This window comes from Argentina silus (assembly GCF_951799395.1).
Source record: "Argentina silus genome assembly, chromosome: 14".
Taxonomy (NCBI): domain Eukaryota; kingdom Metazoa; phylum Chordata; class Actinopteri; order Argentiniformes; family Argentinidae; genus Argentina; species Argentina silus.
The window spans coordinates 14,540,252-14,612,340 of NC_139668.1; the positions used below are offsets into that span (position 1 = coordinate 14,540,252).

Here is a 72,089-nt window from a genome sequence, read left to right on the forward strand (position 1 = left end):
CACTATAAGCTACCTCACATGGATGAAAGAACGTTGTATAGAGACTCACAGAACACTGACAACAAAGTTACTTGTAAAAAAAAAAATACAAGACAGGTCAAAGTAGTGTTTAAAAAATCAATGTCTTGTTATGTATGAAAATGAATCTGGCAAGAAATAGTGTTTTACCCAAAAGCCACAGCCGGTGAATACTGACCTGATTAAGCTACTATGTTATTAGGCAGTGTTTATTCTCCTGGCTCTCTGGCCAACACTCACACCGTGTGTCCATCAGTTGAAACTACATCTCTAAACTGAAAGGGTCCATAAAGTTCTGCAGATGATACAAAGTAACACAAACACACAAACATGCGCTTTTCACCTCTTTTATTATATCAAAATACAAAAATTTGAGAGGAAAATATTACATGGGACTAAGCGTTGGAAATGGACATATGAGGACATGAATACAACGCTGCTTTCCACCTCTCATGGACATGCCATAGATCATAGATCATAGATCGTAGATCATGCTGTATGTATGTCTATGTCACCGCTCAAGAGCCACTAAAAATAAGCTGATGCCTTTTCTCAGAAGCGTATGTCACTTGTCTATACCACAGGTTATAAGCTTTTATTTCACCATCTAGGCCACTGGTGGCATTAGGCCTGTGTGTTCATGTTTTTGTTCGGTATTTATTCTGAAGAACAAAGTTCCATGGCAGTTGAACATGAAGTGTGTAACACATGATCTCAGACAATAATTAAATTACCTGGACAGCAGTGGCAAAAGAGAGAAACCAATACAGACTAGTATTCTTTTTTTTTTTTTTTTTTTTTTTTTTACATAAGGCTTTGGTACAGCACCATACAGAATGAGTAAATTGCTCACAAACAAAGAGAAAATAATTCCTGATGTAAATCAAATAACTCAATGATGAAGCTCCAAATTATCATTAGGTTATTATTCTAGAACACAAAACAAGTAAAAGATGTTTATGTTTTTGCTTTGGAATATTTACATATGAACAGTCTGATATACATGTTTCATTTAAAAAGGCATATTGAAACAGATTATGCGCAGAAAACAACATAAAATACAGAATGTAAACATGAGATGAACATCACACACAGCTCAATGGATGAAAATATGTTGTAAAATGTAACACATATTCTTCCTTTTAGCACTACTGGTTTGCTTGAGGATGAGTGTTAGCTAAAACAGTCAAAGATGTAGTGCCTATTGTACAGTAATTATACATTCTAGTTTCTCAGTGCTGGTACACAGGGAAAAACAGAGAACATTTTATATTTGATCACAACCAGGTTTGATGTTTATGACTGATTGCTGAATAGGCGTTTTCTATTGTCTCTACATGCAAGATTAATATATCTAAATCAAATTGGCTCTAAGTATTACCCTACTACCTGCCCCTACTTATGCACTAGAAGCTTTAAGCAGAAAAACCGAAAACAAAACTTGATCTAACAATACCTCCAAAACAGCCCTCTTACAGTATTTTTGTCTGTTGAATAAGCAAAAGAGCCCGGAAGACTACATACATTAGTAAAATTCTACATTGAGAATGTATCAGGATACCTTTCCCAAGCGTGTACGAGAAGAATTAGCTTAAATACGCTGTTCCATGAATACTCATATTGGCTATACTGTACAGTACTAGTAGGAGACGCCGCGTCAACAGTGGAGCAGTAACACTAGGAGGTTATGCCCCTGCAGTTGTGTGCTTGAAAACAGTGCTGTCAATTAAGAGTTTTGACCTGTAGGAAGTGTGTAGAAAGATCTCCTCATGACCTGACCATGCGCTCAGATTCCCTCCCCACCGTCTCTTAGTTCATATTTAATACTGATCCAAAGTACTGATAAATAATTCAACATGAAGTATGTTTTCCCATCTACTCTGGGTAATATTCTCATTATCATCACAAATATACAACACTTTGGAGAGGGTACCCTGGAAGCACAGACAGAGGTTGTATGTAGCAGAGATAGAAATAAACAATTTGTTTATTTGATTGTGAAATTGCTAGAAGTCTCTTTGATTTGATTTTATATATTTGAATGACCCCACACTATTGCCACTGTCTGATTCCACATGCAATAACGCCACATTATCAATAGGACCTGTGATGGAGCTATATGGACCCAATTTTGCTTGAGCAAAACAGCGCTGAACTGTGCAAAAAAAAAAAAAAAACTACCTAAAAACTCTACAGCATGATTCTTAATCAATGTTTTTGAGAGAACAAGTGATTATTCGACAGAGTTTAAGTAATCAGAGTGATAATGTATTGCATGTCATGAAATGGCTAGCTGTGGTATTGGATTATGTCCCACCCTATCTATGTGAAATAGTATGGTTATTTTGCACACTGTTTTACACAAGCAAAATGTGACCCATAGACAAACACAGATGACTTAGATTAGACCTCTGTTCTACAGCACCACAGAGTTAAACATAGCACCAAGTCATAATGTTCGAAGCAACTACGTCCTAAACATGTTATTTTTTAACTATTGTAAACACGACTTCTTTTGCAGCACATAACATTGTCTGTGGTGCCAAGAGAAACTTTGTCTTCTTTTCCTTTTTATATCTTACTTCAGGCCATACAAACTTGATTAATAGTTTAAGGGATGCCCCGCTTCACTTACAATTTAAAATAAAAAAATAAAAATAAAAAAAATCTAAATAGGCTATGGTTAATGTATCATTTTCTGATCAGGCCGTCCCAAAGCATGGGGAAGTAGGTGACGCATATGGCCCCCAAATTAAATGATTTATTTTTAAATTATTATTATTTTCCAGTTATTATTTTTGAGTAGCTGTGTTTAGTGCTGTTCGAAGCAAGATAGACACACATTTATTGGTCAAGATAGACAAACATTAATTATTGGTCATGAAGTGCCTCCCACAATGAAGGCGGTTTCTGCTTCATGTAGTCTGTGAGAAGTAACTGCGGGGCTCCACAGCGCCTCACTCTAAAATCACTCGATTAAATCTCAAGCAGCCGAAATGTTTGGAGGACAGTAAGGACAGATTTTATCCCCATCATGCAACAGATTTTGAAAGTTGCCGATCAGCGCTGGTCTGCAACTGCTCAAAATTGATCCTCTCAAACACGGCCACTGGCTGAGAGCTGAGGTCATAAAGAGGCAGTGTTGTATTTTAGTAAAGACAAAAGTGCAGTTCGTTCATCATTAGGCTACATTTGAATATGTTTTGGGGGATTCAGGTCAAACATGGCCATTGTTTAAATAGCAGCATTTTCATTAAAGCCACAGTCTATCATTTACCCAGACATTTCAAATACAGGCCAACCCCTGGATTTTGATAAATATGACTTATAAGTAGCATAATATGGTAATTACAACTCTCACCTTTCCATAATCAAAACACCAATAACTTAATGTAAGATCTCGCCTAGGGACCCCAAATTCATTCATTTTAAGGTAATAATGTAACTTAGTATTTCTCATACCTTTCATATTTATCCATCTAAGCTGGATATTTGTACGATATCTGTACACGCCATATACTTAGATTTTCTTTTTATTAATCAAGTTTGCATGGTCTTAGACCTTAGATCTGAAGGCAAGTGATCATGAGTGAATCTACCTATAGGCTCACGAGGAGAAAAAAGTAGCTTTTGATCCAGAAAAGGTATAGGGGACGATACATTATTCTTCTAAAGCTTTTGAAACTGGCATTCACATACTACACATCAGAGGAACTACTACCCAAATTGTGCAGCCAACAGGCCAGATGGCAATCATATATTGTACTGTGCTAACATTAACATTTTTCTTTTTTTTTTGTAAAATAATGTCTGCTAAAATATGACAAACTAGGCACCTCAAGATGTTTTATAAACATTGTCCACTTAAAGCCATAAAGCAAACACTTTTATATAATCTATAATGTCTTTTCCTTTGAATCTCCTATGTCGTTTTGTATGTCCTTTACGCAAAGAACATCTTTCTGTAAAACATGGTATGTTTCCTCTTTACAAATACAATATACACCATGTATACATTATAAATATAGATTTTCCCCCATATCTTACATGTAACCATTTCTTACAGTAAAATATCCACTTTGATGTACCAATTTCAAACAACTTGGTTCCAGTCAAGCTTCACTATCTCACTTGTTCTAAAAACAAACAATAAACACATTGAGAATTGAATGGGCTGATAGAATTCATGTCTTGATGACTGAATTGTATTCTATGGTAAGCAGAGATAGCTTAAATTAATTTATATTCAGGGAATTAAGTGGATATGCAAGTACAACTTCTGAATTGCTATATCAATAGAGATGGAACCATGGGGAAAGAATAGTGTTCTATAATAATGGACAGAACTGACTCCAAGTTCTGATAGTTGGGTTTAGAATATCAATATTTCTACTAATGATTAATCTTGCAAGCTGAGAGGTCTTGTCTACAGTGAGAAGAATATACTGTAGTAACAGAAGCCATTAACCAGGCGTGAAACCGTTAGGGTTAGGGTTAGGGTTAGGGTTAGGGCTAAACAGCTAGACTTTAGTCAGGATTCCCTAGCAAGGACAGACTAAACTGGTTCAGACTTTAAACAAATTAAAAGTTTAAAGCCTTTAGGATGCCTTCAAAGACCCTTTAAGGTCTACAGAGATGCTTCATAAAAACATTTATAGGCAACATGTCATGCTACATAAAGTTAGGCAAAAGGGTTACACGGCAAAGAGCCAGATGCCAGGACCTGTTATAACACCCTTATAGTACCAATGTGCTCATGAATAATCTATGAGGCATCTATGTAGGATTTATGAAGGGTTTACGAATGCATCATTAAACCTTTCTAAGCTGTAATTTGTTTAAAGTGGGAACGGAAAGTGAAATAAAATGGACTTACAGTATTGTGCCAACTAGCCAGCGAACCAATTCAAACTACAGTTAGTACCACTGCATGGGTCAGGTAATTAATTGTACTGTGACATCAGGACATTCATTTCCTGTACAGCAAAACATACATTCATTATCGGTTAGTCTTAAAATGAATAAACATACAGAGAAATAGCTAGCATGTAATATACAGTTGTTATAGAGATAAACAGTCGAGATAGCCACCTTCTGAATGTCACCTTGTTATGCAACACATACTTTGTCATCTAACAAACATTAAACCAAATCAATAAAGAAACAGCAATTAGGTCATACTCTTAAATCTGTCAACCCATTAGTCAATATACAGTTGTTTTGAAATATGAACATCACATCAGTGGCAAGTTTGACTTTCTGCGCGAGAACTACTTCTGTACTTTTTCGATCGACACAATACATATTGATTTCTTTGTATTTTCGAATCTATGTTTTAACATTACATTTTGAAACCTGAAATGAACAACATTATCATCACTAATTGTTATAACATTGTATGTCTGTTCTATTAGTAGGATATACACAGTCAACACAGGTTTCCATTTAAGATATATATATAAAAAAAAACAAATTAAGAAGAGTAATGCACCTTCATTTTCTCTCAGGTGTCCTTGGCAGAGAAAACAAATTCAGTACACAGCTAAAATTAGGGCTTCTGACTCCCGAAAGAGAAAAAGCGAGAAGGCGAAGGAAAAGGCAGTTAATTCTGTTTTCAAAAATAAGAGAGAAAAGGCAAACAAGGCACCTAGAGATGTGCCATATTTCACAAATGACTCGAGGTTTCCTCCATACTAACAAAAAACACTGCAATACCCATCACAATTCCTCACCCTGTTCTCACCCAAAGTGTAGATTTGGTCTTATATGACCGCAAACATAATTCTGTCTTTACAAGAAGGCCGTGGTCTCATTGTTACTGAATGGGATCACAGGGTCCAACACTTGCAATCCAACATGCAAGAAAGTGAGGATATTTATTGGTTTGAATTATATTAATATCATACCATACTTTGCATTGGATGATATTACTGTATTTAGGGATTAAGCAAAATATGCAGATTAGGATCAATACTAAAAGCTTCAAAATCAGACCAAATTCAGGTCAAAGCATCCATTTCATGTGTGAAGTGTATGATTTAATATAGCATCTTCCCCCCATACATTTCATATTAAAAAATACGTACAGTATACCACAAGAATTACAGCATCTCTGCGCTTACTCTGAGGTATATTTTGTGATAAGAACCCTGTGTTAGATACTGACACTATTTGAATTGTAGGAAAGGTAGACTACTGTCCCTGTACAAGGACGCACCAGGCTTTAACAGTACACTGTGTCACTGAAACACCTAACATGTCAGACTCCTTAATAACCAGAGTTAAACTTTTTAAGGTGTTGTGAATTATTTAGATCAACACATTTTATTACAACGGGAGAGGATTTTTCTCCCCTCGTTTCATTATTTCATGTATGTACATTACATATTCTCAGAGTCGTGTTTTTTTGATGACCCCACAACGCCAGGAGACCCCGTGTGACTCTGTCAAATCTTTATTTTGTTTTCAAATGATTAGAAAAATGCTAGAGACAGGTTACCCACTGCTAGATACTGAATGTTACAGGGGAGAAGGGTCGATGTGGTGGAGTCCCATGGCTTGGGCTGTCGGTGACAGTGGTGGGTGGCCTGGCCATACTGGTTAGTGTAGAGTCCCGTAGTTGGGACCCTCTGAGTCTGTGCTGGCCAGAATGCCTGTCTGGTCCTCCTCAGCGCTTCTGCGTCGCAGGAGGGAGGTCAAATAGAGATACGGGCTCTTCCTGTTCTGCCTTTTCCTCTTTCTGTGGAGGTAGAGATCTTCTCCAGGTGGGGTTGTCGGGGATTGCTGCTGGGTCTGAGAGGGAGACACACCTACAGTACAGAGCAGGATGATGTGTTGTTAGACGGACCGACGGACCGACAGACAGACAGACAGACAGACAGACAGACAGACAGACAGACAGACAGACAGATAGATAGATTGATTATTGGATACCAGAGCAATGGTTCATCTTCACCCTGTCCTGTGCTCAACACAACAGACTGACCTGTTCTTCTCTTGGAGGTTGAGTTGTTATTGGTGTTGGCAGCCACTCTCTTGGCTTTTGTAATACAGTGGTGTAGCAGTGCTTGTAAGCTCTCAGACCCGGCAGGATCACTAGACGCACCTAGATGCTCCCTGAGAAGAAGAAGAGGAGAGAGGCACAACATACAGTGCTTTACTAAAAACCACCACTGGGGGAGCTCTACCTTCTCAAGGTGAAACATCAAGAAACAATGATTCTTTTTAGAAACTGCTGTCAATATTTTGTCATTTGCAGTACTCATGAAATGAAAATAATTTCTGTGCCTTTAAATATAGTTTCTATAGCGACTGTTACACTCTCCTGCTTTCCTTTACTGTACAGTACAGTGTGTGACAGAAATATCTGTTCTGATCTAAATATAATCTGAGCGGATTTGTTTCTTCATCAAGGCAACCGACAGGATTCCCATATTTGGAAATCCTATGAGAACTATTTTCATTTTATGGGTTAAGATTAAGAATGACCAGTAACTACAGTAAGTATTTTCATCAAATTGTTAATCCCTGTCAAATCGTGGCAACTTGATTGGCTTTACATACATAGAAATGTAAATCTGTTTTTTAAAGATTACATCACACTGAAAAGTCTTGTTTTGAAGTGCATCTCTCATAGCAAGATATAAACAATAATACTAAGGTCCAAATAACCTTACAAACGCTAAACATTTAGGTTCAGGTTCATGAGTCTCCATGTTATTTGCTATTCAAAGGACTGAATACACCAGCTTCACACCCTGGCTTGGCGATACGTTAAATCAAGTTCTCGTGCCAAAAACACAATTGTTTCAGCGGAACAGAAAGCTTAAGAGATGATGTCCTTCATTTGTCACTGTGGAGAGAGAGATTGAGAGCAATTAGCAGAAGAGGGAGACACATCTGAGAAACACAACAGTCCTCGTCAGATACAGTACTTTTCCATAATCACAAATACTGTGTGCAGAGTGCTTATAGTGTGTTAGATACAGGACATTTCCATAAACATGAACACTGTACAGCACACTTTCATAAACATGAACACTGCGTACAGAGGCTTCACCATGCTGACGGGAGGAGATGGCAGGAAGAGGAAATGGCCGTTAAAGAACAAGTCACATGACAGGAAGAGGAAATGGCCATTAAAAACAGTCACATGACAGAAAAACGAAAGCACTTAAGACGACGAATGTGACGAGGAATTTTAGTCTGAGTAATTATTGTTATTCATTTGAGTCAAAGAGACATATCTAGAGAAGGCATGCATGGTATTTTGCACATGGAACAAAACTTTAAAGGGGAATACTTAATTTTATCAGTAATCTGGGTCCTCTATTGATTCAAGGCTTTTTTTTGTGCAAGGAAAACATGCCTGTATTTCAAACACTGCTCCAACAGTCCAAAACAGCTCACCAGCCTAATTGCTACAGTATACATGATAGCAGGCATGTTATGGCAAGGAACTGTATAGAAAATGTAACCTGTAAGTTAGCATTAGTGCTAAAAATTAAATACTTGAATCCAGTAAAAGAGGCACAACCCAAAGTCAGCAATTCCCCTTTAAAGGAGAGAGTGAATAGAGCCCTCCCCCTGCTGACCCCTCCCCTCTCAGACATGGGTCCGACCCTTACCTATTGCGGCGGAGGGGACCGGGTCACAACAACGCTGCCCAGATAGCTGAGATCAATCAAAAACAGATGAGGTAAGACCCCTGAGCCCCTCACACTGTACAGACCAGAAGCCCTACGCTACAGCAGCCCAAAATGACCATGAGTGAATCTGGCGAACATCGCTTGCCTGCTACCCTGGCCGTCAGGCCCGGGGTCAATCCCATTTATATTCAGTCAATCCAGGAAGTGATTTGAAATGATCAATCAATTGACCCTAACCCTGCTTGCCGTTCCTGGGATTTAGAGATTTGGAGGAGGTGGGTGTGAGGGGAAGGGGGACGTTTTTAGGTACAGTGGACAACAGGTAAACAAAGGGCACACTAGGGGAGGTTACTATACATGCGTCAGATACTGTACAGTATGTACGATCTCCTGATACTCAAGGGCTATGGAACATGTCCCGGGGAGTGCATGTGGATGAGGGCCTCAAATTATCCGACTATTTGGATGTAACAGAAAGTATCAAATGCGAATGTCCATTAGACCTGATATGGCTAGTCTCCATTACTATGGAGACAACTGTGCAACATAGTGATGTTTGACAGCAAATCTCAGAATTTTAGCCTAATCTGCTTTGGCCTTAAACTGTGAGTAAATAAATAATCCCTGGCACAGAGATCTCATCTGAGGTAGAATGTTGTTGAACGTCCTGTCAATAATAAGGCTACATTGTACATTCTATATTAATTTGAGCAATGGGTTAATTAAGACACTCAACCTTTTGACTTAAAGTGTAGGTCTCACACAAGCTAAATATTCAAGTGTAGCTCTAATTTTATCACCATTTGAAAATCATAAGCATAAATTGCCCAGAAAATACACACTTGTACATTTTTCACTTGAGATTATTTGCTGTTGACAGCCAATGAAGCTACAGTAGTTATTGCAACATGTAATCATTGTAATGCTAACATTGTGAGCTAATGCTTTCCGGTTGATTGAATGTAAACCCAAAAATTGTACTATAACCGTCATGTACTTGGTTAGGTTTTCTGCATCCATTATAAGTCAATGTCATGGGATTTCTTAGAGTTCACACAATTTTCAATAAACGAGCCTCACTAAAACATATATGTATGGAATAATTACAGAATTTAAAGATCAGTATCATAATTACTGGGTTTTTTTTACATAATTTGGCAAATTATTATGTGAAACCTACACTTTAAAAATACGAATTTTCTAATTGACATCATCCCCTGATGTCAATGGCTACTGACAAAAAGTGAATTTTATAATTTGTATCTACTGTGTGTACTGTAAATGAACTGATCAAATGTTCCAAATGCAAATACATGCTTTCTGCATATCTGTATTAGTGTCAAATATGAATAATCCCTATGCGGTAAAGGAAACATTACATAAACGTGGGGAATAAATTTGGAATTTGCTCATGTGGTAAAGTCTCCTCTGTAAATTAGTGTTGTCGTTGCTTTCCCTACCGGTGTAGGTCACCTACCCTGAGGCGGATATCTGGAGCTGGGAGGGCTCTGAGGGCAGCATCTCCTCCTCTGTCCTTCTCTGGGACGGCCTCTGCCCGAAAACATCCCTGCCCTCCAGTGGGGGTGAGGGGGACTGGGAGGGGTAACTGGCTGCAGTGGAGGCATAGGACATGTGGGGGCGGTAGCTGGGGCTGGGCCGCCTGCTACCCTGGCCCTGGGTGGGGGAGGTGGTGGTGGCAAGGGAGGACCTTCGGGAAAAACTGACGGTGGCCTGGGGGTGCAGGGTGATCTCAGGCATCTCCAGAGAGCGGGAGGTGCGGAGGATGCTGGGGCGGGGTGGGGGGCGCACTAAGATGTCAGGGGAGCCGGGCTGGGTGCTAAGGGGGCTTTGGGAGAGGGGGGAGAGGCGTGAGGGCTGAAGGACTAGTGGGGGGAAGGTGGGGTCTGTCCGACGGCTTGCCCTCGGGCTGAGCCAGGACTGAGGACTGCTGCTGCTGGGGGCTGTGCTTGGGCTCCCTGCACGGGCTGCCGGGTCAGGGTAAGGCAACACTGGTACGCCCATACCATGGGACGTGTGTCTGAGCTGGCCCAGACTCTGGGCCTGTTGCATAGCTAAGTGCCTAGCTGGAGGCCCCGGAGGCCTGTCTCTGCCCGGCCCAGCCATTGGGACCTCCAGCTGCAGGAGCCCAGGGCTGGATGGATCTTTCAGGGGGGGGAGGTGCAGGCGGCTGGGGGGGAGAGGGTGAGGTGGGTAAGGGGGAGGGTCAGGGAGGTCCTGATGATGATGCAAGGGGTGGTGAGGTGGGTAAATGAAGCGGGGCCCCTCCAGACCCAGGAAGGGGATCTCGTGGGGGCGCCAGCTCTCAGGCGAGCGCAAGGGAGGGCTGTGTGGGTGCAGGAGAGAATGGCCAGAGGCAGTGTACTGATGATGGAGCTCCATCTCTCCGCTCTCCTCCGGGATGGAGGGATAACCGAAGGGCCCCCCCTCGGCGGTGCCGGGAGGGGAGGACAGAGAGGAGCTACGTGGGCTGATGTCAGGCATGTAGAAAGGTGGCGGGATCCCCGATTCACCACGGCTGCCTAGATACCCATAGAAGGGGCCCTGGGGGAAGCCCCTGTAGCGGGAGGCTGGGGCCTGCCCGGAGGCGTGAAGCCCACTGCCCTCCACAAAGCTCATACCTTCCGTGGGCCTGTGGAGGCGGGGGCTGTAGGTGGGGGGCTGCGTGGAGGACTCCAGGCTGGAGGACGTCGGGGAGAGCTGGGGCCGGAGCGTGGCCATGATGGGGGGCAGGGGCCCAGGGTCAAAGTCATTCTCATCATCCGACTGGCGAAACTCGGGGTACATGTCGGACTCCTCGGCAAACGGGAAGCCCTGGATGCGACGGTGGTGGGGCGGGGAGGGGCTGGTGTCCATGATGAAGCGTCCATCGGGCCCACGGCTGATCAGCTCGATGGGGGTGGTGACCTCGGCCTCGTGCTTGGACACGCTGTACTTCTTGCTGGCTATGGCACGCTTGGTTTTCTTGTAGAAGGAGAGCTCTTTGTCCCTGTCCCTGTCCCTGTCCCTCTCCCTCTGAGGGCTGGGCAGTCTCCTGACATACAGGCCCGGCCCGTGGGCCCCCTCCGAGGACAGAGACTGGGGCCGTGATGGAGGAGAGCTCTCTGGACTGATCTTCCCGGATGACAGCCTAATGGTGCCAACACAGACAACAGGAGTGGTTAATAACAAAACGCCTCACAAATCCCCACTAATAATCCATGAACAACATCACAATCGTATCCAGTGAATGAATCGAATAACATCCACAGTGTGTTTTTCATTCCTATGCCAGTCAGATGACAAAATCCAAAGCCAAGGCACCACGTCAAAGCAGTCTTGACTCACTGCATTATGATAATACACAGTGCTGCAAGGCTACTGCATCCTGCTAGCCTAGCGCTGCAGCTAATGAATATGGCCAGAGTGAACTGAGCAGCCATGACAACCATCTCAAAGATCTTTTTTCTTCTTTTTTTTGTTTTACTCGCTCAGAACGGGCAAAAATGGCAAAAAACGGAGGCCTATCTGCTTTTTTAGGGACATATGCTGCGCCAAATGCTTTTATGGCATAAGGGAAGAGCAGATGACACGCAGCTATGAATCATTCGCCAACACCAGGAGCAGCCTAGTGAACACACAGTCAGCTATAGAGAGCATACACACACATTGAGTGCATATACACTGTACTGTATACATGCAGCTGAACCAATGCAAACACAAATCCATGTACGGCGCATAAATACTGTGCATGCGGTTAGGCCAGCAGAGCACCAAAGCAAACAGCAGTCAAAATCTATGCAATACAATGCATATCCATGCAGCCAAGCCAAGCCGAGCCAACACAGGGCAGTGCAGTGCAGCACACACTGACAGTAGCATGGTGCAGGCCGGGCACTCACAGGGGGCTGGCGGGCGGAGGCATGTAGCTGCTCCTGGGTGGATCGTCCCAGCAGGGCCCTAACCCGGGGAGGGGGGTGAGAGGAGGCCTGCGATGGGAAGACAAACCACACGGGCCTGGGTCATCTGGCAACGACTGTACTATCTGTGTCCACACGGGCCTGGGTCACCTGGCAACTACTGTACTTTCTGTCTCCACACGGGAGGGACCAGCATAGAATCAAGCGGAACGGCTTCGCTTCGCTTAGCTCAAAACTATTCTTAAAGACGGCTGAGCGAATTAACATGCACTAGAGTGTCGTTGTTATTGATTCGCCCATCTCGACTCCATTTTGTACACATTGCAACTACACTGACGCACTGACTTACCGACACATCATGTTTAGAATGCAAATAGTTTAATCAACACATCAGAACCCCTTTTAAGAATGAAGGTTGAGTGTGTGTTGAGGCACTCCCTCATACATACATACACACACAACTACTCCCAATCGCAATCAAACTCATGTTCTGACAAAACCACCTTGTCCTTGACAAACAGGACTCATAAGTAAGTATCAAACCCTCAAAGGTAAGTACCCTGAAACAAACAAACAAACCCTTAAAACACTGTTATTATCTCCGGCAACAACAAATCCTGCAAATCTTATTCTTCAACGTAGAAGAGTATTGTTGTTATCTGATGACAATACAGCAACAGCTGCATTGTGAATCTGGATGTGCCTACAGTCAAGTACTGGCTAATGTTTTCTGCACTCCCTTGTGTCTGGCTTTGTTTTTAGTACTTACGGTGATTCAATGCTTTTCCTGAAGTGTGTTACAGACAGGGGAGGGTCTGAGGGAGAAAACAACAGATTTAGAAAGCATATGGTACAGAATAGAACAGATAATACTTTATAACACATTTGTCTTTGTTTGTTGTAGAATATGTTCAATGTTCTTGCCCAAAATAAAAAAATAAGAAAATATACAGAATCCTAACACGTGTCAGAGGCCTACCTGGTTTGCGTTTGAGTTTGCGCCGGTGCTGCTTGTTGACAAAGCAGGCTGCTAGAGTACTGAATAGTACCGCCGCTGCCAGGAAGCAAATGGTTGCCACGACGCCTGCTACCACGGGCCGCGCCAAGCCCTCATCAGTTACCTCCGCAGGGGGGAAGGGATCTGGGGGTGGAGAGGTACCGTACCCAGGGTTTCAGTCGGGTGGGTGGGAATGGCCAGGTAGGAACATGAAAACCACTGAGATCACCAATCTTGAAAGGGATAGTTCACTGTAAAATCTAATTTCTGTCATTTTTACAAATAAGCATGGCATTGACATAAATACTGGGCAAACTACAGAAAATGTGAGAAAAATTACTCTTTAAGTTTACTTCTATTATATTTGTAATGATTGAGCTATTTCAGTCTAGCAAAAAAAAAAAAAAAAAAATATCCATTACATTCTACAAATCAGTGTGTAAAGGAGGACGTTGCAGAGACACTTACCTGTGCTGGACACTCCTACAACATTACTACTCTCACTGATGAGGTCATCCATGACAGCCATCACCCTGAACTCATACCACGACTCCTGCAAGGGAAAAACCCCAACACACACCTCTACAGTCCATTTCCCACACACCATCATCAACCAACAACCACTGATACAATCAGTGAGATAAGCCGTCCAGTTGAATCAGTTGCCACTGTACAGTATATAGCAAACCTGGGTTCAAATTGTATATTAATACATTTCAAATACTGAGTTGTGCTTGATTGAGTTTGCCTGGGACAATGGTCCCAAAAGTGCAAACCCCACTCCTGGCTTTCAAATTATTTTAAAGTATTTTAGACACATTTTCAACCCAGGTCTGGATAATAGCTATTCAGTGTAACAGTGTTGCCGATATAGAACACTGTTTGTATGCATGGAGTGATGACCACTTACCTGGACCAGGTCTCTGGCTATCAGCTCGGTTTCAGCGGCTGGGATCAGATCATCCAGGATGTCCCATCTCTCCCCGAGACGGAACTCCATGATGTAACGGTCAACAGGGGAAGAGTGATTGGCTGGAGGGAGCCATGTGAGCAGGACGCCGTGCTGCGTGCGATTGGCTGTCAGGCACCGTGGTGGAGTAAGAAGCACCAGTGGTTCTGGGGTACTCATGGGAGACACTGGAGGGTGGGTGGTGGGGGAGTGAAGATGGTAAGACAATTAAAGTGCACTATGGAAGATGTCACTAAAGGTCCAGAACTGACATGACCACACAAAAGCAAGATTACTTATCTGCAATAGTAGTAGTATACTCCCCCCCCACCCCACACACATTTTTATTTATCCAGGTTAATCTCATTGAGAGAAAATCTCTTTTACAAGAGAAACCTGGAAACTAAAGAAAATTCTCTACAAACATTTCGAGTCAAATCAGTGGTTTTAAGCAGAGGAACAGCACAAGATAAGATTCAATAGATTCATCTCTGCAGCTATAGAATACATGCATATGAAACAGTCAATTCTGGGCCTATCTGTTTGCTGTAGGCAGAAGTGCCACCCACCTGCTGTGTTGACCGTCACAACCTCACTGAAGGGGCCTGTGCCCAGCTTGTTCTGTGCCAGCACGCTGAACTGGTACTCCGTCCTGGGCTCCAGCCCCGGCACAAGCAACCACGTCTGAGCACCGGACACCGGCATGGAGTGCCAATCATGAGGCCCAAAGTCCACCCTCTTTAACCTGGGGGGGGGGGGGGGGGGACGCAGCGAGAGGTCTCTACACCATACCTAACCACACCCCTACTCTAAGGTCATAGGCCAGATCTGGTGCCATTCAGGAGGTCAGATAACAAATAATACAGTATGTTGTGTGTCACTGTTCAATTTACAGCACTGCAGTACAGTATATCACGGTTTTCTCCGCAACGTAAAATGATTGCACTCCTCCTTTCAGTCATAGACTTTGTAATATTTACCAAAGTGATAACATATGTTTGACTCATACACTCATTGACTCATCCGTTGTTACAGCTCTCTTCACAGTCATTCATAATTCAAGCACGCAAGAGAAGCCCTTATGCATATGCGATGTTCACACCACATGGTAATATGACAAGTCAACAAATTTCCATTTGGTATTATCAGGCCATGAGAAACAAAGTGATGGGAGTGACCATTAATCATATTCCACCGTCAATGGCCTTACTTTTATGAAATGATTAATTCACACACACACACACACACACACACACACACACACACACACACACACACACACACACCCGTCCATCTAACATGGTATGGCTCTTATGACTGCTGACATGCACATAAATTGATAATAGTGATTTCATGGCGCCTCACGGATGGTGCATAATAGAACGCGAGTGTAATGCCTTCCCATCGCGTCCCGTTACATTTTCAATAAAACACAACATCAATTATGCACCGTCTGTGATATATAGTATGTACAGTATGCAGTATTTTTTCAAACAAGCACATACAAATACTGAGCATGATAACTGAGAGACCATATACTTGATAAATCATGTGCAATGTGCCGTGCCTAAAGATTTCTGCTGTAAGCTGATAATAGTACTCTCTTAGAAAAAAATGATGGTTCTACCTAGAGCCAAAAACAAGCCTTTTTTCTAAGGGTAGAACCTACTGGACTGACCACAGTTGCAGTAGTATGACTTCATTTGTTCAGATTCTCAACTTTCTGCCCCCCCCCCCACCCCCCAAGAGTGAAGTGAGTGAAGCATGCTGGGAGTACTCACACTGGGCCGTACCACACTGAAAATGTCTGTTCAAAGCCTCCGTCATAACCGGGTTCCCAGGAAACGTTAGCGGAGGTATGCAAGGGCAGCACATGGATATTGCCTGGAGCATGAGGACTGGTGCCTGTGCATGAGAGAAGAGACTTCCGTCTTTGTCCACACTAGAGAACGATCCATTGAGAAGACCACAATTTCACAGCCATTCAGCAAAACCACAGCTGGCTGTCCGGAGTATTTTATTCCCATAATAGCTGTTTTGTCAAGGTACAAAAAGGCACACTGACTTGTTGCCATCATGTCCTATGAAGTCAAATAATGCGTGTTATGCATTCATTACCATTCACCATCTGCACATAACTGCCTGCACAGACTGAGAATGGGTCCAGCTGATTGGCTGATGATGCGGAGACTGAGGTGATGACCGAGGGAGGGAGGGAGGGGTCAAGGTGAGGGGCAGTGTTATAGTCTGTGGCCACGGCCATGATCCCCTCCCTCCACCCCCACCCCCACCCTCAGCAGCTGTGCACTGTAGCCCAGTGCCAGCATCTCCTCACTGGGATCAAAGACAGACCTGACCCTGGTCCCTGGTCAGAGACATCCCAGCTGTCAGCTCCACAGCAGCACAGCACCCTGATTGACAGGTCACCTGTCACTGGGGGGGGCTGTCTGTCCGTCACTGGTGGAGACACGTGGGGATGCGCCAGCTGGGGTCTAGGGCTCCAGGGTCCTGAGGCATGCAAGCTTAGTGGTACTACTGACTCATCATAGATACACACACACACGCAGCCTCGTACTGTAGACACACGCAGACACACACACACACACACACGCACACACGCACACACGCACACACACACACACACACACACACACACGCTACACATACGCTTGAGTGCATATAAAACTAGGGTCATCAGACATGCAAAGAGGTTGGGGTCAGTTCCAATTCAGTTCAGTCAATTCAGGGGAGTCATTGAAATCCCAATTCAATCATTGAAAAATGTTTTTCCAATTTCCAATGAGATTGGAAATTGATGGATGAGGGATTTTTCAACTGTAGAATTGATATTTTGGTTCACTTCACAAACTGACTGAATTGGAATGGAATTGGGGCCGACCCTGGAGAGGAAACGTGGCGGTGTTTGTACCAATGACGAGGAGGCGTGTGCTGGCAGTGATGCTCGTGACCACGTTGGTGGCGACACACTCCCATTCCCCATGATCCTCCTTGCTGAGGGACATAAACTGCAGGCTGCCGGTGGGTAGGATGTTGTGCTTACTCCTGCTGGGCTTCCCCACCTTACACCCACCCACACACACACACACACACACACACACACACACACACACACACACACACACACACACACACACATAGCACATAGCAGAAAGTTAAAATAGGCATAGAAAGACATAGATCCTGCTTTAGTTGACAAAACAAATATCGTTTTCTCTTACAAAAGCAGCACAGTTCTCAAGTTCTCAAGTGCTCCTAAGACCATGACAGTTGTGACAACCTCTGTCCATACAGTACTAACCCTAGTCTAAGTGTGATTGGTAACACTTTCATCGAAGGCTGCATACATGAAGCATTCAAACCAACATACATAGAGTGTGTTTACCTTCCTCCAGGTGATGGTTGGTATCTCAGGGTCTCCAGAGGCAGCACAGGGGATGACCAGCTCTCTACCAGCCTCCTGACGGTACTCCCCCCCAGGCCTCACATTAAAGTAAGGGGGATCCTGTGGGAGCACACACACACACACACACACACACACACACACACACACACACACATCAGCATACATGTATAGCACACACACACACACACACACACACACACACACACACACATCAGCATACATGTATAGCACACACACACACACACACACACACACACACACACACACATCAGCATACATGTATAGCACACACACACACACACACACACACACACACACACACACACACACACACACACACACAGCACACATGCGCATACATATGCACAATCACACACTGCAAAGGTCTCACCAGAGTGGGACAGAGCACGGTAGAGAATGAATAGAGTTCATCCAGTACCTTTAGCACCAGAGTGGCAGGGGGGGACTGGCCCATGGTACCCAAGGCGTTGTAAGGCACACAGGTGTAAGTGCCCAGGGAGTCTTCTGTGGCCTCTGCAACCCGGATACTGCCGTCTGGCATCTGGCTCCATCCGGGGTACTGGGAGAGGACATACAACACAGGAGGACATAGTTTAAAAAAAAAAAAATGCAATAGTCTACAAAGCATGTCAGGCAGTTAAAGGGATAGTTTAATCAAATGAACATACTGTATATCCCACGTATCGTGGCTGTGGTCAATTCACCAAGTATGCCAAGTATGTCTTTGGATTTTTTGAAAAGCTACTTTTTTTGGGCTGTAATCCACTTTTAAATGTGAATGTATTGATGACATCAGTACATACAAATTCAAAAGTGCACAACAATAACATTACTTTTCAAAAAGTGAGGCATAAAGTACTGGAGAGGCATACTCGTGTGATAGGAGTTCACACGATCTGGAAGGTGTGACATATGTTCATGTTAAACGGGGCCCTATGGTGATACCATTAAAACAAAATACGGCTATCAAGTATCAACGTAAGGGAACTAAATATCCCAAAACTGGTGAATTGACCACAACAAAGGCATATGGGGAATCAGGGTCATTTGTAATTTGAGTTTTTCTATCCCTTTAACAGCTGTGATTGCGAATGAGATGTCATCAGCAGCAGTCCAGAGGGGCCTGGGGCAGACTGACCTTCTCCACTCTGAGCGGGTAGCCATCCTTCTCCCACTTCACTAATATCACGGGCGGGTTGGCGTCCACCGGGCAGCGGATGACCCCTGGCAGTTTCCGTGGGACATAGATGATAGGGGGCATGTTGATCACGCGGGCAGGGTCTGGGGGCCAAAGGGCGCAGAGGAGGGAATCAGGAGGCAGAGGAGAGGGAGAGGGAGAGGGAGAGGGAGAACGGAAGGAGAGAGAGGATTAGCTTAGATGTAAGAGATGGATACGGGGTCAATTATTTGTGAAGACTCGTAGCGGCTAACGAATTGTCCTTGGCTATCAACCTCGGCAGTGCGGAGAAAATGGTGGCCTGGTGGCATTTCGCTCCCTGAAGAACTGATGAACTGTGAGGTCACAATTCCAATTCGCCCAGGCATTTTTTAAGTAATGGTGCAGGCTCTGAAGGAGCAGGACACACTGAGACTGTCCTACAGGCTAAAGACTAGCAGGACCCCTTGTCTCTCTCTGAGAACAATACTAGCATTGGAATACGTAGGTGATGATCAGAGAATATAGAGAGAATATGGAACATTGCAGAGAATATGGAACATTGCAGAGAATATGGACCAATGCAGAGAATATGGTGATGAGTATATGGAGGCTTTGCCAAAATAATGAGTGGTATATGAAGCAGTGTTAATGATTCCCTCACTCCAACATCTGACTCCATGCTGCTAAACAGTAACTATTTCTCTATTATTTTTTAACTATTATTTAAAAAAAAACATTTTTAAATGTTTATAATAATGTTTATATGTTTATAAATGTTTAAACATCTAGCCCCAAATGTTGACTTCACTACTGGCCATACAGTGGGGACTGATCCTGACACGCAGGGCTTCCATACTGCTGTTCCTCATCATACAGCCTCCACCCTTCCCCCCCCTTGCGTCGTCATGGTAACACTCACACTGAACAGTCAGGTGTGCCGACGCCGATGGCGAGATTCCGAGGCTGTTGCTTGGGCTGCAGGTGTATTTCCCGGCGTCCTCCGGCTTCACCCGGAAAATGATGAGCGTGCCGTCGATGAGGATGCGCACGCGGAGCTTCAGGTCACTGCCGAGAGAAGAAGAGGAAGCAGACATGTGCCAAACATGCCATTGGGACACACTCACAGGAGGGAGAGGGATGCAGCAGTTCACATACAACCTATTCAGCCCTTGATGTTTTTTTAATCCATACTGCACCATAGGAGGGCAGTATGGAGTCAAATACCACCAAGGGCTGAATAGCTTTCAAGAGATGGAGCAGTTGTACAGTATGTGAAATACATGTTATTGTCCATGATGACAGATTTTGGAGGAAGCCATGCCATAGGGGTAGCAGAACAGTATATTCTCCCCTGTATGATTTTATTTTCGAAAACATATTGTATCGGTTTCAGTAAATGAAGCTAATGCACTAATTAATTGAATTAAGACAACAGTGTCTCGTGTTCGTATGCATTTATGTGCATGTGCACTGCCTCTCTCCTCTTTATTTTTATTCATGGTTTCGGTTATTCATTATTTTTGTTTCATTTCATAGAGAGGACATTGTACTTTCACAGGTCTTCTCAGAGGAAGATCTACTCTAACATGGGCTTATTTCTACGAGAGTCACTACAATGTTTGTTCTCTTCGTCAGTCATTCTCTCCTGTCACCCGGGCCGTTCTTTCTGTCCCTTGTTCCCTCCGTCACTTATGCGTTCTCTAAACCCTGTCAGTCACTAAAGCTCTGCTCCAGGGAGTCTGACAGAGCTGCTGGCTACGCTTCAGATCATCACTGTATGAGAGGCATGTGATGACACAAGCACTGTGTCATGTGATCTTTTCATCAGAGCGCGCTAACACGCCTGGCACGCTCCAGACAGCCCCCTGCCAGGCTCCTACTACTCAGGCTGGGGCAAAAGCAGGACAGGGCACCAGCACACACATGGATGCACAAACACACACACACACACACTCACACACACACACACACACACACACACACACACACACACACACACACACACACACACACAAATACACTATAGGACAGGGCACCAGCACACACATGGATGCACAAACACACACACACACACTCACACACACACACACACACACACACACAGACACACACACACACACACACACACACACACACACACACACACACAAATACACTATAGGACAGGGCACCTGCACACACATTCAAATACACTCCAGGACAAGACACCAGCACACTCTCTCAAATACACATACTGTATGTATAAATACAAAACTACAAATACAACACACACACACACACACACACACACACACACACACACACACACACACACACACACACACACACACACACACACACACACACACACACACACACACACACACGGGGTACAATAGTAAACACGATGACAACTTTACTTCTTGAAGTAGACGTTATCTTCCTCCCAAAACCAGGTGTAGGTCAGGTTGCCAGGATACGCTTCTGCTTGACAGGTAAAGAGTGCATTCTGGGATATGTTTACAGTGATGTTTTCTGGTGGTGACACAATATATGGCGGCCCTAAAAGAGAAAGAGAAAATATGCATATTCAAATACAGTACATACAGTATCTTATGGCTTATGTCTTAATTATCTCAGTAATTTATTCCATTATGGACCCATTCAGATAATGCCTCTTAAAAGGAAAATTACATCACTCTGGGTAAAATCCTCAAACTAGCCTTTTGATCGACAGAACACATTTGGAAGCTGTTTTTGAGATCCCCAGTTGCAGCAAGGTAAAAAAAAAGGGAGAGTTCACTCTCAAAATAAAATATCTGTGATTATCCACTCGCCGATATACAAAGGCACTTTTAAGTCCATATCATTATTCAGCAACTGGCAACAGGCACATTTTCTAATATAATGGGGTCCAATTTGTGGCAGAATCCACAAATCGGCTCTCATTATATTAGAAAATATGGCTGCAGCAAGTTGCTAAATAACCGGGATATGTACCTTAAAAGTGTCTTGATGTATCGAATGGAGTGGTCATCCACACCATGAACCTTCAGTGCCTGGGGTAGCCCCTATCCCTCCATAAAACATCACAAGCCATGAAAGTAAGATTTATGAGTAGGCCCATATACAAGCCTCTTGGTTCCTTTATACAGAGTGAATGATTTTATACATCGTGAGGGATTACTGCAAGCAAGGTTGACTGACATATCAATTAAAAACAAATCATTGAAGTTAGAATCATGACTCCTCAGACTTCTTCCTGTTATTGCTATCAGGGCACTAGACAACTTCACAAGCCCATCTCCACATACTGTAGCCTTCAAGCTGATAATTCTTAGTCTATAGAGACAGGGTGCAATATAGCTGGTGTGAAAAACTCATATCGCTATCCTATCACCTTAGATGTATTCCAAATCACTCTACATTTGTAAAAGCTTTTTTCAAATGCTTTGTCTCAAACTAAAAATACATTGTAAGGGGTTTTATGCAACCGTGTGTGTGTGTGTGTGTGTGTCTCTGTGTGTGTGTGTGTGTGTGTGTGTGTGTGTGTGTGTGTGTGTGTGTGTGTGTGTGTGTGTGTGTGTGTACTGTACGTCAGGGGAGGCTGGTGGAGGTAGAAACCAGAAGACGGGTTCATTGTTATGCATGGAACTGGAATATGGAATGATATTAAACACGTGTGATTAACACCATTCCTCATTCCGTTCCACGCATTACAATGAGCCCGTCCTTTGATTTCTACCTCCACCAGCCCCCACTGCTGTACGTAGCTAGTCAAGGGTAAAACTCCCGCTAAATCGAGGCATTAAGATGTAACCAAGCACTTCTCACTTGTCTTCGACACCTGTACATCGACTGAAATTGACTTAATCTTTACCACATCATCAAACCTAACTAACCATTCCATACAAGCGACCTGCTCTGGCGGCTGTAATGCACACCCTGTTAACTCCTCCCCCCGTGCTTGTTGTGACGGTGAGTGTGTGATGGAGACTGAGAGAGGCAGGAACTGAAGGTTTGTATCAGAGCCATCTATCTGAGCAAAGCCCAGATCTGTGTCTGCTGGAGAGCTTGGTTAATGGACCGGAGACAGACAGTGATGTTCTCTCAGACAGACAGTGATGTATACACACTCACACATGCACACACGCACGCACGCACGCACACACGCACACACGCACGCATGCACGCACGCACGCACGCACACACACACACACAGGTCTGAGAGTATTGACTGTTTGCTACACACCAAACCATACTACTAGACTGATCAACCAAACACTATGTCCACAAAGTGGAACTAGGCATGGAACAGAGATCGCTAGGTAACTAGATAACTAGATAACTAGATAACTAGATAACTAGATAACTAGATAGCAGCATGGATTCAACACTGTGCACAATGTTTCATGGCATAACGTGTTAATACTGTAAGTGAATCTTGAATGTTAATGTCTCCCTTTTCCTGCATACTAGATCAATGTCAGCTAGGACTAACTGTCAGCCATTACCATTCTGTCAGCCATTATCCCAAAAACCATCTCTGTCAAATCTGACATTATTCAGTTATAAGTGGTCATTCAGTACAAACCAGTCACCGTTCCTCTACACCCCCACTGCAATCTCTGACATCACACCCCTCAATCTGGAATCACGCTAATGGGATTTGGGCATGGCTTGCCGAAGACCCGGATCGAACCCCACCAGTTCTACCTGCGTACCTTGGACCAGCAGTCTTGTGGTGTGGAGCACCTCCCCCTGGTCGCTGTAGGCTCGGCAGGTGTACGCCCCTCTCTCGTCCCGTGTGATCCCCAGGATAGTCAGACTACCGTCATGCACCTGTGGCCGTGGTTGGAAGCAAAAAAATAGCAAGTTAGTATTAATCCAATTATATTAATCAATTCTATACAGTACACATATTACAAACTGTGTTTCAAGTAGTGAAAGGGCACACCAAAACCCAAGGAAGGGATATGTTTTCTGAATGGGTGTACAGAGGTACTACTCTAGAGAACATACAGATTCTCTGAAGTCATCACATCGTTCTCTGATTCACTTTGGGTGTGATGTGAGGGTAATCTCTCGATAATGCGATAACCTGGGAAACATGGAACAATGTACCTGTGTGTTTCCTCCATTTGCAGAGGCAGTGAAGAGAACCGATAAGCTGGGGAAAAACACATTGACCAAACCCTAATAAAAAACACCCTCGTAAATTATGCAATAGGTTGCCGGGCTTGGTCCATTCATTCTCACAGAGCTGTAACCCTGGGATTACTCCTGTTCATCTGTCTCTCAAACATTTCAGCCACGAGAGCTTAGCAGCTAGTAGACACACCCAAACAGAAGCCATCCTGCCTTGGGGTCAGTCCGTTTGAAACAGGCGACAGCTCACTGCTTATCTATTCAATGGCAGGACAAACGTACCTAGCTACTGTACTTTCCAGATGGAGGAGGGAACAGCTACAGTAGAGGCATTACACACTAGGGACTACAAGACCAGAAGGACAAGGGGGAAGAGGAGGAGGTGGGGGAGGGGTGGAGGAGGAGGGGCAGGAGGTGGAGGAGGGAATAGAAGATGAGGGAGGAAGAGGGGGACCATGACTAGGAACAGGAGGAGCCTGACACACACAACATGCTGAAGAATCTGTCGGATGACTGGGATCTCAAACAGTGTGGGGTGCTGAGATGGTGACTAATATGATTCCTCCTCTTCTCTCCTCCACTGTGTCATTCCTCCCATTCTCTCTGTTGTCCTCATGGAACACTTCAAGCCACGTGGATGCCTACCTCATCTCTTTACAACACGATCTAGTCTTTTATAGTTCTAAAGCTCAGTTAGCCCTTTGATGAGACAAACTTTTTTTCTCAATTCTTTCCTGTATCAACCAAATGGAAATCTAAAGCAATTCAAGGGTTTTGCGAATGTGCAAACAGATTTATCTCACTACCTACTAAAGGCTTTCGGCATCCCAGCAGAGTTTTCGATGTAAGGCTCTTGGCTCACTCACTGTTGATATTCATGTTTAGTATAACATTCATATTAGGAGTAATGTATTATTGATGCAGTAGGAGGAGATTAATAATGCATATGGACGTCCTCTGATCGTTTACTAAGGCGAGTGTGTTAAAGCCCAGGGCACCTCGGCTCTGCTCTACTCTGCTCTGACCTTTTGAAGAGGCTGCCGTGTGTGGGAGCCTGAGAGAGAGGGGTGAGAGAAAGAGGGATAAGAAAGGGGGCCGCTCGGTGAGTGACAGACACTATGACACAGGGCCGAGGCGACCTGTCACTTCCTGTACGTCGAACGTCCACTCCAAATGTTAGGTGCTGCCTCCAGCAAGAAGAGAGGCGATTTACTCCATCACGAACATCTGAGATGGTGTGTGTGTGTGTGTGTGTGTGTGTGTGTGTGTGTGTGTGTGTGTGTGTGTGTGTGTGTGTGTGTGTAGGAAGGGGAGGGGGGCAGCCGAGGTTTGACACGCCTCAGCTCTTCCTCCCCTCAGGGACCTCCCTCTGTAGGCCTAACTCCTGCGTCCTGACTGACAGGCGCTCCTGGCCAATCACAGACATACCAGAATGTCCTGCCTAGCCAATTAAAGGCTTCTTCTTGCCCCCTAATGCGGTGCTAACAAGTGTGCTTTTATTCCATGTGAAAATATAATGAGCTGTACAATTAAATAGAAAAAACATGGAAATTTGTCCTCTTTCCTAAAACTCTCTAAATTAATGGGAGACTTTGAAATATTGCACCTCTCCCCTTCAATTCAAAATAAATAGGAGCTTTGTTACATGGTTATACGCCTTCCTTCCGACTGCAGCGGTGCTTTGTAAAATGTAAAAAGCTAGTGCTTTGTAAAATGTTTCAAATTGCAGACTAAACATCACAGAAATGATTATGGAATTCCAGTAGACTGTGAGATGGGGCATATACATTCAACATGAGCTTCTCTGAGCTTTCTGCTGAAATATGCACCATTTCTCCAAACACCAACAAATGTCAAGGAAGCATTTAAAAATGAACTAACCTTAGGAGGCATTTACTTTTTATCCCACATGGCAGTCAAATACATCACTGAAATAGATGGGTAATATTTACAAAGATAGATGCATTCATAAAATACACAAAATACTGTACGTATTTGCCCTTGTCTGAATCACAGCTCTTGTTCAGTAGTTTGGCTTACCGTGTGTTTTGCGCTAGTTGCTAGCTCCTCCCCCTCCCTCAGCCAGCTGATCATTGGTTTTGGGTTTCCCTGGGCGGAGCAGCTCAGCAGGGTGCTGCCCCCCTCCTTCGCCTCCACATACTGTGGGGGAGTGGTTGTAAAAGTGGGAGGAGCTGTGGGAGAAGAGAAGACAGTTAGCATACCATATTTTTCTGTACCATATCAAGAAATCCCAGAAAAAGGTTGAATACAACCTTCTTCTGAACAATCCCTCATAGGATAGGCTACTTCAATTACAGAGCACTGACAGCTGACAATGATTGGTCTCACTTCAACCCCATGTCTAACCATCATGAAATAAAGCCAGTCTTTGAGAAATTAATCGAAAATATATATTAGTGTAAAATGAGTCTTAAAAAACCCTCTACATTTCTGTCAAGAAATTCCTTCTCTCTTCAGCATAGGAACCCAGTGAAGAGCACCACAGCTACCAAAGGGTCTTTACACACCACAGCGCCAACCTGAACCATACAGTGCTGGCTTTGATATTTTCTTTTCACCACTGTTACAACAACTATGGTGGGATGCATATCCAGCACAGCATCGCTCAGTTTGACTTTGTTCAGCCAAGTAGTGTAAAAAGGATATAAGACATAAGCGAATACAGACACCAATAAAAACAATCATTACATCTGAAACAACCTATCAACTGAGCAATGCAACCTAGCAACTCAACACACAGAAAACCCCCCAAAACCCTCCAAAAAACACAAAACCTTGTTTCTAATTAAGGACAAGCTAATGGACAAGCACGCCAGGAGGGTGGGGCAGGGGTAATGTCTGATCTGAGGTAGAAGAGGTAGTGATAATTGAGCAGTCTTATGGCCTGCGGGTAGAAACTGAGCCTGTTCCAGAGCCTGTTGGACCAAGTCCGGTACCTTTTGCCAGAAGGTAACAGAGAGAACAAGGCGTGCCTGGGGTCCCTGATGATCTTCCCAGCCTTCCTCTTGCACCTCTCGGAGTAAATGTCCTGAATAGCTGGGAGCTCACGGCCCGTGATGGACTGAGCCGTTTTCTCCACCCTCTGTAGGGCCTTACGGTCTAGGGTGGTGCAGCTGCCACACCAGGCAGTGATGCAGCCGGTCAGAATACTCTCTGTGGTCCATCTGTAAAAGTTTGTAAGAATCTGGTGGTTCCCCCCCCCCCCCCCCCCTCCTCCTGAAGTCCACGACCAGCTCCTTAGTTTTGCTGATATTCAGAGAGACACCTGAGGTCTACCCGTCAGAAAGTCCAGGATCCAGACACCCAGGTCCCTGAGCTTAGTGACGAGCTTGGAGGGGCCTATGGTGTTGAACGCTGAGCTGTAGCCAACGAACAGCATTCTCATGTAGGTGTCCTTCTTGTTCAGGTGGAATAGGGCAGTGTGCAGGGTGTAGGAGATGGCGTCATCTGTGGATTTATTGGGGCGGTATGCAAACTGAAGTGGGTCCAGTGTGACAAGTAATGAGGAGTTGATGTGGGACCCAACCAGCCTCTCAAAGCACTTCATGACGACAGACGTGAGTACAACAGGGCGGTATTCATTGAGGCAGGTTACCGTGGTCTTCTTGGGAACTGGGATGATTGCGGTCGCCTTAAAACAGGTGGGGATTACAGACTGGGACCGGGATAAGTTGAACATGTCCATGAAGACATCTGTCAGCTGGTCGGCACATGCTCTGAGAACATGGCCCGGGATGCCATCTGGTCTGGCTGCTTTGTAGGTGTTGACACACTTGAAAGCCATCCTCACCTCAGCCGCATTTACTAATGTAACTCGTGACTGCGTCTGCGTACTCACTAATGTTATTGTCCACAGCAACTCTGAACACGTCCCAGTCCGTGGAATCGAAAACGTCCTGGAGCATAGAATCTGATTGATTTACAGATCAGATTTACCGAATGGGGGGCTAGGAAGATCCTTGTAGCCATCTTTGAATGTTGAATAAAGATGATCGAATGTGTTGTCACCACGCAATATGTTAGTAGTAACTTCATGCTGGCTTGGTTAAAGTCCCCTGCCACAATGAAGGCAGCCTCAGGATTCGCCGACAGGAGGCAGGAGCCTGTTCACTGTCGTTAACATAGTATTGTATTGTAGGGCTCCTGAGTGATCTATTTCATGGTAATTTTCTATTTCTAAGCAACAGGATTGTGCTGAGTTTAAGACAGGAGTATCACATTCACTATCAAAGTGGGTCATGGTTAGCCGATGGGAGTCTTGCCTCCGCTTCAAACTCCACACACACCTGGCGTAGGGTAAACAAATAAACCAATTAGCATCTCTAGACATCTGTCTGTCCATACTGCCCTTTCAGTCCATAACGCTCTCATCTCAAGATAAACACTGATGTAACTACAGCTTTGATAGCCAATCTCTCAGCGACAACTTTAGGTTTTTGCATTTTGAGGCTTCACCTCTATATACAAAACATAATCTTTGGATATTGTAGTGCTGTGCTCACTTTCTGCATAATTGTAAGCAACCACGTCTGATTATTCTCGTGTTATACTGTACATCACTAGTGTGTATGTATGCTGTGACTTATTATGGCAGGGGTGTGCAAATCATACAATATTGCACTCCTACACACATATAATGTGTCTCTGATTTTCAAAAATGAATTTACAGTAAGTAGGTGGAAAACAGAAGGTGGCATTAGTCAACAGGGGAATTATTCCCCACCATCAGGTACAATACATCAGCACTTACACTTAACTGTCAGCGTGTGAGCTCTGTGGACCACTCCACACCAGAAGATGGCCTGGATATAGAACATTATGCATGGCCCCTCCCCGACAACCCTAATTCTCTCTTCTCTCTTCTCTCCTCACTCTGCTTCTCTCTCTCTCTCTCTCTCTCTCTCTCTCTCTCTCTCTCTCTCTCTCTCTCTCTCCCTTTCTTCCTCAAAAAATGTTCCTGGGAGTATACACATTTGTCTTTGATTACACTTTATGAGCAGATTTTAGACAACACAAACCAGAGAGAGAGAAAGAGAGAGAGAGAAAGAGAGAGAGAGAGAGAGAGAGAGAGAGAGAGAGAGAGAGAGAGAGAGAGAGAGAGAGAGATTTACAAAGGATCATGATGCATTTGATGGAGTTGCAGCATATATTTAGCACTTTAAAGTATTGTGTCCAGCAACTTAACAGCCATTTTCCCTCAAAGCAACACGATCCCCTTAAGACTATTGGTCTCTGAAGATACTGCAACACACACGCGCGCACGCACGCCCACATACACACACACACACACACACACACACACACACACACACACACACACACACACACACACACACACACACACACGTCTCATTTCTCACTTATTCTCTCACTTTTTGCAGTCTCTGATTACCATACTGCTAAATTAAGAGAATAGGAGGAGAGGAGAGGAGAGGAGAGGAGAGGAGAGGAGAGGAGAGGAGAGGAGAGGAGAGACACCACAGTGGCCTCACTGTCTTCCAGCCACTCGGCCTTGCCATCTGACACCTGCCACTGAGTGGGCATGAATTCACTCTCCGCTTGGCAGGAAGTGAAGGGCAGCAAACAGGAACTCAAAGCAGGAGTGTATGCAAATTCTACCGGCCACAGGAAATGGCCGCCTTCAGAGCCTGTGTCGAGGCTAGACGGGAGGAGCACCTGCTTTCCTCACAGGGACCCATTTAGAGAACAGCAGTGATCGGGAGTCTGAAGGTCAATTCAACATACAGATGTCTCAAAACAAACCCAAATACACAAGCACAAACACACTGCCAGCCATTTTTTCTCTAGCTTGTCTAATAAGCCCTACTACTTAGCCATTGATAGTGGTCCCGCATGATGGGGTGCGCCAAGTTCATTTTCCTCCGCTTTACTTCAGTAAATATGACAGTTTGGCTTTAGATTCAGCCACCGTTCCCCGATTTGGGAAAGTGAATACCCTTATGCCTGCCACCTTTGCTATTACATTGCTGAGCAAAAAGTATGGACTAAAAACAAATATCTCAAACATATTCTGAATCAACGCAGATGTAAAATATGCAACACACTACCCACCCAGACAGATCTGTCACTGTGCAGAGGTCTGGAATGAGGGGAAGGTGCAAAGTGAGTGAGCGAGTGAGTGAGCGGGTAAGTTAAGCGTGAATCACTGATGAGGCAGACTACAGAGATGCAGTGTGCCCGCACAGGAAGGCATTGAAACACACACAGATGTTCACACACTCCCATCCCCCAAGAGGCTGCACAGGTGACACTTACTGGCAGGGGAAACAAGAGTGTAACCCAGCAGACAGAGAACTCATTTAACCACAGCCAAATGCACACACACACACACACACACACACACACACACACACACACTACAACGTAATACTGACCCTTGCAGACGCAATTATGCGGCACACATGTAAACGCAGTGCACAGATGGATGAAAGCACACACACACAGACACACATTGGTTGTCTCTCCCTTCTGAATCCCATAGCAACCATTATAGGAGAGGTCTTCAACTTGGCCTTTACAGTAACACACACAACGATCCATATAAAAAAAAACACAGACGTGTATCTCAGATGTAAAACATGCTGTATGCATTGACTTGTCTTCATACAGTCAGATTAGAATATGCATGAGACTCACACAGTGAGCATGAGTTCACAGACCAAAATACCTTCTGTGGGAGCGACTCTGGCAGTGAACTGCAAACTGTCAAACTAATAATATCTTCACTCCTTGTGAGGTGTCTGTCTGAAAACTGTTCTAATGTTAAAAACCAGTGACTCACAATCACACTCAAAAAATGACTGCATTTGGTCTAGCCCATTTTCAAATGTCTGCAAGCAAAAAATAATCACCCGGTCGCACTTCACGCTACTATATCAGACCAGAAGACGGTCAAATTAAAGATTGTGCTGGATTTCAACAACACCAGCGGGAGACCACAATGATTGGCCCAGACATATTTGCTACAGTTGCCTAAATTTCAGCAATCCGTTCCCTGCCAGCAGAACCGGATTAGATTAGCAAGTTATTCAATTAGATTTCTGCAAGACCATTCATCAACATGTTTAATATAACTGATATCTGACAAAACGGTAAACAAATATTGGAAATGTTGAGGATAAAATGTGTAGGTTGTTGTAAAGTAAGCTTTATTTGACACTAAGAGGGGAAAGAATAGGGAAGGGGTGTTGTGTGTTGCTCTACCCTTCCCTCCGTGTGGAAGTATTATCAACAGTATTGACCCAGACAAGCTAATTCCCATAGAAACCTCTGATCGCGCCGGCATCATCTACCTACTTAGCTTTACTTGATCGTCCTCAACAATGAACAATGTACAGGCACACATCACATAGGATTCACTGTTGGCTAACCCACTGGGGCGTTCCTGGGAAATGCAAAGGTGCAGATTTTATTTCTGCCTGGTCATCAGTTTGATAGCTCCCAGACTATCACAGACATTCCGTGCCGGAACTGCCTTAAACAGGCCACGATCAATGCCCTTCTCACCAGTCTCTCATCCCGCTTCCCCGAGGCCATCCCAAACGTTGCTCTGTGATGTTCCTGAAAGGCATTATGCTAACACTTTACTTGGAGCATACAGTTATAATGCATTATAATGCCTTTGTAATGCCCTGAAAAGCTTGCCATAAGCATGATTGACTGCAATAAAATATCATCTTATATCATCTCATAATAACATGAGATAATAATGCTATTCCGTCTGCTGAAAAAGACATAGACATACTGTATAGACAGTATCTTTCTCATAGACATACTATATATAACATAGTTAATTATTATAAAGATATCATTAGGCATCATACATGCCTATAATGAGTACGATGCGTTATACCTGTATGCTTTCAGTAAAGTGGCATGGGTATGATCTCATAATAAATGGCCACTTATAACATCTTTGACATCTTGGAGAAAAGACTTGAGACACTGTGTGACTACAGGGAAAAGACCATAAATCCTGAAAACAATAGTTTTGAATAAATGCACAGTATCAACGCCAACCACCAAAAAGCCAGAGAAGGAAGGAATATACTGTAGTTATCTGAGGTAAACCAACTAATTAACTTTGCTAGCTGGCTAGTAGCAACTACCAGGTGAACCTGGTCATAAATCACATTTTGACAACACTATGTTGAGGACACACACACACACACACACACACACACACACACACACACACACACGCAAACACACACGTGACTCACCATTGACTGTGAGGTGCACCCAGCTGCCGTTGTGGAAGGTGTCATACTGCTGCTCCAACATCAGGACCCTGCACTCGTACCAGCCCTGGTCCTCTGAGCGCACAGGGTCAATCTGCAGAGACGCCTTCCCATGCAGGCTGGCTCTACCTGGTGGGATGGAAAACACGGGGTCAGGGGACCATAGACCGCAGGACCGTAGAATTACAATAAGATGTAGGAAACGTATCTACCATTCTTAGGTAATGGTCACATGGACATTTACCAGTGTTACGCCCACATCAAAACATGGACGCATTCCCATCACACTCTCAACACTCTTATCATCAAGACAATAACTCTTCGTTCCACAAATGACATGACAACTGTACTACTAACTACAGTTCACCCACGACAAACCCACTTAACGCTGCCACACAGCTATCCCACCTGCACTGCTTACAGAGGTGACACACACTGTACACAGTATCTGCTAGGCAAACAGAATCATTGAGCAGGGAGTTCATTTTATAAAGCCCCTGCTTGAGATCATGCTGGGTTGCGTTATCCCCTGACTTATCCCGTTTTGAATACACATGGCTGCAATAGACAGAATCAGGGTAACGCCATTGATCAAGGTCATGAGGATTTGATTTGACCCAAAATGAAAATGATTGGATTTGAATTTGAGCTGTTCTATTCCCCCAATCCATACTACTTCACAACCTCTCACAATAAACAAATTACCAGCCTGACCATGGCCAGAGAAGAGCTGCCTGCCAGTATTAGGATTAATGGATAACATTATACCTGGAGGGCAATCTCTCCCTGTCCTCAGCTCTCCTCAACTACCTGATGAAGCACAGGGCTGGGAATAGGAAAGCACTCAGTGTCAACACACCAAAAGAAGACTGGCCTTTCTTTTAAGGCTTCAGGAGATGCATTGGAAATGTAAAAGACAGAAGAGGATTGGAGAAAAGAAAAAGAAATCAGGCATGTTAGAATTCTTGAGTGCTAAGCTGTCTGTCTGTCTGTCTGTCTGCCTGCCTGTCTGTCTGTCTCACTGCTTCCGATCCACCGCACTCACATGGCGAGCTCTGACAGGCAAACAGACTCAGACGCGAAAGCTTCGCCTCTATGTTTGAGGAGCACTCTGGGGATGGAGCATTTCTCTCTACATTTTGAAGTGTAGAATAGATGTATTCTAAGAACTGTCGCCTGCTTGTTCACTTTATGCATCAGGTAAACGTATCGATGCTGAGACGTGCGGGCTGAGTGGCTCTCCCAGCAAGTGCTGCACGTATAGATGCGATACATAGCCTCCCCTCGCCCCAGGACGGCTACATACCTGGGAGAAGAAAACAGTCGCTTTTTTTGTGAGCATAAAATCAATAAGGCAAAAGGGAAGAGTGAGGGAAGAGGGAGACTGCAGTCTTGCAGTAAAAAAAGGGGCAAGGACTATTTTTGCTTGGGTGATGAAATGCTGAGTCAGGGAGGGGGTTAGTGGCGTGAAGGGTAGGCATCAACCTCAGGTTCAATCAGTCAGTCAGAGAAGAGAGAAGTGTTCTGTAAACGGATAACAATACTGTATCCACGTCAGGACCCCTAATTCTGATCAGAGGTTGGGGACTGGGATATGAGACCGTTGGAGACCAGCCTGTCCCAAAATGGAGAAAGCTTCAATTAAAGCTTCACAAACCACACATATTATATCTGAATTATTGATTGCTGCTTCATTTGAGTGGGTGTAAAAATAGATGTTTTAAAATGTTAGATTTGCATATCACCCTGGGCAATTGGCTCGCACACTAAAGGAGACACACACCATTTCTGTCTAGCACTGAAGCAGACACTAGCTGAGGGCTAACACTCGGTCGAACAGTAGCTCGAGGGCAGTTTGTCATCCCTAAGACACTCCAAATAAAATATGACACACGCAGCGTGAACCATAACTCCATCATTCAACAGCATCTGAGACAGAAATCTCATGTCGAAGATGGAATACAGCCAGAGTTGAATTACAGAACGGACTCAGTGAAGAGTTCACACTGACTCTGTGAGGCTCACAGAGAGATGGAGGGTCGTAATAGGCTGGACAACTCCCTCATATACCAGAGTCTACTAGAGTAAACCGCAAACCTCTCGTCTCCTTCATGAATATATTTAGAACCAGACATACTGTAGGCTAAATACAGTACATCTACTCCTTTTCAAAACTAGCCAGAAGGGGGAATGATAGTACATACTCTCGGTTCGACGAGATGAATTATTAATTTGTTGAGGGATGGGGACTCACTCTGTCGGAATAACCTGAATACTGAGACTGCAGATGTGTAGGTGAGAGGGGATGCAGCCCACTCTGCCCTAGTGGGCTCAGATGAAGTCCAGACAGAGACCCCCCAGACAGAGATCTCCATCAGTTGTGTTCGAAATCCACGGTGCCATCAGTCTACCACAAGTATGATGCAATGTGTGGCATGCTAGTGTGGATGTCGTAAATTATTTCCAACTCAAACACCTCAAGGAGTGTCTCCTAAACCGCGCCACTGTCTCTGCCATTATAACACACACAGCACAGGGCTGCGCTTACACGGTGCCCCCAAACATTTGATTTTAAATGATTACACCATAGGAAATGTATGAAATGTAGGCTATCGTGTTGCCTACTGTCAATCAGGGAGGCATGGAACAGGGTGAGCATCCCTCTGCTAAATGCTTGTGGGGTTTACAGTGCTGTCCCAGGTAAGCGACAAACTGAGCATTCCCTCGTGTCACCAACTGTCACCAACAGACGTGTTACACGCGTGCGGCTTCGGTATCTGTCCTGTGTTGCGGTGGAAATCCATGCTAGTGCTCTACATGCTTACTGTGCTGCGAGTGTAACTGGAGTGTGTGGGTGAGCGTGTACTGCACTGTACTGTACTGCACTGTACTGTACTGTACTGTACTGTACTGCACTGCACTGTACTGTACTGTACTGTACTGTACTGAACTGCACTGCACTGTACTGTAGTAGCAAACTGCTGAGTGGGGCGGTATTTGTCAGTCCTGTAGGTTCAGGAGCAGCAGAAGTATGGCGATTAGTGTAAGTCTTTGCACAAGTCTTCTCATGGCCCTGAAGACCATGTGAGGGGGGAAACGGCAGCTAAAGCCTCTAACAGAACGTGCCACTGCCAGAGAGCCCCTGTACAGCGGCCCCTGTTCCACCACTGGCACCACATAAAGGGCTCTGTGTGGCGTGGGTCATACTAAAGGCTCATACACACCCCTGCAGTGGGAAAAAACCACTAGATCAGATTGAACCGGCAGCTTAACATTTATCTTTCCCACGAAATAGGATTTGGAGCTAAATGTACATAGCACATTAATACATCTAATTGGGTGTCAGGAACTGCCCTGCTTTCAGGCAGCACCTCGTAATTAGGCCTACTGACAACACAGGAACAAGAAAATCTAAAGTATAAATCAAGAAAAAGTAGCACAAATCAGTATACTGTACAAAGTAGTACATAAATGATGACAAATGTGCACAAATTAGTATACAGTTCTAAGTGATACAGTAAGAAGTAGCAGGTCGTATTGCAGTAACACAGCAATTCATCTGCCATAGTGTCTGACCTTTGAGGAGGTGTTCTCATATAAAGATTCTATATCATACAAACACATGCCACCATATTGTTCACTCTTGGAAAAAGGAGGTTTTACCTCAAACCAAAAAGGGTTCTGCAGCTTGTCCTTGTAGGAAACAACCCGTTTTTGGTGCCATGTGAAACTCTCTTACGCTACTAAATAGAAACCCAAAGCGTTCTTTGAAGGGTTCTCCAACAGGGAGCTGAAGAACCCTTTTTTTGTAAGAGTGTGCAACCTTTAATCCATAGCTAAAACACTCTTGCACCGCTGCTTTTCCCGTACAGAATTCCCAGAATTCCTAGTCTCTCACCGGTGTACTCTGGGTCCACATGAGGAGGGTAGAAGCGGAAGTTGATGAAGAAGGGGATGGGCACTCCGAATTTGAACCACTCCACCACGTAGGGGGGCTGCTGGCCATCCAGGGGGGGGGACACGTCACATCCCAGGACCACGCTCTCTCCAGCGCGCGCCGTTACAAACCGGGGCTCCTCTCTCACTCCGTGGGCACCTGGGGTGGAGGGAGAAAACAGAAGGAGTTCAACCAAAGAACAGCTACTGTTTCTCATAGGTGGTCTCTCTGAGGAAGGAGGGGGAGGACATACATTATGACACAAATATAGCACTGTATGGTGAAACTGTTCTACCTAGAAACAAAAAGGGTTCTTCGAATTCCTCCTGCCAAGGCAAGCCAAATAACCCATCTTGTTTCTAAGCACACTGAAATCATGCTGACCAAGCAGATATACCTCATAGTACCAACAGTACATGCCAGTCACCTGAAAACACAATGCATGCAGTATGTAAAACCTCTTCTCTGCTTCATTACCTACCGTAACCTTCTCTAACTTGATTACAGCATCTACTGTAATTCTACTTGGTTCTTCTGGTTCTACTGGTCCTTCTACAGGACAGTTTGTTGTCATGTCTCTCTGTGTAGGTGAATGTTCTGTGGCCTACAGGAAGTGACTTGCCAGAAGGCCCCATTGATCAGAGCTGGCTCCAAGCTCAGATGAGCTTTACTATGAGCAGCACCAGGGATCTGGCATTTAGCCACAGATATCCAGGCACGCTGCCGAGCGTTGACCTATCGGTCAGCTGAAAGGTCGGCATACCTGCCTCAGCACAACTCTCACTCTGGGAATGGATTGGGGGGATAGGCAGCGGTATCCTACTAGTCTGTAATTAAGTTAATGCTCTGTTCTGTGTAACACTGTCACTGTTATGTCAGATAGTAAGTGATACAGTTGCCCTTGTTTGGTTCCAACTGAACACACTGGAATTAAAAACCCCAATATTTTTTTCCCCTTGCTTTTCTTTGGTGGAAAAGCTATTTACCTCTCTGGGCCCGGTCCCCTGAAGGCCCTATGCATCAGTTAGTGATTGTGTTTACCAGTTTAATCTGCTTTATCCAGCACAAGAGTTAATCCACTTTATTCGATTGAGCCAGCACAGCTTTTGGACTGAAACAGTGCAGATTTAATCAAATTACACTTTTTGTAAAGTGGAGCTGTGGTCTGCCAGTCACGGGCCTCACTCCTGGAATCTGTTATGCCATTGTGTCTCTATGGTAAGAGGGGCAAAAAAAGCGACAGAAAAAGCCAGAGCTTAGCCTTAATGAGTGACCCAGTGGTACATATGTGCACACGACGACAAGTCACTGGACCCTGCACATGACCACAAAACATACCCTAAAGACTTATTACTAAAGCCTTCGTTAAATAAACCAGCTACAAAGCTAAAACTACCCCAGTCAAGAGAAGAAGAAAACACACATACTATAGTAATGGTAAAATATTGTCTCGAATAAACATGCAAGCAATATCCAACAGTGAAACACAGATAATCAACCGACAAAAAATTATTATAAACCAACAAGACCACCTTTTGAATTCAAAAGGGGAAACAATATGCATGTGCTAATCATGTAAGTCATGTAAGTAAACATAAGTAACACTTTCCATGAGAATGTGAACTAGGAACAGTTTAGCAGCAGGCACACTCTGGACGCCTATAGTGTCAGTGCTGGAGAAGACGGAGTGAGAGGGGAGTTGTGATCGCTTCAGGGTGGTAAGCAGGGTGCTGCTGTACCATGACCTCCTAATGCGCTTGTGTGGAAAGCTGCCCCCCCCCTCCCCCCCCCCCCCCCCCCACACACACACACACACACAAACCAATCACGTGTCTTAACACCTAACAAACTCCTTAGGCCCTCTGCAAGTTTACTCTCAGTCAGAGATTTACACCTTAACCACACTCCTTTATGACCTCATAAAGACAACAACAGATTATTGATCAGATTATCAATTAAACGCTTTGATCAGAACAAGCATTGTGATTGGCCGAGAGGCACTTTATTCCCTGATAAAGTAACAGCTATGACGCATTTTTACCTGTTTACCATACCATGGAATATATTTCCAAATACCAGACGTTGCAGGAATATCCCAGTGCAAACACTAGAATTACTGGACACGTGTCACAGTGGACTCGGTTCAACACCTCACTATGGGACTCTTGCACAACGCCCCGATTGCCTGGTCCGAACAGAAACCCATACGGATACAAGAATGTACTCCTTCTACATCACACAGTCTCCAAACCAGCACTTAGGACGGTCTGCGCCACAGAGGACGCAGTCATGTGCAGGCTGTAAAACCTTTGAAAGGTCAGAGACACCTTTGAACAGGGCCCATGTTGCCATGCCGAAAGGGGGCTGCAATCATCGACAATTGTGAGCCTCAACAATGGCCCCCACAATCCAATGGGAGAGACGTTGTGAAGACACATCTCTTCCCTGGGATGTGTTTGCAAAGCAGACAAACAACTGATCACAGACACTGAATGACACCATCCTGGCCATGTAAATACGCAGAGCGGGCACCGGGCAGAGTTCCTACTCCGGAGAGGAGAAGGGCGGTGAATGGAAAGGGAGCAGTACACCAGCTTGGCTGCGGTATGCTATGGAGACGACCTTGGGAAAGAACGCTGGATTAGGGCGTAATGCAACCTTAATGTCGCCAGGGGCAAACTGGGTACATTTAGGATGGACCGATAGCACACGCAAGTCACTCACAAGCTTGGCCATCACCGGGGCAACAATGCAGTCTTGCAAGACAACATCTTGACGACAACAGTCTGAATAGTTTTGAAGAGGTCTTTAGTGAGTGCCTCAAGAACCAGAAACAGATCCCAGGAGGGGCCACACTGTCTGGGTGACCAGACGAAGACGGCGCACTCCCTTCATAAAATGACAGACGCCCCACCGAAACCTACATGGCACACAGAGATGGCAGACAGGTAGCCTTTCACTGTGGAGAAGGCTTTGCCCTTATCAAGCAGGTCCTGTAAGATGGAGAGGATCACAGAGAGAGGGCTCTGAAAAGGCACCATCTCGCAGCTCTCCCTCACACCTCAAAAAGCCTCCATTTCAGATTGTAAAGACCTCTGGTCTATGGCACCCTAGCACTCTGGATCGTGGCAACCATGTTCGGAGGCAGGCCTTCTGAGACTTAAATCAGACCCATAAATCCATCAGCTTAGGTAAAGGGCGGCACAATTGAGTCTACGCTTGAGACAATAGGTCCCTGCGTAACGGGAGACGCCATGGGAGTAGCTGAGCTATCTGCGACCTCCAAGGCTGCCCGGGCAAATACAGGGCTATCAGGAGCAGGGACAAACCTTTCAATCTCACTCTTTTGAGTGTGGGAGGGATTAGGCCCACTGGCTGGAAGGCATACAGGAGCATGCGTGGCCACTGGTGGGCCAGTGTGTCCGTGCCTAGCGGGCATTTTCCTGTGATGCGAACAGATCTACGATTGCCACACCTTAGCGTCTCCAAACCTCTTGGACGTCCTGCAGGGGTAGTCACCACTCCCTCCCACTACCCGTCCACTCTTGTGGTCAGTTTGTCCAGTTTCTCTCAGGGTGGAGACAGGAGCCAAGTTTTCTTTGGGAGAGTACCAAGCTAGCCATTAACCTTCTTGTGTTAGCCTGCTTCTCGAACATGGCTTACCAATTACCAATTCCAATACCAAAGTTCTATCGTGAATATCGGGCTGAAACCTTGGGACAACCGAACGCTCCAGAAGAATCATAGGATTCCCAGTAGAACAGTTAAGTTAAGTTGCTCGCTAGCTATGAGAAAGCACTACAGTAAGCTTCAGACAGTCAGCGAGTGAAGAGTGGATAGAATGAATGAGCGTGCTATGCATGAGCCTTTATAGGCTGGGCACAAGGCAGGACTACGTGCCTGCAAGTGTCCTTAGCCTGTACAGACGTGACTGAATAGGGTTTCAGCAAATAGGTACACAGAGTGAGCGGTGGAACCAAGTCGACTGAACAAGAAATATATTTCTGGGCGCAGGGCTGTCACAATTCTCACTGGAGTGCGTGCTTTCTCGTGAATAAAGTCACAGCTGAGAGGCATTGTTAGGCCGGCGCAAAGCCTTATTGCTTAAATAAACACTCCCAACACACTGTGGAGATTTTGGTCTCACACCCATCTTATCACAGATCCTTCCGTCCTTAAACACTGGAGCTGCCTAATGAGTACATCTATTTTCAGGAAACTAATCTATGCAGTTGCAGTCAGTATGTGAGAGATAAGATAGTATTTTCCTGCAGAGGAGAATTGAGACTTCGAAAAATCTCACTTTCCCTAAATGGTGCCCTCTATCACATACAAATATTTTTATTGACAGAATATTTGTGTTTTCCATATTTACTGTATAGCTGTAGAGGCATCTAGAGTTTGGGTTACTTATGAATTAATAATAAATTACAACCCATTAGCAAGAAAACAGTCAATTGTAGGCTACTTTAAAAACACGGTTAAACTACCTAGGCCTCGATAAACATGCCAGGGACTGTATCATCCTTCTACAAAAGTTAACAAGAAAAGACTATTAGCCACTGTTTGGTTTGAGTAAGTGCTTTATAAAACATGTCCTCAGAGTCTGGGGCGCTATGCTGCTGGAATCCATTGTTTCTCTGCAGACAGTTCGGGTTTCAGGGAGTTCACCAGTTCAGGTTTCAGCCTAGCATTATTTTTGGATCCCGGTCGGCTGGAGAGCAGTCCTGCGCAGAAGAATGCCTATAAAGACCGAGGATAATATACTACCTGGCTAATAACTTCCCAATCCCTTTATGAGATCATCACAAGGGGGACGATCAGCACAGGCCTGGTCACTGCTACTGCCGATTTCATTTCCTTAATGGAGACACAGTGACCCGTTATGGGTTTACGGTTGCTTTTTCAAGGGAACATATTTACGCTCTCACCAAGACATAAATGCCAGCTGTGCAAATCATGATACAAGCTTCCCAGCTCTATCTCCACTAAGGCAGAGGTCTCACTGCGGATGCTTCATCTAGAAGGCACCTACATCTAAAAAAAGATCTTGTGTCAAAACAGTAGTCAGCTCTCTACACTCACTGGGAACCTTATTAGGAACACCTGTACACCTTCTCATGGTGGAGGTGTTGTAATGGCGTGGGGAATGTTTTCTTGGCACACTTTGGGCCCGTTAATACCAATCAATCATCGCTTGAATGCCACAGCCTATTTGAGTATTGTTGCTGACCATGTGCATCCCTTCATGGCCACAATTTGCCCATCTTCTAATGGCTTCTTCCAGCATGATAATGCACCAAGTAATTTCAAACTGGTTTCAAGAACATGACAATGAGTTCAGTGTTCTTCAGTGGCCTTCCCAGTCACCGGATCTGAATCCAATAGAACACCTTTGAGTTGTGGTAGAACGGGAGATTCACAGCTTCAAAGTGCACCTGAAAAATCTGTAGGAATTGTGTGATGCAATCATGTTATCATCGACCAGAATCTCAAAGGAATGTTTCCAACAGAATTGAGGCTGTTTTGAGAGCAAAGGGAGGCCCTACCCAGTATTAGTATAGTGTTCCTAATAAAGTGTCCAGTGAGTGTATTAGTTTAGTGCTGTAACTAAGACAACAACAGAAATAGTGAGTTCAGCATATAAAATGTCTGAATAAAGGAGAAGATAGAAAGAGAGTTCTAATCAAGGGGCAATCTGCGTTTCATGTACATCCTAACCAGACCTTGGTTTTATACTACTTTCAAATACTTTAAGCATTAGCTTGAGCCTGTGTGCCAGATGGGTGAGGTTTGCATTTTGGGGACTAGTCCATTGGTTCCATTCTACCAGGCAAACTCAATCAAGCACAGCTACGTATCTGAAATGTTTTAAAATAATATTTGAACCCTTGTCTGATCCTAACATCATCGCTCATCATGCTAATCATACATTCCTACGGGCAACATTTTATTCAGTAAACTCTGCTGTCTGCATATGTCAGGTAAATTAGCTAAATCAGAGGCAGCTCATGTCCCCTAAAACACAATGCAAGAGAATCATTCCCCATTATTTGGAACAGGTTAAACAGGCAGGTTCACCACCATTACTAGAGCCAGTTACTCATGGCAAGCAGCCTCCTTCTGTTGCAGCTCACTTAATCAATAAAAGACATCTGTTCTGAGTCAATCAACATCTGTCCAGAGCAGCACATGAATCATGGCGGCATAGAACAGCAGGGACAGTTAGGAGTTAAAATCCGCTGGAGATTTCAACCAGCTTTTTCAAGTGGCAGCACTGATAATGGCCCTTGCATGAGAAGTACTTCGCTCTATACTCACAGTAATGATCACAGATTTGTGTATGGACTCTCCAGGCACTTCGGGCAATAATTATGCAGCTAGAACATAGCCGTGAAATATTTTGACATCAATGGGGGCCAATATTATAAGAGATCATAGAAAATTTAAATAAATATGGAGAATAATGCAACAGAAAAGAACACATATCCAAGGATACATTTTGCACCGCTGTTTGTTTTTACAGCAACTCCAGGGTGCCTACTGTAAATCCTCATTCTGACATAATCTGTGGAATATCTACCCTAGAAGATTTACATGGGGATGGTGCAGCACTATGACAGCACTATGACAGCACTATGACAGCACTATGACAGCACTATGACATCACTATGACAGCACTATGACAGCGCTATGACAGCACTATGACAGTGATATGAAGCGATATGAAGTTCAGCTTTGAGCCCAAGTAAAATGCTTTCAAATACTTTTTATACCATTTGCTTGAGCCTGCCTGGAGTGGCAGACGGGTGGTTTGCAGTTTTGGGGGGACCCCAGGTCTGATCGACCGATGAGCAGGGTTTGAGCACAGAATTAAACTGGACAGAACACACAATGAGCAGGGGTGTAATGGAATATAGACTAGAGAAGAGAAGGAACCTAGACTAGAAGGAACCTCAAGGACGTGCAGCAACTGGGCTGGATGGGCCTCTGACAGGGCGGTAATTGAATGCCAGCCTGCATGTGCTGAAGGTCACATCAGACAACTCTGTCTGTGTGCGTGTGTGTGTGTGTGTGTGTGTGTGTGTGTGTGTGTGTGTGTGTGTGTGTGTGTGTGTGTGTGTGTGTGTGTGTGTGTGTGTGTGTGAGAGAGAGAGAGAAGCAATGAGGCTCACACACTATCACAGACACAGTGCAGTCACACACAGGCTTTGGTCTCAGTGTGTTTTTTCCCCTGTATAAACAAATATACTGTGTTATAAAAGAAACCATATGGGCAGACACCATGCTTGCGTTCAACTAGCCACACATGAGAACCTACCCACAGACACCTACATAGTGACACAGACATTGTGACTGTGAGACAAGCATACTGTATGGGTGAGCACCAACGTCATAGGCTGACCAACAGTAGTGACTCACACTCCCACAAGCTCCACATGCGACTTTACCAACACGATACAGGACATCTTAACACAACTCCTCAAAGCATTGACTACGCAATATCACTACCCTCTAAGTAATGACATAACCACCAAAACAATGGAAACTGTTAATAGCACACAAAAAAGACAACCCAAATCAAAGTATGATATACTAGCAGCATACTAACCAATTCTATTTGGTTTATTCATAAAGAAAACATTCTTAGGCAAAATGGGACAGGTTTTACAGCTGCCCGATGGCTGTTACCTCTGCTGAGCAAATGTCAGGAATTTAGCGATACTCATGTGAAATGAGGAACACAGAAGAGCATGATGGAGAGAATTTCAGTACAGTGATCGTGACACAGGACTAGGTGGTGAAAGACAGGCGATGACAAAGCTAAGGGGAGAGCTATAACTTAACTTAATTATGACCGTTATAATCAATAGCATTACGTATATGATCATGTTAGATCACTGGCACAGATTGGTTGTGTGGTGAGTGATGAAGAAGTAAGTACTCAAATATAAGTGTTCAAATATCGCTGAGAAATGAATGAAGCAATAGTTCTCGCTTAAATAAATATTTCGTGATTTTTATGTCTAGAAATATGACCCCATCCACTGGAAAATGTGTATATTGCTAAATAACCAAGATATTGACGTAGCAAGTGTCCTGGTGTATCAACTAGATTGAAGGTATGTGGTTAATCACTGAAATTAGATTTTTGAGTGAACTATCCCTTTAACCTCTCAGAGAGAGAGAGAGAGAGAGAGAGAGAGAGAGAGAGAGAGAGAGAGAGAGAGAGAGAGGGATATAAAGACGAACCAGTTGGTAGAGCATGGCGCTAACAATGCTTAGATTGTGGGTTCGTTTCCCACTGGGACCATATATACTGAAAAATGTATGCACTCACTGCAATGTAAGTTGCTTTGGATAAAAGCATCAGCTAAATGGCGTATATTAGCTGGTTAACATTGGGTATACTGTATCAGTGACAGTCATGTGTGTTGGCAATATGGAGGACGCAGGACCGAGACTCATGTGAGCTTGTGAGTGTGAGGGAGCAATATTGCTTGCAGCAGCATGAAGCCTGTTATATTTGCACATATGTCAGTCAAAAAGAGGTAACTACCCATCCTCCAGTATTGGATAACATACATGAGTAAAAGTGATGACAACAGAGAAGAAATAATGCTCTTTCTCAGCAGCAAACACCGTCTGGAGAAAGCAACCTTAAGCATCTGTGCCACTGGCTTAGTTTCTCTACATTATGATAAAATCACTCTGCATTAGTATACTTTCCCTCCTACACAATGCAAGCTAGTGGGCCCTGCTAACTACTATTGTACACAGCACATAGTAGTGGGCTGAGTACAATCTCCTAAAAGCAAGCCGACGAGGCCACTGCTCTCTCCTATAGAACACACAGGCCACTGCACACCACAGCAGACAGTCCTGGCAGTCAGCTGACTCACAGTGACCTGCACAGTGTCATCAAGCTTGAAGCACATCTCTATTCAGACACCCTCACAGCAGTGAGCCCGGTCCCTCCATCCCATGGCATAATGGCACATCTCTGTTAGTCAGGGCTGTGAATGAAGTGAAATAACACTGTATTGTGGATTATGATAAGGCACTTGTTAATAAGACAGCTGTTCTTAGCTTATTAGGCATTTCTAAGTTATATTCATCGAGAATCAATGGGTATACACATGGATATAGAACTGTTCTATCTCTATGCATGCATGTATATCACAAATTGAAATGACCATTGAACAGCAGAACAAATCGCAGATTGTGCCTTTAAGGAGGGGCCCTACCCCCTAGCTATAAATTAGCTGACACCTGCTCAGTCCTCATGATATCTATACGCTTATTACACGACCGAACCAAACTGAGCTGAGCTGTACTGGGCTGGCCTGGTTACACACGGCCATAGTTGGCATAGTCGCTGAAATATAACGGTGCTGGAAGGGACAGTGGGAAAGGAGGATATCTGAGCCAGCACAGTATGAGGTTCTGGCCGTTGGGCCGGCCCTGTAGTGTGTAAAGGTCCAGAGAAGGGTGTAAAGTAGAGGAGCCCTGCCAGATGTCCAGAGGGCAGGCCAACATTGCGAGGTAAGGCCAGAGGTACCCATTACAGGGTATCAGGACAGAAGGGACAGTCCTGGGGGCACTTAGTGGCATAGCACACTTGAATACTACATAATCGCAAGGTTCCTGGTTCGATTCCGACCCTTGACACGTCTTCCATGTCATCCCTCCTCTCTCTCCCATCCTTCCTGTCAATCTCTACTGTCCCTATCCCAATAAAGCAGAAATGCCCTAAAAACATTAATACATTGTGGTACTTTTACATTTAGCATGATGTAGCCTTTAACCCCCTTTTTTGTTTTTAATTCTTCTTGTGGCGCACATTGTACCACGATGTACGAAATGTGCTATACAAATAAAGTTTGACTGATTGATTGATTGCGGAGTTGTAAGTCACTGACGTTCTCTGTGCAAACATGCAGTCACAGACCTCCTTCTTTCTACACAAGTAGTAAATTTGTCAGCCACAACCAGAAGGTGTTGTAAATCACTTGCATAAAGAAGCATATTGGTACGATTAGTGCTTATTAGCACTTTCATATGAGCTTGTCTAATTACAGTGGGTTATGGAAAATAGTGTTTATTCTACATCAATAAATCACGTGGAAGGCACAGCTCTCGGCTCAAGAACAGTGTGAGTGATGGAATCGGCTCGATAAATTCCAAGCATCTCCAGCCTAGACAGGGGTCTCAATACCAGCCTTATCTCCTCTCACTCTACCACACACTATCCCCTCTCTCACTCTACCACACACTATCCCCTCTCTCTCCCCTCTCTCTCCCCTCTCTCTCTACCACACACTATCCTCTCTCTCTCCCCTCTCTCTCTCCTCTCACTCTACCACACACTATCCTCTCTCTCTCCCCTCTCTCTCTCCTCTCACTCTACCACACACTATCCTCTCTCTCTCTCCTCTCACTCTACCACACACTATCCCCTCTCTCTCTCCCCTCTCTCTCTACCACACACTATCCCCTCTCTCTCTCCTCTCTCTCTCCTCTCTCTCTACCACACACTATCCCCTCTCTCTCCCCTCTCTCTCCCCTCTCTCTCTCCCCTCTCTCTCCTCTCTCTCTCCCCTCTCTCTCCCCTCTCTCTCCTCTCACTCTACCACACACTATCCCCTCTCTCTCCCCTCTCTCCCCTCTCTCTCTCCCCTCTCTCTCTCCCCTCTCTCTCTCCTCTCTCTCTCTCCTCTCTCTCCCCTCTCTCTCCTCTCACTCTACCACACACTATCCCCTCTCTCTCCCCTCTCTCTCCCCTCTCTCTCTCCCCTCTCTCTCCCCTCTCTCTCCCCCCTCTCTCTCCTCTCTCTCTACCACACACTACAGTACACCTCTCCTTCTGCCCTCTCTCTCTAACCACACACTGTACCCTCTTTCTCACCATGTCAATTACACTACATTACATCTCTTAAATTCTGCTGAGCCGAATAATATGACTGTGTTTTTTCCCTCTTTTGAATCTTTGAAACCCCCTTGTTCAATGATATAATCCATTTTCCCCCTGGCTGCTTGTGCGTAGCTTGTGATTTTTTTTACTGAGGATTCTCATAAAACTTAGATAGGCGCTCATCCTCATAAGGCAAGGCCTGCGAATCATCTAACCTGAACTAAGCATTGCATAACACCAGAAACTCAAGTCTGCATTTACCAGCATTGTTTTCTATGTTTGAACTAGAGTAGTGGTTCTCAACTTGGGGTACTCTTTACCCCTTGGGGTTCTCAGCCTGTCCACAAGGGGGTACTCGGGAAGACTCATAAGAACATAGGCCTAATGGTGCAATGAGCATGAGGAGGCACTTCAACAGAGCAAAATGTGATTGGGAGTGAGGCGAGAGTGAGGAGTCAACCAGAGAGAGACTGGGGGCTTCAGTCCTCCAAACAGGCCCACTTTCTTGTACTGGCTTTCCCAGAATGCTGCAGGCTTTGTTTGCAGGGAGATTCCACTGGGAGCATACTGGCCAAGAGGAGTGGAGGCAGCAGAAAGAGCTGGCACATGCCCAGTGCTGTGTTGGCAGGACTCAGCCTTCCACAGCTTGAGCACAGAGCTTTCTCTAGGCTTGGTTTACAAGCTTTACTCCCATGATTGGGACAGGGAAAATAGAGCATATGCCTGACCGTGAATGAGTGAGAGTATAGGAGAGAGAGACAGAGAGAGAGAGAGAGAATAGGGTTTATGTCAGTGATGTGAATGAGTGAGAGTAGAGCATTGTTAGTCAGTCAGTGAAAGCAGGGCATGACGGTGAGTGAATGAATGAGTAAGAGTAGGGAACATACTATATGTCTGTTAGTGGATGCAGAACAGAGCATGTGAAGCGTACATATGATGGTGAATGAGCAATGGGTGAATGAGTGACATCAGAGTAAAATGTGGGAGTGACTGATGGTGTAATATTTTTAAATACTATATATGATGCTGGGGAAGAAGGTTGGTTGGGGTCAATTCAATTTAAACTCCACTTAATTCAGCAGATGAATTAAAAAGCAATTAATGTCCATAGTTTTCTACATTGATTTTTTCATATAAGAATTTGCTAAATTGATTGATTGAACTGATTGACAGACAGACATTGCATCCATTGTATTCATATTTCTCCAGATCTGGAGTTGAACCACAGAGTAAATATTTGTTTTTCAGATTTGTATAATCACATTTCATGGTTTACAACTCTCTGAGACAGTTTTTATGCAAGAATAAATCACTTTGTACCAACAGAGTAACAGATCTGCATGGGATTAAAATGTACACCAACATAAGGATAACACCTACAGATTTATTTTTGCCATAAACCTAGTCGTTTTGGACTTTGCACCGTTTATGAACAACCTGGTCATGAAAGCTAAATCAGACCAGGACTGAAAAAGCATAATCATTATGTTTCCACAAAGTATTCCTCTAATTCATTATAGAGAATAGCCTACTATTCATATTATGCCCAGCCTCAGACCCTGGAAAAACAGAGACTTTAAAACGCAAATATTCTATTCGACAGAAACCCAGGTAGTTGTGACCGAACATAAGAGGTCACTAAGCTCATCAGGTGACGGATCGAGAAATGACTCCCCCCTCTGGACACAAAGGGAAGAGCAAGGTTAAGTAAGTCCATAGGTCAATACAGAGCGCTCTCATGAAAATATGAAAATATTCACATGATTGATACTGTACAAATGTGTACAAATGATTCATTGCTGCTCTCTCGAACCCTTTGGGAAACACATCCAATGTTCAGTGTATTAACCCGAACTGCCAATGTCACTCAGAACAATTGCCTATGTATTGTAAACCTTTATAGAATCTATAACATGTATGAATGAATAAATACATGAATGCACAGACATACCGTTTGTATGTGACAACATTGCTGCATCATCTAACCCCGTTACTTTGCAATGCTAAGAACTACTGATGCGGTCACACCCCTTTTTGAAAAACTACCACATTGGGAATGACACCAACTGTATGCATAATCATGATTATAGATGAATAATTCCTTCTAAAACAAATATTTAGTGATAAGACATTGATATTTGTTCATATGTTGTATGTTTTCCTCTTCCGCTTGCACATCTCAAACACATGCAAGCATTGGCTACTGTACAAGATACTATGACCATGGCACTGGTCTATGTAATATGCTCTTATATTTCTTTGTCAAATAATAGAGCCGTCATTTTGCACACGTCATTTTTCAATGATCTTGCCATGCAAAGATTATTCAGCGTTGTTATTCTCATCCATGATAAGGAGTAATATTTTCCATAAGATCCATGAAATAAATATCAATTAACCAAGGCTGAACTTTCACGTGACCGGTGAAATGCAGCCATGTACAGTATAACAATGAAATCGGCCTACAGTTCTTGCGTTTATCTACCATTATAAAATAATTATGATATTCAAAGACCAGCGGTAAACACATACGCTCAAATGCATATATTATGGGCGGCACAAAATATAGCCTATTGCACTTCAACTCACCTTGAGCGGCCGTTCCTCGGGTGCTGAATACACTTGCTATCAAAGTGGCCACATACCAAATCATAGTACTATTGCCGACCAGCTATTACCACGCAAAGTGCCCCGTTCAACGAATCTTTCATATTCGACCTTGCACCGCGCGGTCTCTTATCGATACCCTTTTACTCATATTCTATACACTTTCCTCTCGGCGATTCCCTTCATCCCTTCCCTCCCCCGTCCTTCCGTCCGCATCCTCTCTCGAAGAGACAGAGCACCTGCACCGCCGCGATAGTAGTAGACGGAGCTGTTTTACGAGCGCATAGTGAAACCAAGTGTGAGAATTTAGCCACCAGGTCCGCCTCTCCAATCATTGGATTGGTTGGTGATGGAGCCTTTGGGGCGTGTATTGGCTGTTCGACCGCCCCCTCCTACCCGAATGGCAGGAGGAGAATAGACGTGTACCAATTCAAGGTGAGTTGGAGCGTGGCGTAGTAGTGGAACCGCAGTATCATGCGCATTGACAGAGAGCCGAGTCCGCATCTTTAAATGCTTCTGTTCAAATGTCCCTTAACACGTGGCACTATCATTGTTCAATACTATCGAGTATACATAGCCTCTGGACATGATGCCTCATATCAATGTTGACATATCTATTCATGCTGCAGGATATGATGCTTGCGATGATGCACACTGGTGATGTTGCACAAGAGTCCATGATGTCTGTGTGTCTCAGATGTCGGGCCATCAGATCCTTTGGCTGTGGTCATCTCTCTGTCACCGAGTTGAAACGTTCCATTTCAACAACCACCACGCTGCTTTATGTAATGGGTGTGGCGACAGATGCAAACATTGTTTGTCTGTTTCTTCGACGACTGCAAGGATGCTGCGTCGTCAACTGCTCCTCGCCAGACTGTGCCTGGCACACACTGAAATCCTATCCGCAAGACGCTTATTTTAGATATCCAGTTTAGTGCACATTTATAGTGAGAGGAGGGGAAAGAGTCACTTTCCCAAAACTGCACTTCACTTCATGTAGCGATCAGATTGACCATGTTCATCCCCCCCTCAACAATGCAAAGAAGCAGTGTTGTATTACATGTTCATAAATGGATAAAAGCAGTTTTTCCCTTGGTTTTTTAGCATGTAGCCTACCCGAGTGATAAGCCTAATACTGCAGTGTGCACTTTACTCAATTAGATGTGAGCTATACAGCAAGTGTGGCTCTCAAGGTGTCAGCTAATGTTTACCATGGCACACAACCCAATTATTTCACTGATTGCCCCCAGTAAACATGGACAGATGAACACATCTGAGAAATGTTTGCAAAAATATAGAAATAGAATATTATATTATTTTTTTTGGCTTCTGCCTATTTTGGCTTCTGCCTTGATCAGAAATTAAATTAAGGGTTTTGGTGATTCGACCGTATCCTGTTACTAGGAGCCAACAGGTGCACATCGCTAGGCAATGACAGTGACATTTGCTATGCTTTGTAGAAAGAGGAGGCTAACAGGAACAACAACTCCAATTAGGAGTGATTAATTTGACGCTTTGTTGAGGCACATCATGCATTGGGTTGTGAAACTGGGGGCAATCAAAACAAGTTCAATGGGTGCAGTGTGAGCTAACAGCTGCTTGGTTCACAGCGTGCATTATCCCCACCGGTGATTTTCTCATGGGCTCGTCCTAAAACTTTGAGCCGCACAATAGAGGTCTGTGTCAGGGGACAAACAAGCTATCCTTGGAAGACTATCATCTCAGCCGAGGTCATTTCAGCAGAGGTCTCGACCTTTGGAGGGTGAACAAGTGGATACCAAAGTGAGTGTCAATGCCAACAACACTCAACATACTTTCACGAGTGGGTGGATATTAAGGTTGGATGTTTAGCCTGTGAATGTTCTGTTCCTGCTTACGGTACAGAGAGGAAATGGCTATGAAAGTTGTCTCAGATCAGATCCCAAATGAGTAAAAAAAAAAATATATATAACACATAATGAGAAAAACTAAATCTAGAGATTCCTAGTTTCTAGAAAGTAACACTCAGTGGTAAGTGTAAGTCAGAGTTAGTAGCAAAACAAACACAGAAATTAAAGCAACAGAAATTGAAGGAAACCAGGTTATTATTTGCCGTTGAAATGGTATCGTATATGACAAAGCTATTTGGAGGGAGCAGCGTTGGAGCTGGCCTCTGTCTCCCACGCATCCTCCCAATGACTGTCAGGGGAGGTGTGTGCTCTGTGACTGCTGCATGGCAAACTGAACACAAGGTCATTTCTCTCTCTCTCTCTCTCTCTCTCTCTCTCTCTCTCTCTCTCTCTCCCCCCCCCCCCCCAACCTCACCCCACCCCTTTCTCTCTAAAGTTACAGAAGTGCTGATACGTCGCCTTTTTCTTGACCAGGACATCTCATGACCCTCCGGGAGCATAAGCCCTGATAAGTACAATACAGGGTCTGTTTCCACGGCGACACAAACATGGCATACCATAATGGCATTAGCCCAGCTTTTTTAGAGGCAGCAGGAATAGAGTGAGTTAGGTCTTCCATTGAGCTGCAGTGTGATTTCTTTCAGATTAGTGGGACAGACTGCGGCAGAGGACAGATAGTGAGAGTTAGAATAATCACCTCTTATGCAACTAAATGGTACATATCCTTTTTAGAGCGTCGTTACTGTAACAGGTTTCATTATGAATGTCTAATTCGCCTTCATCTTACACTACATTATTTGAATGGCATTTTTTATATGGTAAAATGGTAATTACATAGTAATTACCTAAGATTAGTATTTTGTTTCTTTAACATTCATCAAAACAAGGTCTTAACACTTGCTGGTAAATAGATAGACGCACATACCAGGTAAGTAGGGCCCATTTATTAGTATATACATACAATAAATAAAAAATAAATAAAAAAATAATCAGAAATATTGATAAGCCAATCACCTAAACTACCCCCCTTAACGGTGTGTTTGACCAAACATTAGTCATATTGATTAATCAGTCCTGTTGTCAAATGTGAACACTTTATGAAATGGTGTCAATTGAGGCTTATCACGTCTAGTCGGTACAGTAGCTAGCATCTATTCAGACTCTGAGTTTGTCATGCTAGTGGGCACACAGAGATTACATGTTCTGGCTTTCTGCACCTCGACTTCATCTGTCACCATGAATGTGCCAATCCACAATGGCACCAATGCATACTAATCCTGCCCTCTCCGCACGTGATTCCTACTGTACAAGCCCAGCTTGAGTTGGGAATTAAACAGCCCTTCCCAAATGCTTCCAGTCACATTTCCCAAACATCTGTTGCCCCGAGTGGGGGACATACATGGATAGAGAGGGAGAGCTCTCCAAACTGCAGGGATAGATTAGTCGGACTCTCCCCTCCGTTCTGACCAAAAGAATGACCACCAGTCCCTCCTTTGCCCATTTAAGAACATCAGCCCTCATGATATCGGATTGTTGTGCCACACTTGATGTAATATCATTAAGAGTGATATGACCATATATGCGCAGTGGTGAGCAGCTGACACTCACCCTCTCCCTGTCCTGTCTGCTTCTCCCAGATCATAGATAGACTCTCGTCACACATGCATTGGTGATGTAGATCACCTTAACACAGTCAGCAGTCACAGCCTGACTCGATCTGTGCAGGACGCTGCCAGCTGTCACCACTTCAGTGTGAATGGGTGATCCCCAGAAAGGCAGGAAGCACACTGGCCTGTTCTCCCTCTGAGGGTAAACACATCTCCCATAGGCCTTACTCAATAGGGATTCAATCTGTGAACTGGAGCACTGGTGACTAGAGGTGTAACTTTGGCCTTACAACCCAAACCCAAAGCCCAAGCCAGTTACCCCTGGCCCTACCCTGAAACAACCCCTTGGCCTTAATACCTAGTACATGGTTGTTGTGATCTGACAGGATTGGATAGGTATAAGCAAACAATTCCACCCAGCTTATCAGAGGACAAAGTGGAGCTAGCCACTACCACCTTGCTGATACAGTTCCAAATGTCGAGGCTAAAAGGGCCAGAGATTGTTTCTAGACAGGGCCGAATCTTTCACTCTCGTCCTATAATTCTCCATCTTTCTCTCTCCCTCTCTCCATAAGTGCCCCTTTACCCTCTTGCAATTTTCTCCACTCCCTCAAGTCTTTCCCTCGCAAACATACACTAAATTAACCAGAAATAGAAAGATGTGGTTGTTGTCCATGAAGGTTATCTCAAAATGTCATTACAGACCAACACAGATGTGACAGTGGGGATAGTATTTTGTACATCTCAGAGGAGATATGGCGTTATTAGACTGGTTTGTATGAATACATATCTGTGGATGAGTTCACCTACAGTAGAAGAGTACGGTTGGGGTCAATTCAGTCAATTCAGTTCAATGATTGCAAATCGTGCAATTATTTTTGAATGATTGAAACGGAAAATGAGAAGCTTTTCATATCAAAAACTGTTTTCTATGTTTGAATTACAATTTCCAATTACTTCCTTGACCGCAACCCTGTAGTAGAGATTGATAATTGACAAATTGGTCATATTATCCGTATTAGCCAATGTAATAAGGCTTGCGTGATCCCATGAATGCCAGTTGTACTTCAACACAGTCTCCTGAACGCCAGAGAGGGTTAAATTGAACTATAGTTTGTTATTCATAGGGACATATTTAGAAAATATTCCCCTAAATCATTTTTTTCTCTCTCCACAACAGGATAGTTTTGAATTTGCGGTTACACATACACTTTAAAATCAAGCACTAGACATTGTTACTGTTTCCTCACGAGGGAATACCTTGATTACACAGACGAGTCATTGGCCTCATTACCGTCTAATACCTCTGGTCGATAAGTGTGACTGTTTTAGTGATTTCAGAGCTGAGGAGCTGATGTAGACTATGTGATGTCCGTCATCTATTGTAGTGGTGGTGGTGGGAATGCTGAAACTGCCTCACCAACAGAAACACAGCTGAATGCTTCAACACAGCACAGTAGGCAAACCTAAAAGACCCAGTCTCAATTCCCATGACCACAGTCTCTGCTGAGACGGGTCAGGAATAAATAGCTCTACAATCTGCTTATCATTCCCCTGCCAAGTCCATTCTCATGCAGGTACTGTATAATGGAAAATTTGAATGTTAATCATTTGTATCTTCACATGTGCAATTCTACCTTGCCTGCCAAACTCTGTCTCCAAATTTCAGATAAGGGGAAATGAACCCATCTCTCTCTCTCTCTCTCTCTCTCTCTCTCTCTCTCTCTCTCTCTCTCTTTCTCTCACGCTCTCTCTCTCTATTTGTGTGTGTGCCTTGTGTGTCTATGAGGAGCATGTGTCTGTCTGTGTCTAATACAAGAAACAGCAAAGAATCTCTGACAAGATGCAAGGGCTTCTTCCTATTGTTCCAGCAGTTCATCTCTTTTCAATCTCATGGTCTGCTAACCAGGGACTAATGCTTGACTGCTTCCCATGAGGATTTGCTTCAAATAATGAAAAGGACTTTTTTGTTCACACACTATCATATTTCATATGATATCATTGTCCCAATTTGAATCAACGGAAGTTGAAAATATTAGAGTATTGTATTTTTTTTTTTTACCAATCCTACAAATGCAGAGGTGAATTATACCATAGAGAAACAAATCTATATGAGATGCATAGAAAAAAAATATAATCTTTGACCAGCCCAAAGAAGTGCAGCAGTCCAAAACTAGGGCACTAAGCCTCAATTTCTCTCTCCCTTTTCATATGGATATCATTGTGATTTTCATTTCAGTTACCTATTTCAAGAGTAGCCTACTTTTTGGGGTCTGCTAACCAACCCACCAAATGAGGGGGATGGGAGCGTAGAAGTGGCCATCTTATTCTCCAGTGTAGTTTGAAGTGTTGCAATGTCTCTCCTCTGCCTTGCTGTGCCCTTGCTGTGTGAGTATCTGCAGCAGCCGCCATCTACTGTATGGCTTCGTCAGGTTGAGTACAGTACAGCAGTGCTGCCCGTGTAATCAAATGTTTAGCTCAAGAAGCAATCTAATGTCTCCCCAGCAAGCAACCACATGATCCCCACAGAATCAAGCTGGAATGTCTGGTAGCAGGCTACTGTGAGTGCTATGCCTACACTACTACTGGTTCTAATGATGTATGATTTGTTTTCTCATGCTGGATTTTCAGAGAATTAAACACATGCTACAAGTGTATTGAGTATCTATGTATTCACCGTAGAGTGTATTGTTGTGTGTCTGTAGTGTATTTGCAGTATGGTGTATTTAATTGTGTCTCTATGATGCATTTACATTATAGTGTATTTAATTGTCAAGGTCAACATCAGGCTACGCATATTTCAAACACATCTCGTTGAACTCTATTTAGCAACTGGAGGAGTAGGCAACGTGTATGGTTGCCATGGTTTCCACACTGGTTTCAGGCAGGTGTGTGCCGATGCCTATCATGTTCCCCTCACCAGTGCAGTTTCTGGGAAAGAGACCTTTATGGGAACCCACACCGTTTTGATTAATGGGAAACAATAGTCAATGTGGGGGGGATAAAAAAAAAAAAAAACATTTGAACATTATCAAACTTTATTAAACATATTATTGGCCTGCACTGAATATTGCTCAGCCGGTCAAAACAAATTGTAAATTGAGATTGAGGTAGAGTGTTTCTTAACTCCTGGGTCTTGGCGGTGCTAGCCACATGAGCAGCTCCCTCACTGCTTAATATCTGCCACAGTCACTGAGCTAACACAGTCTCTAAATGTCGTGTCTCACACCAGCAGCTGCACAAAGAGCAGGTCTATTTGGTCACCAACTGCTTAAACAGAGAGCTGAAGCAGAAGGGAGGGGGTGTGATAGCATGCTGCCTCAATGCTGTGAATACACTGACCTTAATGCCTCGGTCTCACACCAAAAGAGATAACTCTGATCACAACATTTTGCTGTAATAATATCTAGCTGTCGAGCAGATCCTTGTGCAGCGACTACAACACAACTGTAGGAGCTTGCTGTGTGGGTACAGTAAAGGGATGTTCAGTTGAGTGTCCAATAACACCTATATGCCTCTGCAGCTATGAGAGGAGAATTATCGACACCAAATTGTAGCTTATACCAACCGCCCTGTCAGGTTACAGAGATCACACACTCAGCCCAGTGTTTGTTTTTGAATACATAACTCAGAAACAATTCAAGACGTTGTTTTCAGGTAATGACAGATGGAAAGTGGGAGAGAAATTCAGGGAGGTTAATGTTCCATTCCAGTTTTTAAGTTGAGGGATTTTACATTTAGCCCGGGTACCCTCCTCATCCCCCGTCCTCTGTAACCTGAAGAGGGAAGGGTGAACAAACACCAAGCAGTGCTGATGTGATTCAACAGATGGTAAGCTTTTCTAATGTTATTCAGTTTAAAAATAACACCAGCAAAGCATGTTGATTAGCTTCCTCTTTGCACAAAGCAAATGTCTGAAGACACCCACTGCTGCTACAATGCTCCATCATCCTCACATTTCAATGTGGAAAAACAATAAATAAATCCACACGCTAGTTTCTGCTCCCAAAAGTTGCCTGTTTATTGCAAGGACAACGCTTTGACCCCAGGAACTAGAAATCAGTGTACAGATTTATTATTTTTCAAAATACCATTTTGCACTGTGTAGCCAGCATTGTATTAACTCTGTGTTAAAGGGATGTCTTCCGAGAGAAAAGAGATGGATGAGAATGGAAGCATAAGGAGGAACCATTTTCCAACGGCCATGATGACTTCCTTAAAATTTCAAGCACACACTATCCAAGGATGCTGGTCATTAGCATATAGAGCACTCGAATTAATGTCCTATTCAGCTCTTAAGGTACTGGAAATATTGATACTCAAACGGTACGTTTAGTCTTGTCAGCACTATTTTAGATGGAGCATAAATAAATACAGTATTTAGTTAAATGATAACAGCAAATGATATGTGTATTGATATAGGGAGGAGGAGACTGCCCGAGTAAATTAAGTATTAAATAATAATGTATGTGAGGGGCTGGAAGCCTGGTTTAAAGTAATTTGATGGGATTTCAAAAGCCTTCAAAATGAATATACTGCAAGGTCAGCTTTTCCTTTGAAAACTTCCCCAACAATTCATTTCCCCCAGGAACTAGTGTACGCATGTATCACCCAGGGGGAATAATCAGTCATATCATATGCGATATAAAGACAGCACAAAGCAATAACATAATTATGCTTTCTTTTCTCTTTAGCCATGTACAAAACAAAAGCAGTTTAATTTAGAGGAAGACTAATATTAGCTCATAAATAATACACAGTTCTGTGGACCCTGGTCACACCATTACTGAGCTATAAAGATGCTTTATATATTCATCTGATATGAAATACTGTATAGAGATTGGCTGGAGGGGGAGATGAAAGTTCTCTTTAACATTGAGGGTAGTTTCTGACGTCTCCTTTAAGTCAGAGCACATGCCGTCTGACTCATGCCGTGTATTAATGAATTTGATGGGGTCAAAGTTATCAAATCCAGCTGTGATATTGACATCAAATAGTCGGATCCACTGAGAACAAATGTAACTCACCCTTTCTGCTCAACACATACTGTGTTTTTGGCTACTGTGTTTTTGGCCTTGTTCGGAGGCGTAAGGCCACGCGGTATGATTGTATTTCAAACTCAGGAAATTGAATTTAGGTGATAAATGTGAGCTATACTGTATATACTGTAATGTCAAGAAAACTGGAGATGGATAGACTGTTAATCTCAAACAGAATGCTGAGAGAGAGAGAGAGAGAGAGAGAGACCTCATGGATGGACCAAAAACAACAGTAAGGCAGTGCCCTCGTCACAGACACAGGCTAGGGAGAAGACAAACAGAGGTGGAGAGAGACAGTAGTTTCAAGTTCCTTGGCGTATACACTACATTACTGACAAACTGAAATGGTCCCTCCGAATTTACTCAGTCATCAAGAAGGCCTGGCACCAAAGATCCTCACCAACCTCTACATTATAGATGCATCACTGAGAGCATCCTGTCTGGCTGCATCACTGCCTGGCATGGCAATTGTACCACTCAGGACCATAAGGCTCTGCAGAGGGTGGTGATGACTGCCCAGTCCCTCAGTGGAGTCACCCTGCCCTCAAAGGCATCTACACCAACAGGTGTCTGAGGAAGGCCAGAAAAGTAATCAAGGACTCCAGCCACCCCAGAGACGGACTGTTCACCCTGCTCCTGTCTGGCAGACGATACCAGAGCACCCAGCCTGGGACCAAAAGGTTCTGTTGCAGCTTCTACCCCACGGCCACAAGACTGATGTACGATCAGATATGACCAGTGACCACTATATTGCTGCTATCTATCGGGAATGTGCACTACGGATAGACACATTTATACAGTATATACTTCTGTACATACACGCATACTATTGTACGTGTACACAAAATTTGGGTTAGAAATAACCCTATGCATAAGCCAACGCTGGTTAAATATTGGACAGAACACACACTGGGTTGAATCTACCGAGCGCATCGGGTTAAGGGAATAACCCAATTGGTTGAGTTGTGTGGACTAACAACAAATTATTTTAATGCTGGGTTATTTACATTTTCCCCATTTGTATAAAGGAAACTGCTTATTTTCAATCAGCACAACATAACCAATACAAATAGTAAGGTAATAACTTCACAGTTAACACATTACATTACATTTAGATAATATAAGCACATAATATAAGACCAATAATGACAAGTTGTTGACTATGTACAGAACTTTCATTTCTGTCTTTTTGTCAACTTATGATACAATAATTGTATATAAATTCTGACATTAATACTGGCATTATACTTACATTTAAGTATAATAGACAAAAGCAAAAATATGTCTCATACCATACTCAAGTGTAAAAAAAGACAAAAACTGTGCTCTTGTCACCTATTGCTCAGGAGCAAAGGTGGATGCTCTCCAACATTTGACACCAGGAGATTCTGCTCCCTGGAGCTGATTGACGACAGTCTGCAGGAAATTCCATGCAGGGCCACATTGTTGGGGGACGTTTATGTCAAAAACATAAAATGACTTAAAGCACAAATCAACTGACCGAGCAATGTGCCCTGCTCCACTGCCCGCCCGTTCACTATTGTGAATGCCTGTGAAGTGTTGCCGTTGTCCCCAAGCATCAAGATGAAAGGGTATGGATTCATCACTTCTGCCTGGCGGAGATACTCAACCATATTTGTTCCAACCTGCCAATTAGAGAAGATGATGTTGAACAATAACCACAAAAGACACACAGACCATTGTTGTGAAAATGTGAGAGCATTTGACAGCACGGAATGATCTTTTGTTTTCAGATCTCCATTCCGACTCCATACTCATTGTTGTGCACCTTGTCTGACAACATTTCAAACAGCTTTGGCTTGTTTGTTGGATTTTTGAGAAAGTCAGAAAACTTAGATGGAAGCTGGAAAACGATGCACAGACAATAATTGTTTGAAGAGTGGATACAGATATCATAGTGCTACAGTACTTGCTGGTTTGTTCTTCAGACTTCAGTCAATACCATTTGTGAAAAGCTTGGAAAATGAGTCAGGCTTTACCGGGCCTCCATTCATTCACAGGCCACTCATACCACAATCACAATTTCATGAGTCAAAAAGAGAGCTTGGGAAGCATGGAAGTCCTTTCCAGAGGTAACTACTGCCTTTATTGACACGGTTGATCAACCTTTTCACTATCTTACGGAACAAATTATATGTTATTTTACATATTTTCATATTATTTCATACTAAGGATAATTAGTCTACAATATATTTGGGCGGCCATTTAAAATTTTCCTTATAACTCGCTTCATGTTGTGAATAAAATTGGGCACCCCTCCTAGGATGAATTTATATTACCTAAGGAGTAATGACCGATTTTCATGCTTTAATCCGCTGCATATTGTATTTCCTCTAAGGCACCAGACTACAAGCAAGTAGGTTTCATCCTCTTTGGTTACAGAGGACACTGTACTGTATTTTCCACTACCCTTACACTGTTAATGTTAATATTATGAATCTATTGCCAATGTTGTCCATGTAACAATAGGGTAGAAATAGAGAAAAAACTGGAGAACGTAGGCAGTGAGGGAAGAAACAGTATGGAAACAATTAAGTACAGCAAGTCCCTTAGCCACATATCCGTGCTAAAGCAGGCAGGTTCACGCAATTTCCAATTCATGAGGATTGTTTGTTTGGCTGATAAAAAAAGCGAATGCTATGATGTGTTGACAAGAAAGAAACATAACATATCCCCAACCCCTAGCATGAACACCAAAGCAATATGGATGGGGAATTAATTAGCCTCTATGAGGATCTTGAGGACCCCAGTGGGATCAGTGTTTGCTAATAAATGTGGAGTCTCTCCCTCACAGTCCCATTTTACACCATGTTGTAAAAGGGAAATGTTCCATTCTAACATAGCATAATGTTCTATACCAAATGTCATTCTATGTCTACATGAATGCCCCCTTAATGCATACTTAATATAAACAAGTAAACCCACAAGAATAGTATTTTTAAGTTTCAACACAAATCATTCATCAAGAAGACACATTTGATTCAACTAAATTACAAAAACATGTAATCGTAATCTGTATTTGCTGTAACTAAGTGTGACTAAGCAGTTGAGTCTCCAGTCTTCAAACAGAGTCCCAACATGCACTGTATCTCAAGGACAATCATTATCTTCTTAAAGCAATCAGAGGGATATTCTTTTGTCACAAAAGGCTGTGTATATTAGAGTATGAAATGTGAATGTTAGTTGGCTGAGGCCATCTGCATTCACTGAGAAAAACAAACTGTTCATACTGTAGTTGGGATGTTTCTTTCCTAACGAGTCAATTGAATCTGTGAACTCTTGTCAGCTCGTAAAACCTTCAGATTCCCAAGGAGACGCCACAAAAGGCCTGATCCATAAAGGAGATTCCCACTGGGGATGATTGCCTAGCAACACATTACCAACAGCTCTAAGGTAGGAGAGCAGCATGATCACCTTAGTACATGACCGTTGAAAGCGAACAAGTTAATGGATATATGTGTCATATCGCCTTAAATCTGCCAGTACATGCCTAGATTTCAAATTAGAGTATGACACAAATTCTGGAGCATGGTCATAATTACCCTGACTGAAATCCATGGTCTGTTTCAGTAACAGGATGACACAGATTGATCAGAATGAAGGGGAGCTGATAGGACATGAAATATCACAGAATATCACCACTATAAAACCTATGCTTGTATTAAAGATTTGTTGACACTGTTGATAAAACCCGCCATGAATAACATTATCTCAAGCTAACTCACACAAAGACTGACTATTCATTATAAAGATAGATATACATTGGTGTAGCAAAGGGGTGTAGTAATGATATGATGATTGAACGATCAATTGAATCACACTGCCACCTGGTGTACTTTTTGAGGAACTGAATGCAATAGTACCACATTGCCGTCGACATTATTGTGATGGACTAGGCCACTTCACTTTTTCAATCTAAATTGTTTGTAGACAATGACATATGGGTGAAATGAATGTCATGTCATGTCAACAGAAATCGAATTGACTTTGGTTTGTACTCTTTTCTGGTGAGTCACAGGTAATGGGTGACATCAGAGAGAGAGGAGGGGGGGGGGGGGGTTGGAAGAATACTTCACACATGTACATTATGAGATGTTGAGCTTTTTTTGGCGCATAGAGAAGTGTAATGGAATTTCCGGTTCAGCAATATCGCTCTTCCGCCCTGATGTCCTTGTAGCTATGGAAACTCGTCAATGGCAACATCCACCACCAGCCGTTCACCCCATCCTCGGAGGTGCTGAGTCTGTGACAGCTTGCTAGCTTTACGTGTGCAAGTATTACCGATAAATCAGAGGCTGCAAGATGGCGATACTGACGGCTTTCTTCATCCTTTATTCGACAATCTGTAAGTTATTTTCTTTGCGTGTTAAAATAACTTCCCGCTTCGTGTTCTGCATCACAATTCATTAAATCACAGCAATGGCCAATGTTGCATTGTTATGGAAATCATCCTGCCGCTGAGACGGGATTGCTAGTCATACGAGCAAACATCCTGACTGAGGTTGACCGTTTTTTATTCCCACTAGCTGAAATATCATATATTTAGGCTACATGTGATATGCATTGGTGACATTATGAGGCCAGACTGGAGTCCACATTGTAACCTGATAATGTTTGGTATTCTGATGGTAGGCTATTCTGAGGGATGGCTCTTGCTACATGACACTGTTGCTATTTCATGCACACACACACACACTCGGTGTCAGGTGAATTGGGTATCAATGCCTAATGCCTTGTATTCTAACAAAGACAATAATAGCTAAGTACTTAGTATGCTTTTCCTTCACTGTAAGTTGTCCTTAACTTCAGGTTGGGTTACATTGTCCACTGACGGACAAATGTCTATTTTACAACAGTGCTGCTTAGACTGCCATAATTAGAAAGAAATACAGTATACAGGTAGTCCAACATATCTGTGTGTTTCAGATGTTAATTTGTTAGTTTTGTCCATGGTACTCTCTGAATTTGGCAAGTTTCAATGCTTGCTAGCCATTTGACTGCTTGTACTGTGGCTGTGCTGGAATGTCTGGGAAAATGGCTTTTTTTAGAAACAGTGGATCAACAGCTTGGGGGTGGGGGTAGTGGTTATGTTGTTTTCATATTTAGGCCTCGTGCATAAAGAGGATTACAGAACAGCTACTTAAGAGAGCATTTTACTCAGTATGACTGTGTCCTGTGTCTATGCATTATAAACTAGAGGGATTAGAGAGGGAGATGGTCTTAGTAATATTCACTAACATCTGCCACATTTGTATCTATTCACTGCTTAAGAGAGATAATAGTTGTGATTCCAATCCAAGTGTAAACATACTACGTACTGGACTACGCCTTCTTACTGGATAAAGCTATATGTGGAATGCTTTTATGCAGAAAGCACACAATAGCAATCTGCCATTGTCATGTTAATTGACCATGGACATTCTCCCACGGGGCCTCAAAGTGTCTGGGACAATAAAGCTTTGTGCAAGGCACCTTCAAACTACAACAGAAAGACAATGCATATGCATATATAGTGTCTGTGACCTTAATATAGGCCTATTAAATATTGTAGTTAATGTAGCACACCATTGTCTACTCACAATGTAGGCCTACAGTCTAGGTCCAGTCTAAAGGAATTGAGTGATGGTCAAAGAGTGTTTTTAGCCAGGCTAAATCCCACTGTTTTACCACGTGAAGATTTGCTGGACAAGCGTTCCTCGTGCCTTTTCCTCGAGCCAAAGTCGTCACTGTTCGATGTAAAAATAGCTCCTGATGTACAAGGGTGGGAAAGTCAGTCGCAGCGACGGAAGCTGAGACCTGAGAGTCAGATCTCATCAGCGTCCACAGCTGTGCTAATATGACCGGGTGTTCCACTTTGTCAGGACAGGACCCATGTTTTCTTCACTCTCAGGATGATGAGGTATTTAAAGGCAGCATTCAACCCGCTCTCCTAAAATCTTACATGTGTTCTCACAGGCTCCGAGAGACAGGAACTATCAAAATCTCTTCTGGAAAAAAAACACCAGGGGTTATTGGAGTAAGGCCTGTCTTGCATACAAGGGAATTGTCTTTCATGTGCATCATGAATTGTTAAATACTCTAGGTTTTAAATCGGCTACAGCGGAGTGCTTTTATATGTCTGGATTAGGTTACCTCTGAAGTGCTTAATACACTCTGATGAAATGTGCTCAAATACATTACTGTCTGATTTCACCCCTCATTAGTAAACCTCTGTATCACCCACAGAGGAGGAGAGGATGTTTTCATCACTAAGTGAGGGACGCTTTTAGTACCACCTAATTATTTTTGTTTGAGAGTGTTTTGTAGACTAAAGTAAGGAAAGGACACTAAGTAGTACTGAGACTCCTCTGAGCTCATCTCTGTAATTGCCCTGCATGCTTTTAATGGTGTCAGTGTTTTGGAGAGACATGGGGAATGATTAATCAGATATGGTTGCCCTAATCCTAAACCTAAGGCTCTGACCCTCCTCTGTAGCTATACTCATGACTCTAATACTGTACTGTCTCTGTTTATCAGGCAGTGTGCCCAATTGGCACAGTCCTCCTGGGATGGAAATTCAGAAGCTTGTCAGTGTTAGTCAGCATTTTTCACTTGTTTGTTGTCTTTCATAGGCTACATTCCAGCCCTTGGGGTAATTCTTCGAACTACAGAGCAGTCTGTGTGGGCAAATGAATTTGAACGTAAGTTGACTGACTCACTCAAGGTGAATTCTCTGCGATTGTTGCCTGTCTGCCTTGCTCCTCTGTTGTCTCTGTTATGACATCACTCTGTTCTCTTTCCAGCTATTGAACTGACATGCTTGATAGAGTCCATCTCAACAAACAACCCCAGGATTGAATGGAAGAAAATCAAAAACAATATCGCCAGTTATGTGTACTTTCAAAATCAGATTGCAGGTAAATACACAGTGGTATGGTGCTGGAGATAATGAATATGAGGTTGAAAATGGTGAAGTCCCCCTTTAAGTGACTGACATAAGAAATCAAATGCTGAATGCAATTGTGATTCAGAACTTTTCCTTTTAAAATCGTGAAAGCGTTCTCGGCATGTGAATGAGAGCTTGGAGTGTGTGCTTTTTGTATAGGGGACTTGGAGCACAGAGCACAGCTTAGAGAGCCAGCTAACCTACTAATCCTGAATACCAGTCGGTCAGACACTGCAGAGTACCGCTGTGAAGTCGCTGCCATTGATGACCACAAGCACTTTGACGAGATTCTTATCAGTCTTGCTGTCAGAGGTAAGCTCATGCTTACATATTGCCATATGAAAGGGGAAGAGCATACACACCACACTCAACACTATGACTGTTTTTGGCATAATGTAAAATTAATAAATAAATGTTTGTATCTAAGCCTTCCTATTCCACGTTGTGCAGGTGTCCATCCAACCCTGTACCTTTAACTATCTGCAACTTTTTCAACCTCTGCGCTCATGGCGTTTTTTGTCAATGAAGGACTGAGCAAGAGGGCATCCGCTGTTTTTCATATGTTTGTTCCTCTGTGCAGTGAAGCCAGTGGTGCCGCGGTGCAGCGTCCCTGTGGCGGTGACCGTGGGGACGTCGCCTGAGCTTCGCTGCCTGGAGAACGAGGGCTTCCCCGCCTCCCAGTACCGCTGGTTCAGAGACAACGAGGAACTTCCTCAGGACCCCAAGAGTAGCCCCAAGTTCATCAACTCCTCCTACACTGTCAATGCTGACACAGGAGGACTGGTGAGGAATACATGGGGGTTGGAGGGAATCTAAACCTAAGGAAGGGAATTCCTGTCATACATTTTACCATTTGCACACTCCAGAGCCGAACTGAGCTGAGCCAAGCCATGCTGTACTACGCTCGCTGGGTTACACATCCACCATAGTTGCTCTAACAGTGCTGATGAGGGCAATATTTAAAAAAAATACCCAAGACACTCAGAACGGTTTGGGTTGGCTCTGTAGTGTCTTTGAGACTTTATACGTCCTCTCACTTTGCTTGCTGTTTGTGTACATGAGAAGTCAGTCAGTCTGGTTGATTTTGTTGTATTTCTCTGCAGAAATTCCGGAGGGTGAGGAAGGAGGATGCAGGGGAGTACTACTGCCAGGCGAAGAATGAAGCCGGACATGCACAGTGTCTTTCTCAGCAGATGGAAGTCTGTGAGTGTAACCAAACAGACAACCAACATTCTGACCGTGACTACATATTGTGTTAAATTTGGCAGTCTGTCATACTGGTGTCTCACTGAACATGCCATTGTATATCCGGTGAGCAGGCCTCGGTTAAAATAGTATTCAAAATCATGTTAAATACTTAGTCCATTTGGCAGTCCAGGCATGCTCAAGTGAACAAAACATTTCAAACACTCTTTCGACGCAGGTCTGCCAGTGAGTCACATGGATCCAGTGTGAATAAATCAGAATGCTTGACATCCCCGTGTCATTGACATTCCGAGGTTATAACTCTGAGTTATTTAAACATGTGTGGATGTTAAACATGTCACCCAAAGAGAACTCAGTGTGTGATCCCGCTTGTATTTTCAGATGATGTCGACATCGTGGGGATTTTCCTGAAGGTGCTAGGAGCAGTGGCTGCACTGATCTGTGTGACGGTGGCGTTTTATTACGCCCACAAACATGGCTGCTTCACCAGCAAGGACCACACAGGAAACAAGTGAGTGGAGCTATGGGTTTGTAAAGCTCAATGGACCAGTATCACACGCCATACTGTATGCTGTTGCGTTGTGGCTTCCTTTACTTTTATGCAGAAAATAAGAATGAATGGGTTTTGGGGCGCTTAGTGGCGTAGTACCCTAATGCACATACCACTTAATCGCAAGGTTCCTGGTTTGATTCTGACCCTTGACACGTCTTGCATGTCATTCCTCCTCTCTCTCTCTCTCCCATCCTTCCTGTCAATCTCTACTGTCTCTTTCCCAATAAAGCAGAAATGCCCTAAAAAAAAGAATAATAATGAATGAATGTTTTTGTTTTTTTGTCTTTCAGCTACAAGTTTCCAGCGCAGGATGATGGTGTTGACTATGCTGATGCAGATGAGGTGAACAAAATTGACTTGAATATAGTTACATATTTTTTAAGAGGCCATTTTCAACAGTTTGTTTTTTCATAATTTATATTACTCAATTGTTGGGTGATCACTTATCAAATGCGATATTCAATCATAGCTTTCATATTAGAACACATATTAAAACAAATGCATATCAAAAAAGTGTATATAAATTGCAATGATTCATGTTCATATTTCCACCAGGGTCACTTCCGCCACAAATCCTCATTTATCATTTGACATCTGAGAACGAAGAAGGATCAGACGAAAGGAGACACTGAAGTCAAAAGTGCAACAAGTCCTAGAAGGGAGCTTCATGAAAGAAATTGTAGCATTGCACATTATTCTATGCGCATCAACAATTAACCTACAAGCTTGCCAAAGTTGCCATGAAAACATCAGTCATTATTTCACTATTGCTCTCATTGGCAATTATATTTTCTCATCCCGATTAGTGGGATTTAACTTCTAAGTTTTAGTACAACTTTTTTTTCAGTCTACCGTTAAACAGTACAATTTCAAAGCTGTGACATGTTAGCTTTAACCCACATTTCCATCGTAACTGATGCTGGAACATTCCCCCATACTGTTTTTGGACAAAGTATTTTTTACTCCCTAAATTTTCTACAGTATGTCAGACCTGTAACATAGTATTTAACTGCAAGCTATACTGGTTTATGTTCATATTGGGTAAGGTTGTATCAATGTTTTGTATATACTGTAGGTACTGTATAAAAAGCTGATACCGTTGGCACAATCAAGCAGTCGTTGTTGCGCTGCATTAAGCCAACTAACTTAATTCTCTGAATATATTATCAGAGAATAATAATACAGTACTATATCCCATTTATGCTGCAACTCGATATGTATTTCAAATTAGATCAAGTATGATTTTTCAGAGTGGCGTTTCTGTGTATAAGTGACCTTCTGTGCTTACTAATTATTGTATTAACATTGGACATATTGTCCAGTTTTGACTCAGTATTAAATGTACATAACAGGACTATTGTTTTCATTTTTTTCTTTACACGAACACAATATACATTATCCTAGTAAAAGCTATAGGCACTGCAACTATCTTTATTAGAAACAATGTCAACCCTGTTTTTTTTTAATCAGTAACAGTCACAAAATGTTTTTTCATTGGTATAACTTGTAAAATACTACTCAGGAACTGTTGTGAAAGATGTTCATTATTCGTTATTGTTGTAGTTATGATGATAACTATTATGCTTATGATCATGTTGTCAATAAAGACATTAGTAACTGTGCTTGGTGTTCTTGAGACTTTTACTTCGTAAACACTCGACAAAGATGTGCACTTTTATTTTGAAAAAAAGGTAATGGAAAAACTGAAGAACAATCCCGGAAGTGGAACTACAGCGGAAACGAACGTTTGACAATATTATGCTGGTTCAGGAAAGATACAATTTAACCATTTAACACGGATTACATTTTATAGGAAACAATCGAGACGCAATACCACCAATTGGTGTCGATGAATGAGCGGATGTATAATTTAATTCGTGAGCAACAGAACGATCTTTGTTGTTAACAGCTATCACATTACCATGCGCATTCTGGCAGAGCACATAGCAGCCTGTGTAGCTACTTTATCGATAGAAATACGAAGACATGTGGTAATGTAGATAATTCAACTGAAATTGAGAAGAAGTGAAGGTAAAATAACGTTATTTGCATATTGCCTAGACCTCCCAATTGTGCATGCGCAGACTCAGTCGGAATTGCTACTGGTCTGTGAATCTTCTAGTAACAAACAAGTTGTTTGTGTAATGTGGACTTTCTGCAGATTCTAATGAAAGCATAAAACAGGGCACGAAAAGTGTAACCTACATTGCTCTAAAAAAGGAACTGTTAAATAGAAGAGAACTGTTCGAAGTCATAACATTTTCAGATCCAGCAACACACAGCACAACAAATAATAAGTATGAGTTTCTTTAGTTTTGGCCAAAGTGCAGAAATTGATGTAGTTCTGAATGACGCTGAGACGAGAAAGAAGGCTGAACACAAGACTGAAGATGGAAAGAAGGACAAGTATTTTCTCTTTTATGACGGGGAGACTGTGAGTGGAAAGGTCAACGTTACACTCAAGAATCCTGGAAAACGACTCGAACACCAAGGGATCAAAATCGAATTTGTTGGACAGATTGGTCAGTATTTTGCGTCTGTTCTGTATAATGTATCAAATTGTGATCCCAAGAAAATGCTATGACAGAATTTATGCATAAGTAATATTCTAATAATATAATACATTGAGCTCAATATCCTGTTGAGATGTTTATACACAGATGTTTTGATGTCTATTCTTCACAGAGCTATACTATGACAGAGGAAACCATCATGAGTTTGTCTCCCTGGTGAAAGACCTTGCCAGGCCAGGTGAACTCACTCAGTCGCAGACCTTTGACTTTGAGTTCACTCATGTTGAGAAGCCTTATGAGTCTTACACAGGCCAGAATGTCAAGTTAAGGTAAGGGATAAGCTTGAACATTCACTTTGCTTTATAGCCAAAGGAATCTTTATGAATCACTCTTTAACCAGAGGTTACCTTTGACCCGTGTCATGTGCTTACACTGTCCTCTGCAGGAAACATGTTTTGTGTCTACTCATGAGTTACCATCATAGAAATATTTCTATGGTTAACATTACACATATACTGTATATACAAACACACGACAGACAGACAGACAGACAGACCATTACAAATGGTAACTTACAACAACAAAAAACCCACATGCTCTTGCGTTACACATAGGAAGAGAACAAAGGGAACGTATTGTCGAATGTCATAAATTCTTCTTCGTTTAAAGCCGACTTGCTCACTGTCACTGTCTGCTGGTTGTATTTACAGGTATTTCCTGCGGGCTACAGTCAGCAGGAGATTGAACGACATCAGTAAAGAAATGGATATTGTGGTGCACACACTCAGTACATACCCAGAACTCAACTCATCCATAAAAATGGAAGTTGGAATTGAGGACTGTCTGCACATTGAATTTGAGTACAACAAATCCAAGTAAGACTGAAAGAGATGTACCCTCCGTCACCTCAGATGCTTTTCACTCAATAGGGAACAACAATTCTGCCTTTTTGCCACCGCTCTATAGGGATTTTACACACTACAGGGCCGACCCGAACCACGTTAGCTCAGATATTTTCCTTTCACATTTCTCCAGCACTTTTTCAGCTATGATGATTGGTTAACCAGGCCAGCTCAGTGTAGCTCGGTTCGGCATTGTAGTGTAATTTAAGGTATTCGTCACCGAGACATGCAAATACTATTGTGATGGATGAAAGGGAGCTATATTTAAGAACATTTTCTTTCATTATTAATCATCTCTTCACACATTTTATTATCTTGAGTTATTGTGACCTAGTACCAGTGTGGTGACGATCACTCTCTTCCCATTAGGTACCACCTGAAAGATGTCATAGTGGGTAAGATCTACTTCCTGCTGGTGAGGATTAAGATAAAGCACATGGAGATTGACATCATCAAACGTGAGACAACAGGCACCGGCCCAAGTGTGTACCATGAAAACGACACCATCGCCAAATATGAGATCATGGATGGGGCACCGGTCAGAGGTGAGTCAATTACATGGTGGATTTATATTCAAAGCACTGTCAGTGGTTTCTGCATGATCGCCAACATTGGAAAACAATGGAGCCAATGCAGGTCAGTCTGACTTGGGTGTGTTTAATGTTCTAGGAGAATCTATTCCTATCCGGTTGTTTCTGGCTGGCTATGAGATGACCCCCACCATGCGAGACATCAATAAGAAGTTCTCTGTGCGCTACTACCTGAACCTTGTGTTGATTGATGAGGAGGAGAGGCGTTATTTCAAACAGCAGGTACTGTACAGGGTGTTCTAACTGACAGTTTGGATTTGTCACAGATGAGGTGTGCAAACTTTGCATGTAAGATGTGAGATATGGTGATGGAAAAGCTCTGCAGATGCAAGAGCTCAAGCTCTTGTGATGAGCAGCCTTGTCTGAGACTTTTATGCCCAAATGTTGCTCCTGTACAGTGAGGATGTCCTCTTTGTATAATGGTATACACTTGTGCTAGGTGTGTGGGAAACCTGGGTTTGATTCCCTATGGTTACACTTGTAACTATGTATCTATCTATCTATATCAGTGAGCTTATGACCATTTGCTGTTCTTCCAGGAAATCACACTGTGGAGGAAAGGGGACGTGTTGAGGAAGAGCATGTCCCATCAGGCCACCATTGGCGCCCAGCGGTTCGAGGGCTCGGCTAGTTCAGAGAGCGCCCTGGAGCAGGCAGCGAGGGACGAAAGCGGCTAGGGCCCCCTCCGTCCATTCTCCTCACAGAAGACCGGCAGCGTCTGCGAAAGGAAGAGTAGTGGAGGCATTTGTCAGCTCACATTATCACTGCTAAAGTAGCCGTCTGTTCATTGCGGCTGCTGAATAAAGGGATAAAGGGAGACTGGAGATATACACATTGAACAAT

The 72,089-nt window shown here is 43.5% G+C and overlaps 3 protein-coding genes across 3 annotated transcripts in view; 2 read left to right on the top strand and 1 right to left on the bottom strand.

Moving 5' to 3' along the window:
- Positions 1–4,901: 4,901 nt before the first annotated feature.
- Positions 4,902–50,047, bottom strand: igsf9ba (immunoglobulin superfamily, member 9Ba; the record flags this gene model as incomplete). The annotated part of the gene is made up of 21 exons (XM_083684586.1): positions 4,902–6,827; positions 7,004–7,134; positions 10,144–11,814; positions 12,566–12,652; positions 13,353–13,398; positions 13,563–13,724; positions 14,049–14,133; positions 14,491–14,717; positions 15,099–15,274; positions 16,311–16,434; positions 17,459–17,609; positions 17,933–18,052; positions 18,393–18,533; positions 19,113–19,255; positions 20,053–20,198; positions 21,533–21,674; positions 23,837–23,954; positions 26,301–26,452; positions 32,525–32,671; positions 36,441–36,638; positions 49,984–50,047. The coding sequence occupies 21 exons, from the start codon at positions 50,045–50,047 to the stop codon at positions 6,619–6,621; spliced, it is 4,440 nt and encodes a 1,479-aa protein (XP_083540712.1). The 3' UTR covers positions 4,902–6,618.
- A 12,812-nt stretch (positions 50,048–62,859) lies between these two features.
- Positions 62,860–68,173, top strand: jam3a (junctional adhesion molecule 3a; the record flags this gene model as incomplete). Its single annotated transcript, XM_083684203.1, has 9 exons — positions 62,860–62,902; positions 65,169–65,237; positions 65,340–65,453; positions 65,642–65,794; positions 66,063–66,265; positions 66,586–66,685; positions 67,070–67,199; positions 67,532–67,583; positions 67,797–68,173. The coding sequence occupies 9 exons, from the start codon at positions 62,860–62,862 to the stop codon at positions 67,830–67,832; spliced, it is 900 nt and encodes a 299-aa protein (XP_083540329.1). The 3' UTR covers positions 67,833–68,173.
- An 807-nt stretch (positions 68,174–68,980) lies between these two features.
- Positions 68,981–72,089, top strand: part of vps26b (VPS26, retromer complex component B) — a 3,990-nt gene continuing 881 nt past the window's right edge. Inside the window, exons 1-6 of the mRNA XM_083684701.1 lie at positions 68,981–69,763; positions 69,927–70,083; positions 70,465–70,629; positions 71,026–71,201; positions 71,326–71,468; positions 71,786–72,089. The exon at positions 71,786–72,089 is cut by the window's right edge and continues 881 nt beyond it. Coding sequence (XP_083540827.1) covers positions 69,541–69,763; positions 69,927–70,083; positions 70,465–70,629; positions 71,026–71,201; positions 71,326–71,468; positions 71,786–71,923 — 1,002 coding nt within the window. The 5' untranslated portion in view covers positions 68,981–69,540 and the 3' untranslated portion in view covers positions 71,924–72,089. The remainder of the gene's footprint in view (positions 69,764–69,926; positions 70,084–70,464; positions 70,630–71,025; positions 71,202–71,325; positions 71,469–71,785) is intronic.